Here is a 72089-nt window from a genome sequence, read left to right on the forward strand (position 1 = left end):
TTAGGCAAGACTGGTTTTGGTTAAAACTAACTTGTCATGTCAGTGTCGCATAGCTCCACTTGGGTCCTATGAGTGTTTGACATGACATGTTTTGACCGGACCATCTCTAACCAAAATTAGTTTCAACTAAAACTGTATCCTTGAGATGCATAGTTAGAGAAGTCTATAAAATCAAGTCTTGTAAATGTTGATTTATGGTTATGAATGAACATCTTCATAATGGCAGTTTTGGCCAGGTTCCTACCTTAGTCTCGGTACCCTGTGATGTTAAATTTAATCATGAAAAGAAAAGAAGAGAGTGATAATCTATGAGAATCACTTCAGTAGCTATTAGACTAATAAACTAGTAAAATAGAACTCAACTTATATGGTTTGTTCTAGTAATGAATATAGACTTGAACCTAGTAGGAACAATACAATAAGATGCTTAAACTTCTAAGAAGTATTGTATCTCCATTCCATGAAAAATAAGGAAGAAGAATCCCTGTACGGAAAAAGAAGCAATGATGAGAACCCAGAGTCACGATGAAATCTAAATCATTTTAAAATTGAAGACTTTGCCACTCAATTTCCACTTGCCATCACATGTCGGCAACTCGTATTACGGAAAATGTGACATAGGTAGTTGAATGAGCTCTAGGTATTTAGAATATGCATATTCTCAAAATCTAATTTATCTTATCTAAAAGATAATGAATAGAAATAATTTAGTTGGAATGCATTTTTGGTTTTAACTGTTATGTCGGTAGGCCTTGTACTCGATGAATTCTTAATAGTAACCACTGTGATCTATTAACTAAATGTGTCTATATGAGTTATTCTGAGCAGAAGGTGACCTATATTTTGTTATGATAAAGAAAACACACACACACACACACACACACACACACCTAATTATTAGTAAAGATCATTGCTTAGTAACTCAAATTATACATGGCTTAAAATCATACGTTTTTGTAGAGAAATTTAGTAGGATAATCTTTGCCTATGAACATATTTTTTTTCATTCAAGAGTGTTATTTGTTTTGAAATACTACTAGTTATGCATGCATCTCCCCTAAAACGAGGAATCTTTAAGTATAGACAACGTATAGGACAATCCTTGATAGAATAATTATCAAGATTTAGCTGGTTGAAATTCAGACCAATGTGTGAATATATGGAACTTCATTTATCTTGTGCTAAAATGTATGTTTATACGTTACATCCAGTTTATGTTTTTAAAACAGTTAAAATGGTATATTTATATGATAAAGGAACATTTGTCATGAGCACATGGTAATTGCATTGTATTGGAAATGATATTCTAAAATAATAGGTGATTTAATTTCAAATAATTGATGGAAATGCTTATGTGTAGATATTGCATAAAATCTAACCTTTTACACATACCTCTTAATTTTCCTCAATGAATATGTTTAGTCTTTCTTATGGTTGGCTTTATGTGGCTGAATGGAGGGATAGAAATGGATATGATGTGCTTCTTTTCTTTCTATCTGCCAATACTGATTGAAATGGATACTTGGATAGAGGTGCTTTGACTAAAGTCATTATTTTACTACATATGTTTAGATATGATGTTATTTTTTGTACTAAATATGCGTAGATTTGCTAGTTACTTTTATTTTCCCTATCACATTCTGGAATTTGGCTACTTAGGCATATGTGTAAAGTAGTATTTTTCACAACAACATTGGATCCATATGATCCTCTTGTTCTGAGTTGCTAGGCTTTTCGTGCCAGGGTTGGGGTGTTCTTCATGTCAGGAAGGACCTTGGGGGAGCTCAACACTCTATGGTTGGCATGGTAAAAGTGCCTGGGCCACACTCCCATCTTTGATAGTAGATGGATGATGTTTGATGGCTTTGGAGGATGGATCACACAGATGGACACACGTTTGAGGCACTACGATAACTCTATCATTGATGTAATGTAAACAATCACCTAATAATGATCTCTGTGACGTAATTATGTACAACGGATAGTGTATCTATATCGATCTTGATGTAGTTATTTATCACACATTTTGATAGGTGAATGACGTGCAAGTCAACGTCTTAGATAATGCAATGTAGTTACATGTTTTTTTGGTTAACTCAATTGTTAATTATGGTTAATGGAATAGTTTTTGACTTTTTCAAATTAGGGTTTTGCTCATATTCTCTCCATATTTCTAGCTATTGTATGATGTAGAAGTTGTTGATTAGGACATGGTTCTTACAATATTCAATTACATATAATTTAACTATTAATATTTATAATTAAAATATTTATTATAATTATTGTTTTTGAAATAAAAAGTGACCAAAATAAGGGGGTTGGCCCTTACAACCAAAAAGCTGACAACCAGCACACTGCTAGCAAAAACAAGCAAATGGCAGTCGCTGCTTCAAAGAACAACAACTATCAACCAAAAAACACCATATGGAAAAACATAGCTAACAAAGAGTCATCTATACTAATTCTAAAACTATAGTACTAAACATAGCATGATTGTTCAAAACATAAACTATTGGCATAAACAAACCAACCCAGCTCAAAAACAACATACGATCAATTACAACTACTAGTGTATTATCTATGCTAATTCTAAAGACTATAGTACTAAACATACTATTAAAGTTCAAAATATAAAACTGTTGGCATAAACAAACCAACCCATGTCTGAGAATAAGTTGTAGACCAACAAACCAAGTAATAGCAAAAAACAAATAAACAACTAGGGCTAAAAAACCCCAAGAGATCACCTCGTTATTTCTCATCCTTATCTTTTCTTTTCCCAGCCAGAAGCACCCTATCTCAATCCTCAGCAAGAAACTTATACAGGACCTTGTTGTCCTCCATGTCCAGCCCTATCTCATCCTTCTCCAGCACTAATAATTGGAGGGCAGTAGCAACAACATGGGTTACCTTCAAGGCAAATTTAGAGGAGTAAAACCCTTCCTCTAAAGATTTGACCCTTTTCTCCATTTGTGCATTCTTCTCATTCTATTCCTCCTCTTTCTCCTTGTTTCCTTTTTCTACATTCTTATATGCCTCCTTAGTCTTTGTTAATGGCTGGTTCTCATCTTGCAAAACTTGGGGGTTAGTAAAAGCATTGGTTTTTTTCCTTTGCAAGGGAGGAGATGGTGATAGGGGAGGTATCCACTTTATTGTTATCCTCACGGAAGGTAATAGGTTGCAAGGTAAAACTAGCTGACACATACGTAGTCTTAGTGATATTGACATTACCAGGTGACACCCAGGTGTTATCAATAGAGTTTTCACTTTTTTCTTTCTCCTCATTCCCCTTTTCTCTCTTGGAGCCAGAATGTTTCTCCTCCTCTAGCTCTCTTTCATTGTTTTCAGAATTCTCCTCTTCTACCTCCTCGACTCTAAATTTATTTGCCTTTTGTTTATACCTTGCTTGTCTTTTGGCTAACCTTCTCGACCTTCTCCTACCATTTCCTCCCTCCTCCTCTGAATCCCCAATGTCCACCTCCACTGGCTTTTCAATCTTGATTTTTTTACTACCCTCTTATTCAATTACAAGGGATGGGTTTTTCTTTTTCTTATTATCCCTAATAGGGGAAGGGTGCGGCATGTGGATTTTGGTTCCAGTGTTGGTACTCGGAGGGGAATTCTGGTGGTGGCATTGATTATCAACAACAACAACCCTAGGGGGACAGAGGGCAAGATGAAACTAGTAAAGTCTAAAAATTAGACCCTAGTGAATGATAGTGAAATTATTACCCTTACTTCTCTTCTCCCTAACATCACTTATCATGTCCTCAAGGGAATGTAATAGAAAGAACGAAAAAGAAATAAAGTCTCTATTTCTAAAATGGTTCAGGAGAGGGAAGTGATAATAACAATAGACTCCAAACCTGCCTTCGAGCATGAGGTACTTCATGATCACTAGACAGACACCATCCCAAGGAGCCAGTAGCTTATCCCTCTGGAAGCTTCCTCTACAATGAATAGGTTCTTCATCCTCAGCAAAAAAGCTATTCATGCTGTCCTTGTCTGCCATTTTTATAACCTTCTTCCACTTTTTTTTCCCTTTCAGAGACAAACCAATGGCCATGGAAATAACCTCCTCATTTACTTGGAACGTGATACCATTTATGGTAACTTTGCAGTCATTCCACCCATTCATAAACTAAAGAGCACAATTTTTGTTGTAACCCACCATTGTCTGCATATAAGGAAGAAATCCCCCTTCTTTTAATAGGAACCAGGTCACCAAATGTTCTATCTTTGTCGTCTCTAATTGATTCAAATCTCCACATATTTCTTCCTCACTGATTCTTGACCCCCCAACCTCAGTAATCCGCATCTAAACCTTCTTACTCTCAAGCTTGCTAACAACAGGGATATTTTTAATCAATAACAACACTGTGATGTTAAAAATAACATCTCTAGGGCCTTTAAATATCCTATAAGCAAGTTTTTGAGCCGCTTCAAAATCCCATACCTTTTCATTATGGGATTCATGCGTACTTTGCATCATAACTCTAATTGCAAAGTAGCTCTTGCCTCAAATTACGTCTATTTATTATCCAACCTTTACGACGGTGTCTCATCATCTTTCCTTTATACTTATTAAATTTAGCAAGCTTTGCCTTCCTAGATATGATATTGCCAAATTTGACACTAATCTTTATTTGTCTAGCCATGCTCAATTTTTGCTCCCCCCCTACAAATCAAGGCCTTAATTTCCTCCTTTAAGATATCCATGCTTCTCTAGCACGTCATTTCCTTTAACTCAAACCCCATGGTAGCAACAACATCCACCACCATATTATCTTTCCTATATATGTGTTGTAACTGGACTTTTTCTTTCCCATTTAGGATATGTCTATCTGTGATAATATTTTGGATATTCTAGCCTAGCTAAGAGACTCCCTTCGTCATATCAATTATTAATTTAGAATCACCTTCTATAGTTATTTCCTTTATTTGCATATCACTAATCAATTTTTGTCCCCAAAGAAGAACCATCACTTCAACCATGTTATTGCTTCCTCCACCAACTTTCCCAAAATAGACTAGCAACACTTCACCATTTCCATTCCTCGGCACTCCACCTACAGCCCCAACACCCTCTCTTGCAACAACATCAAAGTTTAATTTAAGTTGTGTCATTGTTGGTGGTTTCCATCTTGTCTGTTGCCTCTTTATTGCCTTAAAGTTATCAAAATGATTAAAGTTCCAGAGAATACCCCATCTTTCTACTATTTGGCATTCTTTCCTTCCTGGTTCTTCCTCTGGTATCTTACATTTGGTAATCATTATTTATATATTTTTTTAGTAGTTTCTCCATAATTCCCATAACTACCTCCATAGGCCTTTCCTCTTCCTGAAAGATTCTATTGTTTCTTTCCTTCCATATGTACCAGCAAATGTATGGTGGGACAATTCTCCATAAGAATACCAACTTGGGGTGATAAAAGGGACAATCCCAGTTTTCCAAAATTGACTCAAATTTTCCTTCAACACCCAACATAATCCAAATTTCTTCCACACCAGTGACCAGATCTTTAGAGCATTCAAGGAAAAGGTGAGAGATACTCTCCTCTTTTTCTTTATAGAGATAACATCTGTTTGTGATAAAAAAAACCTCTTTTTTTTCTTCAGATTGTTGAACGATAGTATCTTACCATGTTAAACAATCCACCAGAAGAAGTTGATTTTGGGTAGAAGATTACTAATCCAGACTTTACACCATGTTGTGGGACAAAATTCCTTACAAAAGAGAAGTTTGTAAGCATATTTGATAGTATAATGGCCACTAGAAGTTATATCCCACACCATTTTATCCACTTGTATTAGATTTGGGATTCTTTGAGATTCTATCAACTCCTCAAGCTCTTTAAGTAGTTGAATATCCTCCTAGGGACATGTATCTTTTCGTAATTTCTTCCACTTCCTTCTAGGGTCAATATAATCTGCCATTCTCAGCCACACCTCTGCCTTCAATGTTTCCATTAGTCTTCTAAATTTGTTGTAAACTAGCGGTTCCCCCCATCCAATTATCCTCCCAAAACCTGATGTTTTGCCCACTGCCCGTAATCCACCTCACCCCTTCCCTCAGTATACCTCTGCTTTTGACAATATTCATCCATATTTTAGATCCTCCCAGGAGGTCATTATTAAAAAGATTATGAGTAAATAGGGAGTTAGATAGGTATTTAGCTTTCATAATATTGCTCCAATATGTGTTGTTTTCTCCTAGCCTCTATCCAATTTTAGCAAGAAGGGCTTTACTTAGATCTCCAAGTCTTTTCACTCCCAAATCACACCCCCCCCCTCTCTCCTTTGGTTTGCAAACATCCTCTTAGTTGACAAGATTCAATTTGTTCTTTTTCTCCGTTCCTAACCAAAGAAAATTCCTCTGTATTCTCTTAATTTTGTTTGCCATGTTTTGGTTTATTTTAAAAAGGGATAAAAAGTAAATTGGAATACCCTAGAGAGTCATAGAGAGTGCCTATAGTTTTCTAGCATTATTGAGAATTTTCCCTTTCCATCCTGCCAGCTTCTTTTGGATTCTTTCAACAATGGTATTCCAAAAGTCATTTGTTACCTCCTTGGTAGTTAAAGGTAAACCAAGATAAGTATTCGAGAGGTTAGCCGACTAACAGCCTGAAATGTTCCTAATCTTCCTCTGCATAAAAGCTTAGTGTTAAAAAATAAACTTTACTTTTAGAGTTTTTTTATTTGTTGACCTAAGTTGTCTTCATAGTTTCTAAGGATACTCTTCCATGCTCCAACTTCCATTATAGAGGATTCTCCAAAAAGAAAATTGTCATCAACAAATTGTTGTAACACTTCAGTTTCAGTAGCAGTGGTAGGTTTGATACCTTTAACACAACCTGTGTTTACCAGTTTGGAAAATGACCTCCCTAATACCTTTGCCACTATAATGAAGAGGTAGGGAGATAGCGGGTCTCCTTGCCTTAATCCTCTCCCTGCTTCAAAATTACCCCAAGGAGATCCATTTAGTAGGACCACATATTGGACAATACTCACCAACATCCTAATAAGGTTTATGACCTTTTCATTAAACCCCACTCTTTCAAGAACATCGTAAAGGAATTCCCATCTTACCTTATCATACGCCTTAGAGATATCTAGTTTGAAGGCCATACCAGGTATTTTATTTCTTTCCATTGAATGTATGATCTCATGAGTGGTTATTGCAACATCCAAGATTTGTCGTCCCGACACAAACCCCTTTTGTGGTGTTCCTACAATGTTCTGTAGGAAGGGCTTAATCTTGTTGACCATTACTTTGGCAAAAACCTTATATACTGTGTTGCAAAGGCTTAAAAGTCTAAATTCAAGGAGACTTGTGGGTGTTAGAGTCTTAGGGACCAAAGCAATAAAAGTCTTATTTATCCTTTTTAGCATCTTCTCCATTTTAAAGAAATCCCTAGTTGCCCAAATCAGCTCATTTTTAATAACCTCCCAGAATTGTTGGAAAAACGCTAAGGGGAAACCATCAAGTCCTAGGGCCTTGCAACTTTCATAGAAAACATTGCCCATTTCACTTCCTCCTCCATGATGTTTCCTAGAATGCTATTATTTTCCACTTCTCCTAGCACTTGTGGGATCTTGTTTATCTAACTTCTTATTATTACCTAATTTCCTATTCTATTTTTCCTTTTTATAAGTCTCGCTAAAGTACTCCACAACATGTCTTCCCATCTCCTCCTAGTCCTTATATTCTCTTCCCCCTTCTCCTTCCAACCTATCGATCGTGTTTCTTCTTTTATGGTTCAAGGCAGACTTGTGGAAAAAGGTAGTGTTCTTGTCACCTTCAGTTAACCATTGAACTCTCTCTCTCAAAATGATGTCCTTCCATTTTTTTCTATACTCTTCTTCTTCTTGCGTAGTTTCTTCCAAATTATTACCCTCAGCAATCTCCCCCTACAATTTTTTAAGTTTCTCCTCCACTTCTCTTTTGACTTCGAACAAATATCTAAAGGAACTCTTAGCCCAACCCTTAACATTTCTCCTCATATTATCTAATTTATGAGTTAGTCTATACATTGCAGTACCGTCTATCCTTATGTTCCACCATTCTTGGATTTGATCTTTGAATTCTGGGTGGGATTCCCACATTATTTCATACCTGATAGGTTTTAGACCTCCTTTTATACCATCCTCCCAATGAAAGATTAAAGGGTGGTCAGAAGTAGTTCTTGTGAGGTTCTCGAGAAAGGAATCACTCAGCCAATTCCAGTTCTCTGTCACGATCAGTCCACCCAGTCTTACTTGAATGAGATCACTTCCTTTTCTATTATTAGTCCAGGTGAATGGGTTCCCTCTCAAGTCTACATCGATTAAATTTTTTTCCCATAAAATCATGAAGATCTTGCAAGCTTTCAGGGTAGTCTCTATTTCCACCTAACTTTTTTGAGTGGTAGGGGGGGTATTAAAATCTCCCATACACATTATCTGTTTTTCCTTCATAGTGTCCATTATCCTTTCTAGCTTTCCATAGGTTTATTTTCTCCCTATCTTATTATTAGAAGCATAGATATTGATAAGCCCCCATCTTTGATTACTAGTTTGGAGCTTAATTATTAGAAAATTTTTGTCTTTCCATAACTCGAATCCAGTCATAGAACATAGGTTCCACATGGTAGCAATACCCCCTGAGGCTCTGTCAACATCCACATGCATGAAGGTAGCCCCAGGCCAAACATGATCCACTAGTCTACTAAAATTAGCACTAGACATTTTGGTTTCTTGGATTAACACACAATCAACCTTTTCCTGAAATATACACTACTTTAAAACATATTGTTTCTGGGGGTTATTTAGCCCCCTTGAGTTCCAAGAAAGAAATTTCATTTCTTACCTCTTATTATAGTCTCTAGTGTAAGCTTCTTACCACTGGCCACGTCCCTTGCTACTTGTTTTGTCCCAATTGCTCTGCTACTTGGTCTTTTAGTTGTACCACATGTTCCTACATTTGGTTCACACCCCCCCCCCCCCCCCCCCCCCCCTTTCTTCCTTTTTTGGACCTCCCATTCCTCATTATCACATGCTTGTGGGGAAGTGGGGCTTAGTTCTTTTTCAGCTTCCACTTTATCTAAACTTGTCATCACTTTTGTTGTTATCTCTGCTAGAGAGGCCTTCATAATTCTTATAGGGGTGCATAAGCTCTCATGGGTAACAAGTCTATATACTTTTGTTCCTATAATCCTTTGCTTCTCAGAGTTGTTGGAGAACCAGGAAGGGAGTGGTGTACCACTATTTCATCTTCCTCCATCTTCTCACCTTCCTTCGGTCCCCCCAAAGTTGACCTTATTAATTCCTATATCTCTCATCTAAATGGATACTCTTCCATTTTCTTCTTTTCATCTAAAGCTTCCCCCACTTCAGGTTCACTTAACCCCCCCAAACCCTGTGATAGGGGTATCCTGCACCTTGTTAGCCACCAGGCTTTTAGTGCCAGCAAAAATCTCCTCTAGTCATGGAGTTTTTGAGGATTCCTATATGGTTTCTTTTACGATTCCCAAGGATCCTTCCTTTTATTTCTCCTTCTGCAATTGGGCTTTACAGTTTACTATGACATGCCTAAATTGTCCACACTTATGACATAAAAGTCTCACGTTCTTGTATTCTATAGGTTGGCATTTCTCTCCCCATTTAGTTTTTAGAGTGACCATAGTTGGAAGGGCCTGATTTAATGCCACAGTCACACAAAATCTGGCATACACCAATTTAGATTTTCGCATTGTCACCATGTCTGTAGTAACAAAATGACCAAAGGAATTCCCTATCCACCTTAGAATCTTCTCATCCTAGAATTCAAGGGGTAATCTGGGTAGTCGTACCTAGACATGAGCTAGCTTTTTGAGTTCTACACTAGCATCAAAGCCCAAATGCCACCTTGTTAAGGCAAGGCAATGCTTTCCATAATACCAAGTTCTTGAAAGTATTAAATTGATATCCTCCTCTACAGTGAATTTGAAACAAAAAAGGCCGCTTGGCATTGTAGAAATACCAACACTTCCCTTAATCTTCCATTTTTGGCCTACCCACTTTCAGACCATCTCTATCGTGGGTCTGAAGGCATCAAATCTACCAACTACACATAGTTTGAGACCAGAAGTGATGCTATCCATCAAAGTATCCGAAAGGGAGATCACTCGCCCATTAGCAACATGTGCAATCTTGAGATCCTCCATTGAATCTCTAGCCACATTGGTACCCACTAGTGCATTCTTCCACCCAGCGGGGGTCCCAATCATCAATTTTTTTCTGCCTTCCATAGGATCACCAACAGGTTTTCCCTTTCCTAAGGGGGTGGGGCTAGAGATTGTCTTCATCTCCACATCTACGACCCCACACCATTCTATAAGAATGTCCAAATCCTTATGTAGGGTTAACACCATTTGCAACTTCGGGCATGGTGGAGGGTCAGGAGGCTTAGGGCTCGCCATGAAACTAGATTCAAAATTTGAAAAGGAGCAGCAAAAGGTGATTGAGTTGCAGAGCGTGCACATATCAAAAAGTTTTTATCTTACTATTACGATAACTATCATGTTATAATTATTGTTATAAAATTCAATTACATATAATTTAACTATATTAAATTTATTAATTTAATTTTAAAATAAAATAAATTAATTATTATTAAGTTAAGTGTAAATGATAAATAAAAAATTAAAATTTTAATAATACTAGAAAACTATATATATTCTAAAATAATTTATTTTAAATTATAAAGATAGTACAAGAAAGTCAAATTTTACATAAAATTCTCATCTTAATATCAAAAAATTGAATTAGAAAATTTCAACAATAAACTTTTAAAATTGCCTAAAAAATAGAGCTTTTTTGAAATCCTATATTTCAAGTCTATTATCCAATAAGAGTGAAGATAAATCAATTTCATCATTTTACTATCTAAAATTTGTGCATGTTACTTGAGAAAATCTTTCAAAACTTTTAAAAACTAAAAAAAATAAGTTTTAATGAGTTGAAACTAGCTTTATTAATAACTATTAAAGCAACTCGATTACAATAGTATATGTCTATTTGCAAATACAAATAACACTTTAGAAAACCAACATTTTATTTCCTTATAAAAATATTTCTAAACTTATTAAAAACACACACACACACACACACACACACACACACACACACACACACATATATATTAGGTGAGATTTACATTTCAATCTTAATTCACAATTGCATTAGGTGAGATTTACATGAATTTCAAAGTGTAACTCTTGATAATGATTTATTGAGAAAGATATATTTTGTAGACTTGAAGATCAACCTAATTTAAAACAAACCTAAATTTTCAATATATTATGATTGAAGTTAAATGATCATTCACATGATTTATGAATACAAAACATTGAAATTATTAAAAGAAAAACATTATATGAACATCTATATAGATTAAATTACATTAAATTAATTTTTTTTCCATCATCAACAACCATCTTCAAATTGACCTTTATCATATCTTTAAAATAAAATAAAATTTATTAAGTTTAGTTTAAAAGATATTATCTATTTAATAGTTTCGTTAACTCTCCTTAAAATTACTATTCTTCACATAATTTTAATGATCATTCTAATATTGTTATTCTGATCTCCTTAAAAGTACTATTCTTTACATAATTTAATAATCATTCTAATATTGTTTATTCAGATTTTCAAGGACATCAATTTTAACTATTTGGAAGATGTTACAACCTTACATTTCGGAAAAATTGATCCATGGTAGTCTCTTTAAAGATAAACTAATTTAAGTTAAAATGAAAATATTTTAAATTGAACCGTTCTAATTTATTAATTACTGTGAGGCAAAACTACCACTTACACGAAAGCTGCAACTGCCTGGAGTGTTAGCAGAAAGAAACCTGAAAAGTGGAATGCCCGCCATTTTACAGTTTGAACGAGTAACCTCCTTTTTATCGACCACCTCTACATTTCCTCGTGTTAAATTTTTCATTCTAGAATCTATTTCATAAATCGGTGCGAGGGCAAATGGAGGTCACTAGAGATCATCCCACGCCCTATCCAGGTATGTTTCATATCTGATGCGCTCTACAACTAAGTAGTAGAATAGATCAAGCTCCTTAAATGTTGCAAATTATATAATGTTTTTCAAGTAAATTTGGGGCATTACTTCTTGAAATTCAAAAAGGTTGCAACGGCCTGATTATATAGAGTTGAGCTATGCAGGATCAAGGTTGTTTGATTTCTTTTTTGGGGCTTTTAGGCTCACAATTTGTCCTGATAAACACCCCGGTCTGTGCTGCTTTGCGTCTTTGGGTGTTGTTGTTGACCGATTGCGGCCACAGTTATTTTTGCAACTGCAAATGGTTCTAGTTAGAGCAGGGGTATGCAAATTTTTACAGCCAGAGGCAAGTTTATAATTTAGGTTGCGCAGGTCAAAAAATGCTGTTACTCACCTTGGTTGCAATCAATTTTTCTTATAGATTCAATGACAAATGATTTTAAAATGAGCAAAAAAGTTTGGATCTTACATATTTTTTTTGAAGATTTTCTCCCGGTGACGTGTAAGATTATTCCCTAGTGTAATATAAAACGAAGTACAGTCTGGTTGCTGAAATTTATTTACCAGTATGCCAGTGGAGCCAAAATCAAATAAATTTCAGTATGCTCCTAATGGTTTCAAGGCTCTGTGATGTAATGGTTCAAATGAAATAAGACAGCCGGTAACTTTGGCACAGGGTGATTCATTTACCAATTCCAAGATTGTGGTCCAATCATATCTCATACATGGATAAGTGTTGTCCACAAGTCATAAGTTATATCCACTACGAAACTACAGAAAACGAGATGCCTGTAATGGGCATTTTAAAAATATGTCTGGCTTTTTTATTATTATAATTTTCTCTATTTGGCGCCGTACCTCAATAAATTGCAGTTACGGGTCCTATTTGTGATTCTCTTCTGTACTTAACAGCTGCAATGTCTACAATATGTCGACTAGTTTATTTTCTTTTTAAAGCTACTCAAACATGTCAGGGCAACTTGTCTGTATCAATATCTTTTGTTAATACACCTTATTGTTTATTGAGGTCAACTAAATTTACATAATTGCTGTTTCTAATGCTTATCTAATGGAATGGTATTACGAATTGTAGCTTACTGTTTGTTGTGGCTACCAGTGCTGGTCTTGTTAGGTCTCTTTAATGCTACTGAGGCTATTGATGTTCTCACAGTTTGAAAATTCACAAAGTTGTAAAGTTTCCTTCTTACAGGTAGAAATAGGTCAAGAGTATCCGTCAGATCATCTGTCAAGGTTCAAGAAAACAAACTGTTAACAGAGATGAGTAGCTTGACAAAATCTTCTTTGAAAAGGTGATGAATTAGGGGCTAAGACGCTATGTATTTTATGTCCTCCTGGCAATATTTGCTACAAAAATTCCAATTTTCTCTGAAAATAGTTCTGATTTAGATGTGTATTTTGTTTCTCAGGCAGGAGCATAGTTCAAGTATCAGTAAGAATGTAAATGCCTCGAATTTTTTAACAAAGGAAAAACCATCCAAGTCTAGGAAAGGATTGCTTGTTCCATCTAAATGTGCTACTGTAGTTCCAAAGACTGAAACTAAGGAGTCACCCGTAGCAGTATCAGATAGCACCTGCACCTCTTCAAAGCCATTTCTCCATCAAAGAGCTGTGGCAGTTAAAAGTGACAAAGCTGTTGCAGCTGAAGCAAAAGCAAAGTCCTCCAAAAAAAAGCATTCAGTTTCATTTGAAGATTCTTCAATAAGGAGTCAAATTAAGGACAATGCTTCAAACAAGGATGCATTATTGACATCTGCTGGATCTATTAACTCAATGGTTCCGGTGACACCTGAGCATCCCAACAATGGGCATAGAAGTAAATTGAACACACTTACATCATCTTCATACTGGTTGGACCAAATTAAGATATCCGAATCTGCCGGAAAGCATGCCATTTCTCTTGGGTTTTTCAGACTTGCACTGGAATCTGCTGCTGAGGTACAAACGTTTCTTGTGCTTCTGAATTTAACTTTTATTTTGTCTGACATGAATAAACCAGTTGGATTTGGTTTTTAGGAGTGTTACCACTGATTAGTTTGGAATACTATAACTAATATGACTGGTACAGCCCTTGCAGAGGCTTCATGATGAGCTAAAAGAGTATGCACTAAAATATAACTTGCTAGAATTTGGAGAGCTTGCAAAAGGCATTTTGGAGACATATGGTGTATTGGAAGAGATTATGTCAGCTGACAGTAGCGGGAAACCAGCAAAGTTAGATGCTAGTGCTGAAGGAACCTTTTCAGAGCCCAAGGTGTTCATGCTACCCATCCATGAGTTGTCCTCTGTTTGTACTGATAATGCAGAAAACAGTTCCGATGGTGAAACTACAAGGAATGCCAAGGTTGATTGCCCATCCACAGTAGAGACTGAGGGATTCTCAATAGTGTCCGAGTTCAAAAGTGTTACTGACTCTTTTTTGGAGGAATCTAAAGTTTATCATTTGAAGGTGGATAAAGATGCTGCACTGGAAGATGACATCAAAGAATCTGTCAATGACAAATCAAGTGGAATGCTGTCAGGACTAATGGGCTCAAAAACACAGGTTCTTTCCAAGGAACATTTGGTGGAAGGCGAAGCTATTGGCAACGAGTATGTTCAACAGTCAATCCCAAATCAAGAGTCTTGCATTGATGATAGGAATCTGAATGAAACCGAAAAAGTAGCATCTGTGTCTTCATCAATGATTGGCGGAACTGTTTTAGACAAGAAAAATGCCATTCAGAAGGGTACTAAGTGTGGAATCATGCCTGGAACAGGGTCACAGTTGTATGCAAGGAAATCATCTAAACTAAATTCTGCACAAAAGGCTGGTACTTCAAAAGCACTCAGATCTACGACTATACACTCCTGCACTCTGATTACCAGTACAAAGAAGGACGATTGTGTAAAGAAGAATGCTAGGCAAGATGATAAGAAAGGGACCAACTTGAGTGACTTTTGTCCTTCAGGTAGATTCTACATAACTAACCTTGAACCCTAGTATAGTAAACAATCTCTGTGTGAACTCTGTCAAATTATGTGTTTATTAACAATGTATTGTATTAAAATGGAACGGCATGATTTTTGCCAGATCTGTCCTCTACTCATAATGGAGAAGAAAAGGACAGAGACAATCAGGTTTGGACCTTAATACATCACCTTTGTATTGATTTAAAAAATTCAAATGTAATATATGGCATTTGAAAAACTTTGTAGTGCTTTCTAGTCTGTGAAATTCGGATGCTTAACTGTTTTTTATTTGACAGCCTTTTCAAACAATGGACCGAGTTAATCAATGCGAAGACATCAAGGGCTTTGCTTCAGGTAAGGATGGTTTTGAGTGAATCTATTAAGTGAGAGATTTGAAAGGGAATAATGTAATGCTCCTACTTCAAAAGCTTGATTATGTCAATGCTTAACCTCTACTATGCAAAATGATTCCCTTAATTTTTTATAAAGATCATGATTCATCTGCTGTGCTTTGCTTGTTTTTCTTGTTTTCCTGTCATAAGCGAGCTATGTCTATGCTTTGGTTGTGCCACAAAACATAGTTTTAATAAATGCCTTAAAACTGAAGAAGGTTGTAAGTATTTGGATTATGGTCTCTATTCTTGTAATGATAGGATATGTTGTAGGGTTCTTGATCAATTGTATTTCTATTACTAGATATTTTCTATGTTCAATGGGGTTATTTCCCTTGGCTTAGTAGGCCTGTCCCTGCACCAAAAACTTTTCAGATTTGGGGACAACCAAGGAACTTCCCTTTCTCAGCCTAAAATTCTAAATGTTTCAGGGACAGCCAGGAAACAGACAAGGAATGCAGGGGACAAATGGCTGTCCCCAAGATGGACATGGGATGTCCAAATGCCCCCCATCTATCTTGTAAACAGCAAGCCGTCCCCTAACATACCTAGGCACAATTTAATATTATTTTAAAAGAAACTTACAACCTTTCAATGCTTGTTTGGTTTATGACATGCTCGCTAGGATCTCTAAAAATTATGAAAATGGTGTTTGCCATGAATGTTTGTGTGGCTTTGAAGGTGTTAATTTGGGCTTTGAATGTGGGGGCTTCACCTTTCAATCCCTTCTTGTATTGTGACAAGGAGCATGATCCCCCGAATCTCGTGAGGGGTGGTACCCCTCAACCCTATTGGAGATGTTGCCCCTCAATCCCATTGGGGGTGTTGCCACCGAATTCCCATCAAACTATAAGTCTATCCAAGCATTAGACCAATGATGAATCATGTTCACAAAAGCTGAAAAATACTTATTCCCTATTGCAAATCTCTACATGTTCACATTCAAAGCCATAATCAAGGATTATCTTTTTTTAGTACTGGACAACTTATTTAGTATATGAGGACTACCATAGGCAAAGTTGGAATGCTATATCCGATGCTCATTATATTGTTGAATACAATTTAAGTCATAGATAACAAGAAACGACATTTTCATAATGCAAAATACCAATGATTCCTATTTAATTACCTATTTTAGAAAAGTTCTCTAATGTCTATGATGAATGCTTTAGCAATGTTATCATATGAATATTTGAATTTCTCTCTTTTCAAAAACTTCTCTATTTTTTGACAGGCTTAAAAAGTGCCCCCATATTGGAAAAATGTCTCAACATCCTCATCCTCAAAACTATGTTGAGCATAGTATATTTTAGAGTTTCTATAAAATTTAGATCTAAGTTCTTGTCTTTGGACAAAGGGACTTTTGGCTCTCGGTAGATTCATTAAGCTAGTAATGTTGGAAAATCAAGAATTTAAAGATTGATGTTTCCTTGGGAGAGTTTTTCAACATTAGACTTGAAAATCTCGGAATTGCCTAGGGTTTACCCTAGGATGAGATTAGAATAGTCGAGAGCACAAGCACTCAACTTGTTGGATGAGATGCACTCCTTATGAAATAATATATGTTTTCAAGTTGGGGGTATGTATATTGTGATCATCCATGAAGAGAATCCTAAAGCCTTGGCACAAGGTTAAAATATATAGAGGATGTTTTGACTATCAATGAGGAAAACCCTATTTTTACGAGAGGTGAGAATATGGAAAGTGTAGTGGTTATCCATGGGTAAGAACCAAAAACTAAAAAAGCTAAAGAGATAGAACTCAAAGAGAATCCTACTATTACACAAGTTACCAATGAGGAGGTTGTTTGCCCCTTTGTGAAAGAGAAATATAGTGAAACAAAGGATGAATCAGCCAATGAAGTAGAGGATGTCACAACGCCTTACGAAGAGAGCCTTATTGCTATGCAATGGGGTGAGGAAGAGGTCATTATGCCCCTTTTTAATTTGGCTGTTGCACAAGTGTATCATGTTAAGGTACAACTTATAAGCCACATAGGATTAAATATTGAAGCATTTTTCATATGGAATGGGCATTTAAATGCTTGAAATCAACAAGAAGGAATTAATAGCCACGAGGGAAAAATCAAAAGCACGAGACAGAGATATTAAAAACTTCGGACTCTTGGTTTCTTAGTTTGAAGTTAGGGCATGAGTCTTATGTGATGTACCCTTCTTGAAATATGAAATATGATGTCCAATCATAATTAGAAGAGCATTTTTAAAAATTTGTTAGATACAAATATATGTGACATACTTGTGACCCAAAAATACTAACCGTTTAGTGTTAAAAGTGTTGTTATGCATTTGTAGAGATCATAATGGAGAGAAAAGAGTCTTTTGTGATGGAAAAGAACATATTCCTTCGCTTGACCTTGTATGAGCTCTTGATGACACATTCTAGATAACTTGAACATTCATTCTTTCATGTCGATAATAGATATCTTTGACTTCAAAATTGAAAACAAGCTTGGATTCCAACAAAGGTGATCGGATGATGGCTTTTGCTATGAATCAACAGTAACCCACATCATTCTTAGTTATTAGTACTTCAATATTCTCATGCCATCTATCCATGATGTCTCATGCTTGCCCTCCTCCCTACTTAGTGTTTGCGTGGTTTCTCAAATAGTTGAGAAACCCATACTCAACAATAACTTGGCAAGCCCAAAAAATTTAATAACTTGACAGTTTTATGAATAGTTTAAAATATATAGATATTGAAAAATTCTTAAAAACGCACATCACTAAATTTATAGAGTATATAACAAATTTCCATCATTTATAAAACAAAAGTAGAGTTTTCTGCATATCATAGACTGAAAAAAGAGTTTTACCTCTAAATGAGTTACAATGCCGCTTCCATTAGCCATGCCAAATATAGAAGTTGCCTCATCTAAAGGGATTTTGGGCAAGTCATTTGATAACAACATCCAAGTTAGTACACTAAGAGTTATATTTGTATTTCCTTGCCACCCTCTCGTTGTAATCAAGTTTCTAATTTAACAAGAGATCTAAAATATTGATTGAGATTTGGGAGTGGAGACCTTAATGCGATTAAGGGGTTGTTTCTTTTTATGGAGGTTTAGGGGCAATTCCCCTAATAAGGTCAAGGGGTGGTGCCCCTTGCAGGAGTTTGGGGCTATGCCCCAACAAGGTAAAGGGGCATCCCCTTGTAAGGTTTAGGGGTACTACCCTTGTTGTAGTCCTTACCATGATACAAGTTGGGATTGAGAAGTAAATACCCCATTGCCAAGCCCAATTAAGGTTGTTGAAACAATATAGATTGTCATTACCAATTCCCTTGTCGTCTTGTGCCCTAAGTCACCATTCTTGTGCAAAAATAAATTGAAAAGACATTCTTTTTAAACTATAGGCAAGAAATCATTGCAAGTTTCTAGCTACAAGCAAGGAATGAATGAGCTATAACCCAAAAAATCATTTTTTTCCAATTAACACATGAGTTTAATAGGTAAAAGTTGTCTAGAATTTTATGAGTCTTTGGGCAAGTAACTTGTCACATGACTTGCTTTAGGAGAAATGTCAACGAGTTTTGCACTAAGATTTCTTGCCACTTTTTTGGACTTTTTAGGTTAGACTTTAGTATATTGGCTTACATTATAATTTACTAATTACGTTTGATTTTTTAGTTTTTAAGTTTTAAGTTTTATGTTTAACAAGTGATGCAAAACGTCAAAGTTCCTGCCAATAGTGCAATGCATTTAGATCTTCAAAAATGTATACGGCTTTGTGATTTGAGTGAGGAAAATTGCGAGTGCTTAGGTTGAAACTCTATTGAAGGAGCTTCTTAGGAAAATATTATTTAAACAAGTTGTACATGCACTATTATTAAAATTATTCTGCTGTCTTCAAAATTAAAAATTTCTTTAACAATTGAAAAAGTACATTAATCCTAAAAAGAAATTAAAGTGATAATTATGTAAGACCATTTAATGTAAAATTGACAATATCTATAATTTATAAAAAAAACTCATTTATTATTATTAATATAATTTATTTTCTATTAAAAAAATCGTCAATTTAAATAATATGTCAATAAATGACATTTATTAACTTAATTATATTTAATTCTTATATTGCAAAAATGCATAAGTCAACACAATATTTCTTAAAAAAAACTAATTAACTCAATTGTAAAAAGATAAAGTTTTTTTTTTTTTTTTTTGCTAGGTAAAAGGCCATTAGGCCCAAGATTGTGTTTAGATTAAGAAAACCATCTCAAATGGGCACCAAAGATCAGAGATGGATAGGTATCCTTGGTGTAGCCCTTACATAAATATCTAAGAGAAATTTAACCAATTTTAGCTCATGTTTTTTTATTTCCGAATTTATAGCTTTACTCTTGATAATTCCTTGTGAATATAACCTGAAAATTAAACTTTGCTATGATCAATTTATTGTTAAGTCTATAGCTTTAGTGGGATTGATTCGATCACGAGATACATTGTTGATGGTAAATCATCATCTAGACAAATATTCTTATATATATATATAATATATTATATTATATATATATGTTATTGTTAATATATTATTATCTAATGATGATAAATAGAGACATGTCTCCCCTCATATTTATAAGTCTTCAAATTTGCATTTGGAACACACCAATGATAATGGCAGTGTTATTACATTTGTAGAAAACGATCTTAGATACTTCAACATGGTATCAGAGCGGGTTGCAAATGTAAGAAAAGATAAAATATTAGAAATACACTTTTAATCCTATATATGAAAGTAATAAAAGATTTAAAGGTAGATTTATGACAGAGCTTGGGCTTAGCTTTCATCCCAAAAGATCATGGATCGACCTTGCTTGTCTTCATAGTGGAATCATTCAGTTATGGAACTATCAAATGGGAACTTTGATAGATAGATTTCATGAGTCGGTCAGACTCACAAATCAAAGTATTAGAAGATTTTAGGAGATAACCATGGAAGAATATGATTTATCATGGGAAGCAAGTGTATTAGGAACTGCAGGAAAAAACATGTAGGAGTTGAGAAAGAGTTGAATAGTAAAATAGAGATTACAGATTAACAAAGTGGAGCCCGTCAGCACTTGGTGCAAACCATAGAGGAATAGTAGCAGTAAGACGAAATATGCCACCATATGAGTCAACAGTCCCATCCAATCAGGAGTTACCTAGCTGCTATCGAGTGGGGAAAATAAATGAAGAATCGACAGACCTTAATCCCAATCAAGGAGGAGTGATTAAGTCAGTTACAGAGAGAAGTATATTTAGAGGCCACGTGAGCAAATTGCAGAAACAACGAGGATATAATTGGTAAACAGGACCTATAAAAGAGGAAGCCAACAAATTATATGTTTTCTAAAGATGTCGACTTCATATTGCCGCATGCTGCCATGACCATTTGCCAAATAACTTAGCACAGAGAAATCTGAGTATTCACTCTTCAACATGAGCAATAATGCAGCAATCTCTTTCGCTGGCGACAATAATGCTTATTACACTCAACAATGGTTGGACAAACCAACACATCATATATTGAAAACTGTGAAGAAGGTCTGCATCATAATCCAATCAGGAAGATCATTGATTATCAGATATCTCAGATATAGAGAATAAGAGAATCAACGAAAAAGAGGGAAGATGGAATATTGTAAAGAGATAGATCCTAAACTTGCGTAGATAAAGAATATGCTTTAAGAATCAATTTCCATGTTTGGAAGTTTGGTCTTTATGATAGCAGCGAGGAACCAGAGGGCTGACTTAGCAGAGAAGATACCTAGTCTGCTAAAAGGCGTATAGAACAATTCAATTGCAATCAATAATTAGTAAAAGTCAATAAAATAGAAGAGTTGTGACATGAAGTGGAGGAATGAGCAAGGAGCAATATCTATAAGAATATGATATAGTGATCTGGATCATGATACATCAGAACTGTCATAGCGAGCAACACCCTTATGGGAACCAAAGTATTGGCATCCAAAATCAGCATGTGAGTGCTCAGTTAATTGAAACTAGCAACTTGTAAGGTGAGAACCAACAACCACGTAAAAGGGAGTTTCTGCCCTTTTACTTAGCCACAACTTCAGCAAATAAAGATTTATTATCGATCATCTGTTCCAAAACATTTGCAGATTGGTTGGAAGAAATACAATGTCTAAAAGAAAAGATCATGGATAAAGCTAAGACAATCTAGTTAATACAATTAGCGATAGAGAGCCAAGTAGATGCAAGATGTATTAAGAGTCCGACCTGCTCTCTTCACAATCTGCGGCTTATGCCCTTGCAGACAGAAACATTTCTATTTGTTATTTATAGTTGTGCACGTAAAGTGAAGTTTATTCCTCCATAATATGAAGCATGTGTAATCTAATTGAAATTTCATAGACAATGCTACGCAATGACGAAGGCATACAATTTACTTCACACACATCGAATTTCATACTGCACGCTCAGAAATTTATAAATATGGTTGATTGGGTTTTGATTAACATATATATGTGCGGGTGGTATTGTATTTATTTTTATTTTTATTTTTTTCTTTCATCTTTGTATAGTTTTGATCGGTCTTCCATGCTCGAGCTCATGTGTGAAGGGAGTTAGAGGGACCATCCATGAATGGTGTGAGAAAATTCACGACAAACATTATCAGTTGAATCGAACATTTTATTCGAGGTCTGGTGGAATATTCTGGAACCTAATGGGTGAGGAAATAAATTCAAGTGCATGATATGAATAAGCATATTATTCGTAGGTCTCATTGTTGCAAGTTTCATTATCCCTTGAAAGAAAATAAATAGTGCCTGGGCATGGAGATCTGAGAACTGATTAGCAGTAATTCTAAGATGAATGGACTGATTATATCCTTGAATTGGAGATGATAATAAGTTTATATTGGATATTTGGAGTCTTCTGTGAATTCGATGGCTTATGAAGAGGTGCGAATTAGTCTTATGCCAGCATGAGAATTGTCATGATGAGTTTCATAATCACCAACTGAAGATATACTCCATTAAGTAAGCTATAAAGTTCCACCTATCTAATTCATATGGATTTGGAATTTGAGGAGATCCCCTTGAAGAATTCAAACCTTTTGACAATGTAGTTGAAGATACATTGGGAACTACAAAACTAGAAAAAAGTGAAGGTTTTGCATTGCTATTGGCCTTGAACATAATTCAATACAGTGCCATTACTTTCAGCGATCTTCTTTATTATATTACCTTGGTTACAATTGCATTGCAGCAGTCACATCCTATCTACAGATCACTTTGGAAATATAGAGGTTGATGACTTGATAGTGGCTGAAAATTCTATAAATGGAATAAGTGGTAATTTAACATTGTGGGGGCAAATGATAGACAATGTTCCATTCCCAGTTGAACCATTCTTTAGAGGGCAGATGTTCCATTCATGTGCAGATAAGTATTTCTTATATTTGAGTATTACACTTATCTACTCATTGTATTCTCTCTATTTAGTTGTATTTCTATACATACTATAAAGAGCCATTTGCCTTGATCTATTCGTTTGTCTTTGAGGATGTTCTTGCAGGAAAAGGAAGTTGGTACTTTACACATACTACCAAATATTGTCCAGAGTCAATCTTGTGACAGTAGCTTCAAAGAAGTTTTGATCTAGAATTCATTAGTTAACTAATGATCTAGCTGGATAAAGTGAGGCTCTTGAAGCAAATATCTTTGATGATTGAGATTATGAAGTGAGAATTTTACATTGTGGGGGGGATAATAACCAATGTTCCATTCCCACTTGAACCATCTTTAGAAGGGAGATGTAAGGGCCTTCATTGAAGCAACTTGTATCAAGGATGTTGATGTGCAGGGATATTCCTCCAATAAAAGAAGAATGGTGCTTTGGAATGTTGTTGAGGCATCTTTGTGGGTGATAACATACAAGACTATGAAATAAAGTCTAGACAAGGGGCTCTTCCATTAAGAGGGAGTTTGACACTTTTTCAAAGGCAATGTAGGAGCTCAGAAGATTGATATTCAGAGGGAGTCTAAAAATACATGTGTGTGACTACATGATTTTGATAGGCCTACCCCTATGTACATCATAAGGAAGTAACGACTTGTCACGACAAAGTTAGAAAATTGATATCAGATTCAAAGGGAGTCCGAAAGTTTATCACAGGCATCCTTAGACGAAGAGAGCCTCTAAGGGCGTAGCTAAAGGATCTGACTTCCCAGGGTCTTTATTCAGAGGGAGAATTTTGAGGTGAAATTCCTTGTTAATGAGTTCTTCTCTACAAAAGAAAAGTTTGAAGTGAAATTCCTTGTAATACATTCTTCTCTGTGAAAGAGAAGTTTAGATGAAAGACCTTGTTCCGCCTAATATGGTTCATGGTGGATATCATGAGAGTTACTATTTGGCATACATGGATTATGTCATGAAAGGTAACGATCTTTCATTGATATATATATTTAGAGGGTTGCTATTGTAAGGTGAAGATCTTATCAATAGTTGGACCTGCTATCATGACAAACTACATTAAGTTGCTGTCCTGGATTATCGGTAGTCATGATAACGAACATATCATGATTAGACTACATTAACTTTCTGTCCTCAAGTGTCGGAGATCATGATACTTGTCATGATAGAGTTCATGAGATGTTGATTACTAGTTATCTGATTGACTTCATTAAGCTCTTTCGGAGTGCTGGAAATCAGATAACTCATATCCTATTAGGATATAACATATTCTTTTGGTAGGCATTAGGGATTTGACGCCAGCGCACATACCAAAAGAATATAAGTATGATGAATATCATATGATTCGTATTAATATCATATGATTGATATTTCTCGTTGAAACATACTTCGGATTATATTGAAAAATAACATCTAAGTTGATGGATATATGTTGATATCCTTAAATATGCTATTCCAGGAATATCATATCGAGATGATATTTCTTCATACACTTGAGAGCATAATGTGTTCTGTAACAATCCTCCCTAGCTAAGAGGGAGTGTTAAGTTTGTTGCTTCATTCGGATTGATTCGATCACGAGATACATTGTTGACGGTAAATCATCATTTAAACAAATGTATACCCATTGTCAAAGATCCAAGGTCCGACAAGTCTAAAACTAGATACTCCTTGCTCTGGCAGACTGAAACTAAAGGTGCTCAATTAATGGTGCCAAAGATGATCAATCTAACTGACATCAAAGTTCCAAAGGAGTGGATAATTGATGTACGAGCACTTAATCGAATGGACCGATCAAGAAACCTGACCACAATAGCCAATATTTAGGAAAACGAGAGTCAAGCCCGTATATCTTTTGATGATAGTAGGCCCTCCAACTGGTCCAGTTTATCGAGCCCTTGTTCTAGCACACTGTCCTCTTTTAATAACTAGACGGATCAAAGATTTGCTTCGACATTGAGTCGAAAGCCCCTTGTCGGCCCTCAATGTAATCATGGAAATACTATTCCAAATTCCAATGGCCCTCTGTATTGCACAATCTGTCAATAGTCCTTTGAGGAGCTTCCTGTATTGGTCTCTAATCCTTAGACACATACCATCACTATATGTGAACACCCTCAGTTTACTGAGTTAGATGATGGCAATCTCCAATGTAACAATTTTCAATACAGTAAAATTGCTTTTCATTGTCATATGCTACTCTCTGGTCAACAAACCACATTCATTGATGATAAGTTTACAGAAACCCTTAGTCCACCATTTTATGATTTCATCCTGCAAACTTCAGATGATAAGTTTAGTATACCCCTTTGGCCTCAACATGTTATTGGCCATGGTCAACCTGATGCTACTACCTAGACCAAAATGCTGAACTATGCTAATCTATGTCTTCACAAAGCCCTGCTTTTCCAATAGGATATGCATCAGCGTTTACTTCAAGCTGAAATTCAGTGTCAAAAGACAGAAGCTGGTTATAATGCTAATTTTCATACCATAATCGCTTCCCTTTAGTCCCTTGAGACTTGCCTCGCCAGTCACCTCAGCTCTACTATTTCTGCAGACATTGCTGCTTTGCATACCAATTATGATAAATTCTGCACTTTAGTCGAAGAATGGTGGACTGATCAAACCCGACAGTCTCAACAATTGAAAACCATTTCAAAGACCACCAACCACATTGAGCAAACTACCACACAAATTTGTTCCCAAAAGCTAGCTGACAGTCAACATCTGTCGCAAACCATGTCAACTATAACTACAAAACTTCAACAAGCTGTCTTGACAGATTCATCAGATATTCAAGCTAGCTTTCAAGTTGCCAAAGTCCATAAATGGTCCTTCCTAGACTCTAGTGAAGACCTTGTTAGAATGCAAAATCAATTCAAAGGCTAAGCCCTCACCTTGCATATACCAAAGCCTCAACCACAAGAATTTGATGCTACCACTGGGACATGGCGTAGTGTAAATATGGTCAAACAAGACCTTGGAGGTCCTTATGATCAAATCCATAATTTCTGAGAATTCTCCACCACTCATCAATTTTGATGAGTATGATCCAATCAAGAATAAAGCAGCTCTAGATGCAACGAGAACATGGATTGACAATGCCATATACACAGTTGATGGCATCGCCCAGAAATAAGCTATTAGAAAAAGCTTTAAATGCCCTAACCGGCATAGCCAGATCTGCATGGGATTCACTAACCACAGAATATAAAGAGGATCTCATTAGCACTGGAGTTAATGTTGTTTGTGAAGCCTTATATAGAATGTTTGTTGGACAACATGACAATGAGAGGCGGGCCACTTATAAATGGTTCAAAGAAAATCGCATCTGTGACAAAACATTTTGATGCGTATTATGGTGAGCAGTACGTTAACTTCTATCTCTCAAGACAAACCAACAACAATGTATGGATGTATAATACTTTTGTAGAAGACTTCCCTATTCAATTACAATCCTACTACAGAGAAAAGATTCTGAATGGTATTCTTAATACTCCAGACATGACAATCAATGATGTCACCTTTCCCTAGCTTGTGCAGTTCATTAGGGAAATTAATTGTGACCTCCGTAGTGAAAGAAAAAATAGAAGACAGAAAAAGGAAGTTTTACCATATCTTAAATCCGACATCTGTCATTGTACCCAAATCAATTATGGTTGCGACCATAAGCAAAATAAGTTCAAGCCTTGTAAAAAGGCACAAATCCAAAAAACCTTGTGAGGAGAGGAATCCCCGAATCTTCAAGAAAAAGTATAGAAAAAATTTCTTACGAAACAAAAGGAAATTTAGAAATAAGGATTTCACTCCTACCTATTATATTTGCAAGGGACCACACTATGCAAATAAATGCAAACAAAAGGACACTAAGCTTAAAAACTCAAAACGAGTTCGTGCCCTTAAAGAAGCCAATCTTGACTCTCTGCCTCTGATAGAGATCTAGGATCCCTCTGACTCTAAAGATGTTTGTGTAGAAGAAAGTGAGTCTACAGAAGAACTGAATTCTCAAATAGGACACTATGTGCAACAGTCTGATTCCAATACAGATGAATTTCATTCCTTGTCAAATCATTCATTAGATTCAGAATTATCTTACATGTGTTTTTTGTATTCTTGAGATCATAAATCTCGATATGATTATTCTTATGGTAGAGGAAAATCTCTTTCTCAGACAAATCCACAATGGCTCAACATCTCTCCAGAAATGCAACTTCAACAAATCTCGGTAAAAGCCTCTCATTTAGAAGTAGAAAAGACTCGGTTTTTGACACCTCATCAACACCAAAAAGTTCCAGCAGAACTCTCCAAGCTGGATGAAGACTGATTTAAGCTCTTGAAAGAATATCCAGAATTGCAAGTAGAAGCTTATCTTGATCATAATCAAGATATGGAAGACGCTCAGGAAGTCATTCGACCTTCTACACATGGGTATGCTCAACATGCTTTTGAAAAAATTCTTGTCATGAATGGTTATCAAATAGACTTGCATTTTTGTACAATATCAAAAATGATGTGCTAAAAGAAATTGCTAGTGTTCAAAAGGAACTAAACGAACTTCAACCTAGCTCAAGCTCTCTTAGTTCTTTAGATAAATTCCTATTGGAAATGGAACAACTCAAGCTTGACAAAGAAAAGGCCGAACAGCAAGAACTCACCAGTCTTCAATGTCATGAAGAACACTATCAGCTAGTCACTACTCACCCTAAAACAAAAAAATCTAGCAATAGTCAAGTTTTTGCTTATTTAAAAGGATTTTCTAATCCATGCCTAACATTTTTGCTTACCATTCAGCTCCCAGGTATTAAGCCATATCAACTTTGTGCTCTCCTTGATTCTGGTGCCGATTGCAATATTATTAGACTTCAATGCTTTCCTAATGATTGCTGGATTCCTACCAATATCGGTATTAGCCCTATCACTCATAATCATAATCCCATTTGCTATAAGGCTAATATTCCTATCCAGTTTTCTAGTGCCACATTTCCTACTACTTTTCTCAAATTTCATGTTGAACATTATGACTGTATCATCGGCAGTTATATGCTCCAAGCCTGGAGTCCCTACACAGTTGGCCTCCATGGTACCAACATCTCCTTCAAGTTTGGCTCAGTCCCTCAAATTAATGAAACTCAAGCGTATTCTCCTAAATTGGCTTTTCCTACACCACCCAAACTTGTTTTACCTGGTCAACGTGTCTGATTTGCCAACCAATCTCTTTCCACCCAGGGGGAGCTCGCCCAAATACAAGCCACATTTGCAGACAATTTTAACCAAAGATTTGGATAAATACACTCGCAACTTTGAGTGCTCTCTTAGACTCAAACACGATTCAAATAACAAAGAAATTCTTCCAAAAAGAAAATCCAATTACCTTATGTTATCCAGAATTGAACAAGCTATGTGTGAGAAAGAAATCTCTGAACTCTTTGCCAAACAATTAATCAGGCCCAGTACTAGCCCTTTCTCCTGTCACGCAATGTATGTTTCAAAAAAGGATGAAAGCGGAGAACTTCCAGAAAAAAGACTTGTTGTAAACTACAAACCCCTAAATGCATGCCTGAAAAGTAATCAATATTCACTGCCAAACAAAGATTATATTTGGCAAAGAATCCAAGGATGCAATGTGTTTAGTAAATTTGATTTAACTAAAGGATTTTGGCAAGTCTGTGTTCAAGAAAAGGATCAATATAAAACAACCTTTTCAGTTCTACAAGGTCTGTATGAATGGACAGTATTGCCCTTTGGTATCAAAACTGCACCATCAATATTTCAAGGTGTTGTGGATGGGATATTCGCTCCCTATGCCAAATTTATTCAATCATACATTGATGATATCCTGATTTTCAGCCAGGATCATAAATCTCACCTTGAACACCTGAAGAAGTTTTTGTCTTTTTGTCAAACCCATGGTCTTTATGTCGATCCTACCAAATTCGGTGTACAGAAAATCTTGTAATTAGCGGAACCAAAATTGAACCTAATGGCACTATACCCACAAGCTCATCTGCTTCAAGCAGTTCAAAAAGAAGAAGTGAAAAGATAAAAAGAGCTTACAAAGGTTTCTAGGATTGGTTAACTATACTAGTAGTTATTTTCAGAATATAGTAGAGGCAAGAAAGGAGTTGAATAGATCACTCAAAAAGAATGCTCCACCATGGTCAGAACAACATAACCAAGCAATTGAACAGATCAAGGAACAATGTCAGAAGTTGCCTTCTCTTCGAATACTAGGTAATGGCAAGAAAATAGTATAGACAGATGCAAGCCAAGATGCTTGGGGTGCAATTCTCCTAGAACAAGTAATCACCAATGTTCAAACTAAGGAAGAGATTGTCAGATCTGAATCTGGTGCATTCAAAGGATCTAAGGTAAATTATCACTCAACTTATAAAAAATTACTGGCAGTGGTAAATGCATTTTAGAAATTCCAATTATTCAATGGTGATCAAAAATTTGTTCTTCGAAGTGATTTACAACACCTTCTTGATTTCTTTAAGAAGAAATCAAAAAATAAAGTTGGTCGAGTATGCCTTCTAAGGTGGGCATAGTTCCTTGAAACTTTTGAGTTTGAAATAGAACACATCGAAGGTGCTAAGAATGTTCTTGCAAATTTTCTCAGCCGTGAAGGATGCTAGGAATCCTCTCACAATGTGAATAGTTTGAGTGAAATGGTTGATACAATCTTTGGGCTAGAGCTCCTACAGCCTCACCTCCATAGCAATGAAGAATATAGTCAACTCAATGTTCTACAGAATATCCTCCTTACCTGCTATAATCAACCTACTTCTATGGAAGAATATATTCGTCAACGACAAGTCATCCTTCACAAAGAAATTTGGGAAGATCTTGCAGAAAGGCATATTACGAGGTAATTGGTAAATATTTGCTTGTTAATAACAGAGACCGAAAGGTCAATTTATACAAAAGAATGAGACGATGTTTCCTTAGGAAACGATCGTAAAGAATAGAAACATTCTATTCCAGAGAAAGCAAAAAACGAAAGCAAACTAAAGCTAAAGATATTTACAAGATAACCATTAACTAATAATAGACGTCTTATCTATTATTGTAATACCCTCCCTTAATGGTTAATCTATCTAACACACCAAGCTGTCCTCTGAATTTGACAAATTTATCAGGACCAAGAGGCTTGGTGAGAATGTCTGCAGTCTGATCTGTGGTAGGAACATACTGCAGATCTATAGTCCCGTCTTCAACCAGCTGTCGTATGTAATGACAATGAACATCCACATGCTTGGTTCATTCATGGAAGATTGGATTCCGTGCTAACTTGATAACGCCTTCGTTATCAACAAACAAAGTAGTCGGTCCTGCTGGTGACATCTGCATATCCCCAAGCATCCGACGAAGCCAGACAGCTTCACATCCTGCCTTAACAGTCCCTCTGTATTCAGCCTCTGTAGAAGAGAGAGAAACTGCCTGCTGCTTCTTGCTGGTCCATGTGACTGCACCGGATCCCAAACTGAACACATATCCAGATGTTGACATTTAACTCTGCAACCTGTGAGATTTTTTTTGACTGCAAACTCGAACTCACGGCTTTGCGTTTTAAAAAAAATAAATTAAAAAAATGCCTGCTCTTGCCACATCCGCCACCATTTGGAGGTCACACTCTGTGTCTAGCATCGTCTCAGCCTGAAGTCGCGATCTGAGAAACAGATCTGTCTTTTTATTTCACAAAAATCAACATTTTTTTTTGCAAATCTGACCTCCCTGGCTGCCGACCGTTTTTTTTCGAAACCCTAATTTTTGGGGTCGAAATTTTTTTTTGTTTGCAAATTCTTGGTGGGTTTTTTGAGAGCTCAACTGGGTTGTCATCCATTTTTTTTGGGTGCCTCGATTTTCGAGCCAGCGGATCCAGAAAACGACAACAGATTCCTTTTGGGTTTTTTGAGCTCTCTTCTGGGTCATTCTCTGATTCTTTTTGGTTTTCCGTATTTTTGCCTCGAAGAACATGCCTTCACAGATTTTCACAGTTTTCATTGAAAAACGTGCCATGGCATCTCTGACAAATATTCTGCTCGAATATAATTCCAAATTCAATGGTCGCAATTATGGAACTTGGAAGCAGCGCATCATCGCAATCTTCGAATATCGAAACACCGATCAACTTGTTTTTGGTGTTAAGCAGCGTCTGACTTCTCCGGGTCCTGATCAAGATACATGGGATCTGAACAATCGAGAGGCAGTAATGCTTCTCAAACTCTCCGTAGCTGATGACCAGCTTTCTCAGATTCCATCCGGCAAGACAGCGGCCGAAATCTGGACACATCTCAAAGGTCTTCATGAGACTTCTGACAAGAGCAGAGCCTTCTTTCTGAAAAACACTCTGTTTTCTATTGTCATGGATGAGCGCACCTCGCTCCAGGCACACCTGAATCGGATTCAGGAAATCCGTGATCAGTTACTTGCCATCGGTCGCAAGATGGAGGAAGAGGATATTGTGGTAATCACTCTTCGGAGTTTACCAAATTCCTATGAGCATTTTATCGAGACTCTCAACATCACATCTACTGGTGTTGATCTAAAGTTTACTGATCTCTGCACCCTGCTACTTCAGCAAGATCGGTGGAAACAACAGTTCGGTAGCAGCTCCACTGAGCAAGCCTTTGCTGCGAAATCCTTTAAGAAGGATAAGGGCAAGTTTCAGCAACCATCTCAGCAGAAGTCTTCTGCTCTAGCATCCGATGGTACCAAAAAAAAGAACATTCAATGCAACTATTGCCACAAGTATGGTCACATGAAGGTTGCATGTCGGAAACGCTTAGCTGCCCAGTCTAAGCAATTAGGTTCGCAACCCAAAGCGAACAGTGCAGAGCACACTGAGCAGGTGGAATTTGCCTTTTACGCCTTCATGGCTAAAAGACCCGCAGATCATGTGCAGTCATCTGCCTGGTACATTGATTTAGGTGCCGCTCGATATTTCACTCACCGCAGAGACTGGTTTACTGACTACCAGCCTTATTTAGATTCTGTTATCTTTGGTGGTGGAGAAGAGTACACGGTTGTTGGTAAAGGCAACATTCAAATTCAGTCTGTTGGGAGGAAGCTCATATTCCTTGATGTGTACTACGTTCCAGGGATGGAACTAAATCTACTCTCGGTCAGTCAGTTGCTGCGACATTCTCCACACTTGGCAGTCACCTTCAGTTCACATCAGTGCACCATCACTGATCGGGCGACTAAGTCTACTGTTGCAGTTGGTCTTCAGGATCATGGTCTTTTCAGACTTACTGATTCTGGTGATTCTCAGGACTTAGCTATGGCTGCTCGGCGATCTTCCATCAGCACACTTTGGCATCAACGATATGGGCACTTAAATGTGCATTATCTCTCACAACTTGCTCGGGATGAGCTTGTTCTTGGTTTGCCAGAGATTCAAACCCAACACCTTGGAGTTTGTGACGCATGTCAGGCTGGGAAGCAACATCGCACACCTTTCCCCAGTGGTGATTCCTGGCGAGCTTCTCAAGTCCTTCAGCTTGTTCATGCTGATATCTGCGGCCCTATGGCCACTCCTTCTGTTCTTGGGTACAGGTATTTTCTGTTGTTTGTAGATGATTTCAGTAGAAAAATGTGGGTGTATTTCCTTAAAAAGAAATCCGATGCATTTACTATATTTCAGAAGTTTAAACCCTTAGTTGAAAAAGAGTCTGGGAAATCTATTATAACTCTTAGATCAGACAATGGGGGGGAATTTTGTTCTAATGTTTTCTCCAGCTTCTTGGATACACATGGCATCCAACACCAGTTCACCACACCCCACACGCCACAACAGAACAGTGTAGTTGACCGTCGGAACAGGACAATCATCGAGATGGCTCGTTCCATGCTCGAACACAGACATGTTCTGAAGCGTTTTTGGGCAGAAGCAGTTAACATTGCAGTTTATCTATTGAACCGGTCACCCACAGTGGCGATCAAAGGTAAAACTCCGGAAGAGGCCTGGTCAGGTCGCAAGCCCAGAATTAGTCACCTGAAGGTTTTTGGCTCTCTTGCTTTTGTTTGGATCCCTGATGCTTCACGCACCAAGTTGGATGCCAAAAGTCAGAAACTGATGCTTGCTGGATATAGCAGTCTTCACAAAGCCTACCGCCTTATTGATGTTGAGACATCTCGTCTCATATACAGCCGCGATGTAGTCTTTGATGAGCAGCGAGGACCATTCATGCCTGTTTCTCCTGTTCTTGATCCAGCAGACCAGCTTATGCAGGTTCATGATTTGGGAGTTCGGCTTCCATTAGGTCCACTTGATGGGAGGGCTCCAGTAGCTCCTCCAACTCCAGTCCTGCCAGTGATACCTGTACAGACACCTCCGGCTTCTCCTGCAGGATCACCTCGTTTTGAAGATGCTTCACCTGAGTTTGATCCAGATTCTTCTGATTAGGATCCTGCTGATCAAGCATCTCCTAGTACTACTGTTGGTCATTCTCCTCTCCGGCCTAAGTGGTGGGCTAAGACACTTGCTGATCTTCATGATGATGAGCTCATTGATGGGAGAACTGCTCGGAAAAAGAGCAAAACTACAGATTCTGTTAACTTTGCTCTTATGGCCAACATTCACAGTGTGTTTGAACCTCAAACATATTCCGAGGCTAAAGGAATTCCAGAGTGGGAACAGCCCATGCAATCTGAACACCAGAGCCTGCTGAAGAACAACACTTGGGTCCTTTCTGATCTTCCCCCAGGGAAGAAACCCATAAGCTGCAAATGGGTCTACAAAATCAAATACAAATCAGATGGTACTTTGGATAAGTACAAAGCTCGTTTAGTGGCAAAGGGCTTTTCTCAGCGTCAGGGCATTGATTATGAGGAGACCTTTGCTCCTACTGCAAAGATGAGCACCATCAGATTAGTCCTAGCCATGGCAGCACAGTTTGGCTGGAAGGTCCATCAGATGGACGTAAAGAGTGCTTTCCTGAATGGTGATCTCCATGAAGAGGTCTATATGACGCAGCCTCCTGGTTTCAAGGTTGCTGGTAAAGACCATCAGGTTCTCAGATTGGTAAAAGCTCTCTATGGTTTGAAGCAGGCCCCTCGGGCATGGTACATCAAGATTGATACGTACCTCAGTGATCAAGGCTTCAAGAGGAGTTCTTCAGACTCAAATCTGTACATCAAGACTACTGACAGTGACATCATCCTTCTGGTTATCTATGTGGATGATCTGATCATCACTGGCAGTTTGGCATCTTTGATTCAGGGAATCAAACAACACTTATGCCAGTCTTTTGATATGATTGACCTTGGGCTCATGCATTATTGCTTAGGTGTTGAAGTTTGGCAACAATCTTCTGGTATATTCATCTCACAATCCAAATATGCCAGGGCCTTGTTAGACAAATTTCGAATGCAGGATTGCAAACCTGCATCTACACCTATGGAGAAAGGTCTCAAGTTATCAGCCAAGTCTGATTCTCCTTCCGTTGATGATACTACGTATAGGCAACTAGTAGGCAGCCTCATCTACCTATCTGCTACTAGGCTTGATATCAGCTTCGCAGTCAGCTATATTTCACGCTTTATGACAGCTCCTATGTAATGACCCTCTCTATAAAGGCCACAGAAACCCTCAAACTGAACTTAGGAATTTTGTCAAACACTTGGCGTGTAACAGTAACAATATTCAGAATATGGTAATTTCAGATTTGATACTTTCAGAATATAATCACAGAATTACAATATATATAAAGCCATTGAACTATATTTCAATTACAATGCAATAAATTCTGAAATTATTTTATTACCAATTCTGGACTGATTATTACAATGACTGTATGACAGCAAATTTACCCAAAAATTGACATATATTTCAGAATGCAAGAACCTGGTTTGAAGAACTATGGAAGAACACCACGTTTTGCTGCAGATCGTTGATGAAGACCTCCAACCGCACCCCCAAACTGTCCTTAATTTGCTGCTGCTGCCCAAACTAGCAGGGCCGTACCTGTACGACTGCTGAAATAAAATAATATTAGGGTTTTGGGACCCCCAAATGCAAGGAAAATGGGCGCCTAGGGTTAGGTAGTAACCCTGTAAAACCATAAAAAATAACTCCAAGGGGTTGAGGAGATATGAGCAATTATGTGGTTCCGAACCCTGCTTTGTCAATTCTGAAAATGCACTTATTCTGTCTTCAAACTCTTGTCAAATGCTTCTCCAATGATAGGGCAAACCTGAAATCCTTATTCCAACCAAAAACAAACCCTAACAACGAATTCTCAATAAGATCCAATGAGATGGCTGAATACCAACTCCAATTATGCAACAATTCAGGTGATATTTCACACCCTCAAAGTCGCCAATCCAAGGGAGTGATTCGTTCCCAAAGATCGAATAATTTGCAGATCCAAAGTCCACAAATGTCTTCACAATGAAGAAGTAGAAGAGTTCTCCAATCCAAGCATGTCCAAATGAGAGGCCCAGCCCTCTATTTATTCACTTTTCTAAGAAGTTGCTAGAACTTCTAGAAACATCCTTTATAATTTCTCATTATAATGCACTTTTTATAATAAAGTAATTTTATAAAATAAAAAGTGCAACTCAAATTAAAATTATAACATGTGGGCCCCAATATCACATAATGATAAAATATAACCTCTTAACACTTCTTCAAGAGCAAGATATGACTATCTGATCCGCAGAATTGACTCTCTTTCCACACCATTTGCCTACGAGAGTCTGGAATAGGCAAATCCATGATCAATGCCATGTCGAACTAAAGAGGGGACATTACAGTCCGCCCCTCCTGAAATTGCTTGGCCTCAAGCAATCTCAACGCCGGGTGCTGCAAAATAGCCTCCCCCTCCCAAGTAGCATCCTCAACAGGTAAATCTTTCCACTTAACCAAGTATTCTCTGATCACCCTTCTACGAAGCTGCTTTTCTCTGCTCTCCAGGATGGATTCTGGTACTAAAATCAATTTTCCCTCATCGTCTAAAGGAGGTAATACTGCAGAAGGCACCACATTCTGACCCAACGCCTTCTTGAGGCGTGACACATGAAACACATTGTGCACTCTGCTGTCTGCGGGAAGCTCCAACTCATAAGCCACTTCACCAACTCGCCTGATAATCCTGAATGGTCCATAATAGCGTGGCTTAAGTTTCTCTGCCCCACTCTTCTTAAGAGTAGATTGCCTGTATAGCTGCAACATGAGGTAAACCATATCATCTACCTCAAAACTACGCTCAGTTCTCTTCTGGTCTGCATACTGCTTCTGCTGGTTCTAAGCTCTTGCAATATTGTCTTTGAGGGTAGCAACTATATCCTTACTCTCCTGTAATAATTCACCTGCACTGGGTACCCGGCTGTCGCTCAACAACAAATCCAAGAAACTAGGTGCTTCATAACCGTAAAGTGCCATGAAGGGTGTCATCTGTATAGTCATATGATATGTAGTATTGTAACAATACTCGCAGAGATATATCCATCTGACCCAAGCTCGCTGCTGAGCTGCCACATAATTCCTTAAATACCCTTCCACCCATTTGTTCACAATTTCTGTTTGACCATCGGTTTGTGGGTGATAGCTAGTGCTGGGTGTAAGCTCCGTGCCACATAACCGGAATACCTCCTGCCAAAAGTGACTCATGAAACGGCTATCCCTATCACTCACAATGTTCTGAGGCAAGCCGTGCAATCTAAAAACCTCCCAAAAGAAAACCTCTGCCACCTGAGCTGCTGAATGTGCAGTGGTGATAGGAAAGAAATGAGCATATTTCGTTAATCTATCTACCACCACATAAATACAATCTCGTCCTTGTACCTTGGGCAAACCTGTGATAAAGTCCATGGAGATGCATTCCCACTTCCTGTCGGGAATCGGAAGTGGCTGTAGGAGCCCTGCCGGATAGCTGTGTTCTTGTTTGTTTTGCTGGCAAACAAGACACTCTCGAACATACTGCAAAACGTCAGCTTTCAGCCCTTTCCAAGTGAACCGCTCTCGAACTGACTTGTAAGTCTTGAAGTACCTGGGATGGCCTGCTGTCGGTGAGTCGTGAAGTGCTCTCATAATCAGTTGCTTAACCTTCGATCCTGGGACTAGGTAAATCCTGTTCTTGTAAATGATCAAATCATCCACAAGTGTGTATCTGGTATCAATCACTGTTCCCTCTACTATATCGGAGGCCCATGTATCCCTGGCATACTCTGCTATAATCAAGTGTCGCCAATCCTCTGATATCTGAACCATAAGAGTGAGGTGTGGCCTTCGAGATAGAGCATCTGCAACAACATTCTGAGTTCCCTTGACATATGAGATGTCAAAATCATATGCCTGCAACTTACTTACCCACTTTTGTTGGCGATCATTCAGGTCCTGCTGTCCCAAGAAATGCCTCAGACTGTTATGATCAGTTTTAATACAAAACTTGCTACCCACAAGATATTGTCTGAATTTGGCCAAAGCATGCATGATGGCCAACATCTCCTTATCATATATACTGAATGAACGCTCAGGGCCTCTGAGCTTCCTGCTCTCATAAGCTATGGGGTGCTTATTCTGCATAAGTACAGCACCTACTCCCTCTCCAGATGCATCACATTGAAGCTCAAATGGCTTCGTGAAATCAGGTAATGCTAGAACTGGGCACGTAGTCATTATCTCCTTAAATCTCATAAAACAGTCCTGTGCCTTCTGAGTCCACACAAATTCCCCTTTTTTCAGTAAATCTGTCATGGGAGCTGCATGTCGTGAGTAGCCACTGACAAACCTGCGATAAAAACCACATAAACCAAGGAACCCCCTTAACTGTGTAAGGTTCTCTGGTGGAGGCCAATCAACAATAGCGCGAATCTTTTCAGGATCCATCCGCACTCCCTCTGCACTAATGATGTGTCCTAAATATAACAGCTCGGTCATCCCTAAGTCACATTTGGACTCCTTTGCATACAAGGACTCCTTCTGTAGAATGCTCAACACCGTCTCCAAATGCTCTAGATGCTCCTGCCATGATCGGCTATAGATCAAAATGTCATCAAAAAACACCAGCACGAATTTCCTCAACTGATGGTGGAAAACTCTGTTCATAGTGGACTGGAAAGTGGCAGGTGCATTGGTCAGGCCGAAAGGCATGACTACAAACTCAAAGTGCCCACAATGACATCTGAAAGCAGTTTTCTCAATATCCTGTTCACGGACTCTGATCTGGTGATATCCTGATCTCAAATCAATTTTTGTGAAATAACAGGCCCCATGCAATTCATCTATCAACTCATCAATGCGAGGAATAGGATACCTGTTCTTAATGGTTCTCTTATTTAATGCCCTGTAATCAATACACATCCGAAGCGTTCCATCCTTCTTTTTTACCAAAACAACAGAAGATGCAAAAGGTGACTTACTAGGTCGGATGTGCCCCATAGCTAGCAACTCCTCAATGGTCCTTTCGATCTCATCCTTGAGTCGCTTTGGATGTCGATATGGTGTGATCATGATAGGTTTAGCACCTTCCTCCAGTTCAATAATATGCTCAATACCTCTGTCCGGTGGCCTGCCTGGTGGAATCTCACTGAATACCTTTTCGTACTTAATCCTCAACTTCTGAATATCAGGATGATATTCCACCTTATGTTGCTCCTCTTGTGTAGGTATCAAAGTACAAACTGCTGCCCACTCTATATCATTATGCCTAGTTAATCTCTCCAGCCGCCTAAATGAGATAGTCCTGATGTCTCCATTACGGATAGCCTTTAGCACATGAATCCTACCATTTATTTCGTATTGTATCTCCATATCCTCTAATCTCAGGGTAACCACCTTCAATGAATGTAGCCATTGCATCCCAAGTACTATGTCCATGTCACCCATGTTGACCACATGATAATCCGCCTTAAACTCATAGTTGTTCAAGCGCAAAGGTAAGTCTCGTACCATCCTGTCACAACGAAGAGTGTATCCATCAACTACCTTGACTCTTAGTCCTTCGAACTCCTCAGTAATGAGTCCACGCTTCTCTACAAATCGTGCATCAATGAAATTATGCGTGGCACCTGTGTCCAATAATGTAATAACCTTCTGTCCAGCCAAGACTCCCCGAAGTCTGAAAGATCCCTCTCTCTGGATACTAGACAGTCGTGCTTCCTGTAAATGTAGCTCTGTTTCTTGCCTTTGCCCTGCACTGTCTATCTCCTGCTCTCCCTCTGCTTCATCAGGATCCTCATCATGATGTTCTGAACCATCTGAATCTGAGCCTTCGTAATAAGCCCACATTGCCCGGTTGGCCTTCCCTTTTGGCCTCATAGGACAGTCATGGCCGTACTCATACGGGCCTTTGCAATAGAAGCATAGCTTCTTCCTACGCAAGTCATTAAGTGTCTCCTTGTCCAGCCTCTTACTTTCTTCCTTAGGTAGCTGTGCCTCTCTATGAAAGGGTTTCCTGTCCTTATCTTTTCCTGAAGGGAAACTCTTTGCCTGAAATTTATTTTTAGAAGCTGAAGAGGAATCCATGTCACGAGCTTTCTTAATGGCTTCCTGCAAAGTGGGAGGGTTGAGAGCTTTAATCCACCCTCTCAACGGATCAACTAACCCATCCATAAATAAAACCAATAGCCTTCGTTCAGATACATCTGTTACTAACACTGCAAGTTTCTGAAACTCTGAAATGTATGTTTCCAATGAGCCCCACTGTTTAAGCTGGGCTAATTCCTTGAAATGGAGTTCTGGATCTTTCTTATCAAAACGTTCAATCAGTCTCTCCGTAAACTCCACATATGTGGTAATGTGTGCATGACCCATAGTGATCATACCATGATGCCACCATTCGTGTGCTAACCCATCCAGGTGAATTGCTGCATACTTAATAGCTTCTTCCTCAGACATAGGATTCAATTGAAAGTATGTGTCAAGCTTTTGAACCCAAGCTCTTGCTGTAGACTTCCCCGAGCCATCATAATATGGTAACTGTAGTTTTCCTACTTTCTTTCGTAGCTCATAGTTCTGAGTCCTGTCTTGTCCACGGGGCATATGCTTCATCCGCACATCCATATACTCTCTAAAGGTGATTGCAGCTGTAAAATCTGGTCCTCCTGCTTCCCAATCTCTCCTCAGCTGATCCTGTATGTCAGTGATCTGGGGTTCTGGTACCAGCTGCTCTGGAGCTCTAGGAAGGAACGTAGGAATCATAGGCTTCGAACTTACTGTCCGAGCTTGCTGGGGGGCATGACCGAAATTGTTCCCAATTTGTTCGCCTCCATTATGTCTCTCATCCTGATTATTCCCATTCTGATTGTGACCATTCTGATTATTTCCTCCACCTATGTTAACGTTCAACCCCATTTGTCGAGCCATCATCTGCATCATAAGCTCCATTCTCTGATTCTGTTCTTGTGCTCTTTGTTCGGCTAATCGCTGTCCCTGTGCCAGGGTGTCTAATAACTGTAAAAATCTTTCCTCTTGTGGATCTGGACCGGCATTCCCGCCTCTATCCATATTGTAGTCGTAGTCTTGATCAAAAAATACCTCCCCTGTGTCTGTATGACTGGATTCTATGTCCACCTGGATAGATGAGCTAGACTGTTCGCTCTGCAGGTCATAAATCCTATCTTGTCTTGCTTTGGTATTGCGGAAATTATAAGGCCTTTGTCGCATGCTCTGATTTTAGTGTTTTGACATTTCGTCAAACACTTTCCCTCCTATCCAGCTGTTCCAAATTCCCTATAAGACCTCCACAGGATGGCAGGACTTATAGCTCTGATACCACTGTAATGACCCTCTCTATAAAGGCCACAGAAACCCTCAAACTGAACTTAGGAATTTTGTCAAACACTTGGCGTGTAACAGTAACAATATTCAGAATATGGTAATTTCAGATTTGATACTTTCAGAATATAATCATAGAATTACAATATATATAAAGCCATTGAACTATATTTCAATTACAATGCAATAAATTCTGAAATTATTTTATTACCAATTCTGGACTGATTATTACAATGACTGTATGACAGCAAATTTACCCAAAAATTGACATATATTTCAGAATGCAAGAACCTGGTTTGAAGAACTATGGAAGAACACCACGTTTTGCTGCAGATCGTTGATGAAGACCTCCAACTGCACCCCCAAACTGTCCTTAATTTGCTGCTGCTGCCCAAACTAGCAGGGCCGTACCTGTACGGCTGCTGAAATAAAATAATATTAGGGTTTTGGGACCCCCAAATGCAAGGAAAATGGGCGCCTAGGGTTAGGTAGTAACCCTGTAAAACCATAAAAAATAACTCCAAGGGGTTGAGGAGATATGAGCAATTATGTGGTTCCGAACCCTGCTTTGCCAATTCTGAAAATGCACTTATTCTGTCTTCAAACTCTTGTCAAATGCTTTTCCAATGATAGGGCAAACCTGAAATCCTTATTCCAACCAAAAACAAACCCTAACAACGAATTCTCAATAAGATCCAATGAGATGGCTGAATACCAACTCCAATTATGCAACAATTCAGGTGATATTTCACACCCTCAAAGTCGCCAATCCAAGGGAGTGATTCGTTCCCAAAGATCGAATAATTTGCAGATCCAAAGTCCACAAATGTCTTCACAATGAAGAAGTAGAAGAGTTCTCCAATCCAAGCATGTCCAAATGAGAGGCCCAGCCCTCTATTTATTCACTTTTCTAAGAAGTTGCTAGAACTTCTAGAAACATCCTTTATAATTTCTCATTATAATGCACTTTTTATAATAAAGTAATTTTATAAAATAAAAAGTGCAACTCAAATTAAAATTATAACATGTGGGCCCCAATATCACATAATGATAAAATATAACCTCTTAACACTTCTTCAAGAGCAAGATATGACTATCTGATCCGCAGAATTGACTCTCTTTCCACACCATTTGCCTACGAGAGTCTGGAATAGGCAAATCCATGATCAATGCCATGTCGAACTAAAGAGTTTTAGAGAGTCCGGTCTCGAGTCTACTTTCAAAAGTCTGCAAGTATTTTGTCTTCCATTTTAGGTTTGTAGATATCAAAAATAAGGTAGAGAGTATGCTCTCCTCATTAGTAAGGATCAGAAATCAGACCCTTGTAACTGGTATGCAAGTATGTAATTTTGTTACTATATCTCATATGTAAGTGCGTAATTTAAGAAATGAATGATGTTTTGCATTCATTCTCACAGCTTGTAAAAATTGGTATCATATTATAATATTATATATATATATTATATTCTATATATTTTATTAATATATATATGGTTATTTATGTTATTGTTAATATATTATTATTATCTAATGATGATAAACCATAGAGGCATGTCTCTGAAGAGACATGTCTGCTCCCATATTTATAAGTCTTCAAATCTGCATTTGGAACACACGAATAACAATGGCAATGTTATTACATTTGCAGAAAACATAGATACTTTAACAAGTGTTAGAACGAAAAGAAATATACTTCATAATAAAAAATGAAACTTAACTGCTCTTAACTATTTTTTAAAATCAAATAGTATATAAGGAAAAGTTTTGAATAACTGAAAACAGGTCACTTATTAATATTAAACTTCCATGATATCAGTTAAATTGATTAATCATACATCTTGCACATAGACATACAGAACCTAGGAAAGGAAATTAATATGTCTATTTTGACAGTAAGAGTTCTAAACCAATTTTACTCCAAGAGCAAGTGTCTAACTTATACTAATAATATTAACTTGTCTTATTAGAATCTCTTCTCCATCTGCTCCTTTGTTAGCAATGTTATCTGCTTCTCTATTACTTTCCCTATAAATTTGTTTTATGATTGTTTCTTTGAATTGATCAGCAATGACTAGGGCATATTTAAGTTTAGAATTAAGGATCCAATTTGGGGTTTCTCTTTTCCTTAATGCATTTAGGATACTTTGTGAGTCTCCTTCGATAACTAATTTGTTAATACTTACCTCTCTACTTAGAGTTAAGCTTTCAATTAGGACCTCTAATTTGGCTAAGTTATTAGACATTACTCCTAAAGGTTTGGCACATTTAGTTAGGCATGATCCATTATTTGAACAAATAATACATCTTAATCCTACTGGTCCTAGATTACCTCTAGAGGCCCCATCAAAATTTAACTTTGACCATCCTACAGGAGGAGGTTCCCATTTACATTCTTTCCTAGTGATCTTGTTGGATTTTGTGTATATCATTGGTGGATTAATTAATTTAAACCAATTTTTATGCATATCGCATCCCAGTCTGAATAGGATCCTTCCTCCTTATATGAGTTTCTGAGATTATTGTTAGCTACCTGAATAATAGAAACCTCCAATTTATTAAAAAAGGATGTTAGATTCATCTTTTCATTATAAAAGATTCTTCTATTCCTTTCTTTCCATAATTCCTATAGGAGCATGGAAGGGGATATCTTTTCCATAAATTACTATAAACCTTAGAACAACCATGTTTTGGCCAACTTAAAAAAAAAAGGTTATCAGGGAATGTGGTTTGCCAATTTAATTTCCTACATAACCAATACTAGCAATTCTTAGCAAAGGAACAATCAGAAAACAAGTGTTCAAAAGTTTTTGATTCTTTTTCACAAAGTGAGTATTTGGATAGTCCTTCAAAACCCATTTTGGTCAAGCTATTTGCTGTTAGAATTCTCTTTTGAAAAACATCCCAAAGGAAGATACCCGCTTTTAGAAGACATGCTGCATCCAACAGAGATTTAGAGGGATGTCAATCTTATCCCATTGTTGAGAATTTATTATCTTTTCATACCCTAGTTTGATTTTATATATTGCCATCCTTCGAGGCTCCCCAAATTAATTTATCTTTCCTATCTTTATGATTTGCTTGCTACTTTTTAAAAGTTGATTTAAAATGTACTTTTCCTATGGTGAAAGTGGAGATTCATCTAGTTTTTTCCATTGCCATCCTCCATATTGATTATCGTTAATTTTAATTTTATAATCACTCACATTCTTACCATAGAGATAAAAGAGTTTTTTTGATATTGATATGTAGATTTACACTATCTGGAGAAGGGAGCCCATCCCATGAATCTTCCCAAAATAAAGCATCCTGCCCTAAACCGACAACTCAAGTTAAGGTATTAGCTATTAATGGGCAACAGTTCAATATAAAGTTCCAAATTCTTGAACCTTTTGGAGGATTTCTAGTTCTAAACAAAGACAAAGGATTATTATTGTTTAAATTTTTGGCTCATTTACTATTATGTTCTTTGAACATTCTCCAAATAAGTTGTCTCTAGCGCCTCATTTTGCCAACTCAATTTTTTTATGCCGAGGCCTCCAAATTCTTTAGGTCTACATATTTTTTCCCATTTTATCAAAGCTTTTTTTTTTCTAATCTTCAGTACCTTGCGAGAAGAAATTTTTAAGTTTAGATTCTAATTTTCTTTTTACACCTTTGGGTAGGGGAAGACATGATATATGATATGTGGGGATGGTCAAAAGTACTGCTTTGATCGTAGTCATTCTACCAACTTTAGTTAACCATTTCCTTTTCCAACTTCCCATTTTTTAATCCAATTTTTTTGAAATCATAGCCCAAGCTTTACTTTCTCTAATGCCTTTTTCAAGTTGAATGCCAAGGTATTTGCATGGAAAGGTTCATTTTCTGAATTCCATTATTCTACAAATTTCTCTCCACTTCCTCTTTGGTATTAATAAAGAAAATCTTTGATTTGTTAGCATTTACTCTTTGACCTGATGCTTCCATATATTTATTTATTATTTGCTTAAACTTTTGAGCTTCTTCTAAAGTGCTTTCTCCTGGTAGAATTGTTTCATCTGCAAACTATTTATGTGTTATTTTAGGGACCTCCTCAATTACTATGATTGCTCTAGTTTTCCTTTTAGTTTGAGCCTTTATTATAGCTCTGCCAAAAGCTTTTGCCATAATAATGAAGAGATAAGATGATATAGGACCCCCTTGTCTTATTCCTCTAGATATGCTAAAATAACCTTTAGGGTTACCATTTTATTAGAAAGGAGATTTTAGCTTCACCCCGGGAAGTCTCGGTGCTTCCCCGAGTAGTACTGGGATGGGTGACCTCCTGGGAAGTTCTGGTGCTTCACCCTTGTGAGCATCACCGAGATCCAATGAGTGCTGTGTGTTCCATTTATTCTCATGAGAGATGGATTCATGTTGAATCACTACTCATGAAACATGGGTCAATGAGTTTGACTCAAAATCACATAGTTAAATCTTCATAACAATATCACGAGATTTTAGCTGTCAAACCATGTAAAAAGATAAAGTTATTAATGAATGACAAAGTCATTATTAATAAAATGACATTATTTCATATGTTGTAAAAAAATCTGATTATTATGTAATTGTAAAAAGATAAAATTATTAATGAATGACATAAAGTTGTCATTAATGATGACATGACATATTTTGTATTTTTCTTGAGAGAAATCGAATTTTATCCCTACCAAAATTATTATAGGCCAATAGAATTAGTGAAAGATGTGATTTATAAAATCATGAAAAATAAAGAAAAGATATAAACATTTGAAATTTCATTTAATTTTTAAAATTCTATGATGTGATTGGTCAATTTAATTGGAAAAAGGAGTTGAATGAATACAATGGTATCCTGCCTTTTGTAGGAACTAAAAATATTATATTATAATTAATTTATTCACGAACTGTAATGTCTATTCTATTAAAATTTTCAGTTTATTTAATAGTAATTTAATTTTTATTCACTTTTTTTGTAAATAAGCACGACCAAGAAGTTAGATCCTTTCATTGATAAAGTAAAGAAAAATTACAAATGCTCTTTTTAAGCTTATTATCAGAACAACCATGGCTTGAATATATCAGAGTGTATTGATCCTTAGCAAGATCAACTTTTTGCACCATTTGCTCAAGGGGATATCACCTCCTCTTTGCCACTAACAAAGTGAACAAACATTTCCATATTTTGATCTCTATTCCCTCTCAAAAGAGAAGCAACACCTTGGTTGTAATTAAGTTTTTCTTCCTTGTGAAACACAAATATAGATAGTACATAAAAATATGTATAAGAATTAATTCCAAAAGTAGTTACATCATATTCAAAGTATTTTAGACACATACATTGCCCCCTCGACTATACTTAGTTGACATCATCATTACAAGAATAATTTGGCAAAATAATTCAAAACATATTCAAGCACAAACAATGCTATACACTCGTAAGTTACTCAACAAATTGCCACCAAAAAACACAACAACATCAAAAAACAACACCACCTCTAGTTTCTACACTTGACAACTTGAATGTCCGAGGTCTTTGACACTCACCCTTGCACCAATTAGCTTATGGACCGAGTGTACTTTACCCTGCAACCACTCTTTAGGTTCCCATGTATAGTCATCTCCTTCATCCTCACTTTGGCTCGACTACGTGTTGTCCTCAATTTGGTGTCTATTCACACCCTTGTACCATATTTTCCTCTTGCGATCACCTTGGTTCTAGTCCCCCACATTGTGATATAGGCTTCGCTAGTAGTCCACAAGTCTGAATTTAAGTTTGGTGACATTAAGGTCCACTCTGCTTTACCTAGAGTTGATGACTTTTTTTGAGTCCTTTGTATAGTCGCACAGAACCTGCTACATTCATTGGGCATGTTCCCTTCTCCCTTGGCGATTGGGCCCAACCTTGTGAAGGATGAAAGGATGTAGATACAGTGGGTACCCCAAGACCCATCTCTAATCTCTCGCCACCGTTTGAAAACCTCTCCTTGACTTCACCATGCGTAGGAAGGTCTCAAGCCCCCCTCTCCACAAAGCTTTGATACATTTTGTTACCACTCAATGCACCTTAAGCTTTGTACCAAACTCCAAACTCCGTGCACAAAAGAGCAACGAGATGTTTGTATTGGCTCTTGGTTTATATTTTGCTAGCATAAAATTGTAGCCCAAAAGCCCTTGCATCATGATTAAGATCCACAAGTCATCAGCCATTAAAACATGTCTGAGTCACCCCAAAAAAGCATTTGTTGCTTGGGTGATCGTAGGCTGAAATTGGCTTCCATATCATAGACTACCCCTCTCTCCCTTATCCTTTGCTCTGACAAAGTGCAATGTGAATTGAAACCATCCGTTCGCCATTTGTACACCCTTTTCCTCCGGCAGCCAACCAACCAATTTACTTCGCATGTGTGTTAAGCAGTATCAACATCCTACAACATTTATCTTCGTTTACGGCTCATCCTGTCATGTGTTTTGTCAATTTTTGTGTCGGCTGTCAAGAGTTTTATCCACTTGAACCTTGCTTTATCAACATTCCCATTTTTAGTATTCGCCTCTGGGTTTTTTCTTTTCCCACTGTGTCCTCCGTTCCTAGGTGTCACTTCTCCAAGGCCTTTCTTATATTTAGTGTTCATCTCCCCAGTCCTTCTCTGCCAGAGTGACATGTGAGTTTAAACATGCTCTTGGCATATGTGCACCACCTTTTTTTGCGCCTATCACCATTTTCTTCTTGACATCTTATGCATGTGTGTTTAGCAATCTCAACATCCTTTACTACTCGTCATGTCATGTGCTTAGTCATCATTTGTGTCTGCTGTTGGGAATTTCATTCACTTCAACATTGGTTTATTGACATTTCCACCTTTGGTGTCTACCTCTAGGTATTTTATCTAGCACATGATCCCTTCCCAAGGTGCAACCTCTTTGGGGGTTCTTTGGTGTCTACCTCTAGGTATTTTATCTAGCACATGATCCCTTCCCAAGGTGCAACCTCTTTGGGGGTTCTAAACGTCCATTGTGTCAATCATTGCAAAAATTTATGTCTCCACCTTAGTTTACTGACATTGGCCAACTTTGTGTCCTCCACCGGGGATTTTATCCACCCTATCATCCCTTCTCTAGTTGCCATTGCTCCGAGGGTTTTATCAACTTTGACATCTGCCTTTGAGGGTTTGATCCACCTTGTCTTCGCTTTCCTAGGTGCCACTGCTCCACATTTGTTGTCTAGTTTGCTTTGTCATCTGCCTGCATAAAGAAATCTGCCATTGGATTGCCTTCCCTATACACATGGGATACTATGGAATTTGGAAGTCCTATTTTTTTCAGATTATAGTTACTATCTTATTGACTTTACAGACATGGGACTTTCCTTCCCCAATAGCATTTACTATGATTTTTAAGTCTCCCTCCAATTGCAACTGTTTGACCTTTATTCTTTCGCCCATCTCTATTGCTACCAAGGCCATCTTGACTTCTACCTTATTATTTGTCCCGTCCTCTACTTTCTTTGCCCCCGTGGCTAAAATATTACCCTCTAAACCCCTAGCCACACATCCTGCACTTGATGGCCTCAAGTTGCCATTAGATGCCCCATTGAAGTTTACCTTATTTCATCTGTTCTCCTGCGCTTCCCATTACACCCACTCCTAGAGACTTTGCATGAATCAACCCAAGGAGCCCATTAAGGGGCGAAACTTTGATAAATTAGTAAAATAACAAAATTGCAAATACTAAACACTAAAATTTAAAATTTGTGTCAACGTGTGTATGTAGTAGTTAAAGTAAAATATTTGAAATTTCAAGGTAAAAATTTACGTTAATAATTTAAATATTTTTAAAATGGAGATATAAATATTTTTTTAATGATTTATCACTTTTGATATCAAACAAGTAACATAATTTTTCAATAAAAATTATAAAAGAATATTTATATAGATATGTATAAATAATATATGTAAGCTGACTCCTATGTCTCACATGTTGTTTAGTAATGCATCCATGTGGTAAATTAGTTTTTCTATTTGATGTAGATTCTGGTGATTTTGTTTGATCAAGGTAGTGGGATGCAAGAAAAAGTCCCAACATGCCATAAACTGCAGAGAAGCAGTACAATCAAGAAAGAGATGAACTGTTGTAACCAATCTGCTGAACAAAACAACTTCCCACATGGACCAACCCAAGTTAGGAGGGAGTTGATCTATCATCCAAAAGATAAGTACGAGATTGGGAAGAACAAGAGGAAAGATCCTTTCATTCTATGAACAACAGTCCAAATGATATTATCTTCCAAATGCTCTTTACAAGGGGAAGCATGAGGAGAAACCCCCAAGGTGGGCCTGTTAGCACACAAAAAGGGAGCATCCATGATAGTCTGAATTAGATGGAGATTCTCCCACCATGAATCCATCAGCATTAGAAGAATAATGAGGAGATCCCAAACTTGAAGGCGAATTCGCATGCAAGGGGAGGGCAGGATGTTCCACAATAGGTTCCAAAGGCATTAGGGTTGCAGCAAAAGGGAGAGACCATAGTAACACGCGGATACGTCCCCACCCTTTTTCCTTGATGCACCCAAGACAGGGACACACCCAGGAAGGGGGGACGATATTCCTGTGTCCCCAGCAGCACCATCTCGTTGGGGATGGGGGGACGTCCCCGTGTCCATTGTGGAGACAAGGGGGCTGGAACAAGTTTGCTAAGGAGACGGGGGGACAGATTCAAGTCCCCTAAGGAGACGGGGAGACGGAAACAAGTCCCCTGACCCCTCCAAGGGACTGGAAAGTGTGCCTTATCCAACCAAAAAAAAGTTTGTTTAAAAAAATTAAACATGTTATAATATTCTATTGGGTGTATTGAATATCATATCATGTTGCTCAATGTAATCGTAATCAAGTCAATTAAATGAGATACTGATACTATTGATATCTATGGTTATTATTATTTAAAAAATAATATTTATATAATAGAAGTTAGAACTCTTTTATTTGCTCATTTGAGTACTTAAAATTTTCATATTTCTTGTTTAATGTTCAACGTTCCACTTTCATATTCAATGTTCAAGACTCCAGTATTTAAATTTTAGTAAATTAGTATTTTACGTTGTTATGTCTTATATTTTTATACATATTTTTTATTACTAGCATTTTAAGTACCACATGTATATAGTATATACACCCCTCACCACCTGCCACCCCGCCCCTCCCCCACTGCCCGCCCACCACCACCGTCTTCAAATTGAGGCCCCTTTGTCCCCTGCTGCCCGGAAACCTGTCCTCCCATCCCCCAAGGCGGTGTAACTATGGTAGAGACATATCATCATCTTGGGAGGAGTCACTCAACAAATTATCAGAAGCATCCTTTTCACAAGTAGCAGAGCACTTGCAACACAGAAGAGGACAATCCATAGCTAGTGACTGATGTAGAGGCACCAACAACATCTGAAAGGAAGGTCCTCATAATCAAGAAGTTGAGTCCAAGGCTTATCCCCAAACATCAAAACCACATCACCATTAAGAGACTTGGAGATGTCAATGTCCACCATAATATGCACAAATTTGGAGTGCACTGTGAATGAATGTAGAATCATCAACTTTCAAAAAGTGGCCAATAGAGTTACTAATAACCTCATAGACAACAAGGCTCCTGAAATTGTGGACAGAGGTTTGGAAGTCTAACCCAGATTGGTAGTCTTGATATTGTTACTTCTGACACAACACTAGTGATAATGTTGTTCTTGAAATTGATGTTCTCACCTTATAGTATCTGATCTTATCAGTGCTAATTTTTAATAAGTTGGACCATGTTTAATATGAATCCTGAAGTAACAGTCATCTCAATTCTTTTTCTGAAGTAACTCATGAAGGACTGCTACCGTTAGCTTTTAGAAACAGATTTCCTGTTGTCTCAAGGACTGCATTTGATAGAGCAAATATTTTGTGGCCTTTGTTTACATAAACATAATACATAAGTTAGTTCCAAATTTAGTAATCAATACAGAAAATTTAACAGGGGGTAATGTTTCCTGTAAATGTTGCTATGTGATTGTCTTGATGGAAGTGCCAATAACCTGTACAAAATTGTCAAGGTGCCTTACCATTTCATTTACTGTGGCTGCAAACTGCAATTGTCACAGGGCTCAATCAAAGCACAACGACATAGTAATTTGAATAGATTGACAGTGTAATTTTCCTTTTTCGAAAAATTCGTAAAATTAAACTTCACATATTTAATAGTAAAGCTTATGTATCCGCTGATTATGAAGACTTTATAGATCCATGTGATAACTATATGTCTTTTCACATCTGTATTGTATACACATACATGCTAATAAGCAGCCATGGCTCACCAGCACATCATGCAAGACCCATTCATTCCCGATTATAGTTGAGTAAAGAAGATGAGAAACCAAGCGGCTGTAGGGGGAAGGGAGTGGAATACAGAGCATCCGACTGAGGTCTGCAATAAATGTCGCCCATATCTAGTATCTATACATATAAATGTGCACGCCTGTGTATGTATTACTATTGGAAGTTTACAGATCATATGTTTTACTAGTGTATTTTTGTAATGTGAATTATTTGTGATATCTGATATGATGCTCTTGGCCGCTTGGGCAAATTGATTATGGAGTTTTCCCTCGATCATCCTTTGTTTATTTTCCTTTTCATAGCTATTCAGTACAATTAATTTATGCTTTTTTATCTTATGTTGTTGTAGTCTAATACTATCTCGGTTTTTATTCTCTTGTTTTTGCTTAGTAGAATACACTGAAAACCGAGAAAGTGGACCAAATTATTCGATTTCAGAAGGCAGTGGGCTTGATGCTCTGAACATGAGTGTAGATACGTTGATGGATGAAGTAGTTTCGTGCATAATGTCGAGTATGGATGATTGCACGGATTCCCCAGAACAAATACAGGGGCATACTTTAAATTCTTTGGAGGACAATATTGTAGATACTGTTGAAAGTAATTCAAGAGACAAGATCATGTCACCACCTACATCGAGAATTCCAGACATTAATCACCCTTTTGGGATTGTCTGTGAAAACTACACTAATAATACAAGTTCAAGCATCCAAAGCACCGACTTAGCTGCTGACCACAAGGAAGAGATGCGTGAAGATTTGGATGGCATTTCCTGTACAGAGAGTAATGTGAAAGAATTAGGCGCAGATATGTCCTGTATTTCAGAGGAAGAACAAGGAAAAAACTTTGAAAATGTTGCAGATGGTATGCATACAAACGCTGCACTAATCAGTACCTACTATTTATCTATCATTCATAAGTAACTGTAGTTTGTTCCTACAATGTAAGTCTTGAGAATTAGATAATTATCAAAATTAATATTTGAGACGATTGATAACTCTGTTGTTATTGCAGAGACTGTCCAATTGGGAGCAGAAAATGACGGGGTTGAGCAAAATAGGAAAGTTGAGCTGAGAAAGTCTAAACCTTATTTTACGAAATCGAGATTTCAGGGAAGTAAAGCAGTCACTGGGAAAGGAAGCCTTAAAAATGACCAAAATAATGTTAGCAATTCAAACAAAGAAAACATATTTGACAAAATTTGTGGAGTGCCTTTAATGCAGACCGAAAGCAGTGGCAATCTTGTCAAAGAAGTAGGCGCTTTAACATTCAACTTTGTATTTTGTGTAGAGCTGTTTTCAGTTGAAAGTATTATGTTGTGTCTCATTGCCATTTACTTTTATTTTCAGGTAAAAGCACTGGACGGACCATATGAGGGCGATTGTCAAAATCCTGGAAATTGTACTCCTGGTGGGTTTTAAATATGGGTTTATATAGAGTTTATATTTCAAAAAATTGCATAATGCTAATAGGTGTGTTTGCTTTTGGGGCGAAATGAGTTTGAGATATTGGGTTTCCTTGGACAGGATCAATCAGACGTTCTACAAGACTGAAAGGACGTACAGCTAGTTGAAGCGTGCATTTGCTTAGGAATTTTAGATAGTCCCCGAACGAATACTGTATAGTATATTTCTTAATCTTTTTATCAGTGAAGAAGAATCTGTGCAAGGTGGCATATGACATGTAGGTCCTAATGACTAATATGTTCTTCAGGGACCAATGTGGATCCTACATTTGATTAATTGAATGGTCCTCGAAATACTCATGTTTACATGAAAATGAATGGATGAGTTTGTGGATTCTTTTTTAAGGCTTGATGAGCCTTGTAACTTCTTAGACAAGGCAACCAAAAAGTTAAACAAGTTTGCCAAGATAATGCTAATAATTCAACTTGTAATACTCAGTGGGAAAAAAATGTCTAATATCGAATTTGTGGATTTCTTAAAGGCTTCGATGAGCTTATGTAACTACTTAGGCAACGTTTTAGGAAAAAAAATGTTCAATATCATTTTAAATTCTAAGATCTCTCTCTTTTTTTTTTTTTTTTGGGAAATCATTGTCCATATTCTTGTCCTATTTATTATATATATACTTCAGATGTTTAATTTTGCTTTATGATTACTATATGTTAAAGATGTTTAATTTGTTTCAAAGTTTGATGTAGGAATATACCAAATAACAATGACATTCTATATTTTATGGTCAGCTAGAAGAATATTTTGTTTGTGCTATATGCTTGTTATTGACTATCGATATATATTTTAATGATCACTATATGCTTAAGATGTTCAATTTGTTTTATGATCGCTTTATGCTCAAGATGTTCAATTTGCTTTAAATTTGACAAAAGAATGGACCACATAACAATCACATTCCATAGAATATTGTGTTTGTCATATGTTTGTGATTGGCTATCAAATTTTTTTTTTACTACAACATTTTTCCCATGGTAGGTACTTGTCTTGTTACTTATACTTGAAAAAATTGATGTTCTAGAGAAGATAAAACATTTTATTAGTGTTGTTTTAATCAACAAAATTTGAAATCAAGCAAGAGATGCATAGCGTCATAGTTCTTGTCTAATGATTGTAGAATTGTGGTGGAGTGGAAAGTTGTGGAGATAAGATGAAGTGATCAATATCCAATACTCCATAGAGCTTTAAAGTATGTATAGTAAGATGAATGCATAAACAAGAAAATTGTTCGTTCATATAGTTGGATGTGCACAAGATATATATCTTTATATCTACGAATCAAAGTATTAATTAAAAACAATGTTAAAAAATTTAACCTCTTTTAAGACTATTGCTTGTTTTTAACATACATTATTATTAAAGACAAGTAAAAATATATAAAAAATACTTAAATTTTTTTAAAATAGCAAGTAAAAGTAACATTTTTAATATACTTCGAAAAATTAACTATTATACTATTTAATTTGAAGTAAATATAAAAAATCTTAAATAAGTAATTATAAATATAAAATATAATTAAATAATAATTTAGTCATTTAAAAAAATTACTTACTAAATGTTTAGAATTTTTTTTAAAAAAATAAATAATTAAAAGTTTTAAATTAAAAATTATAATATTTATATTTAATATAAAATTTATCTATTATCATTTGTCAAAATGAGGAAAATTTGAAAGGTTTAAATGTTTATGATTAAGAAATGCAATTGATACAAATAAAAGATTAATACAATATAAAGGTTTTTGATAAGCTTTATCCATATGTTCTATTTAATGAAAGGAAAAATAAAAAATAACATGTATGTAGGTTCAAAGTGTCCACGTGACTGTGTGGTTCCAAATTTTTACACGACCACAATCATGCAAAAGTGAGAACCACCTGTAAAGAAAATTTTAGTTGTGAGTAGGAAGTCAGCAAAAGTGAAAACCACTTGTAAAGAAAATTTTAGTTGCATGTACATAGTCAGCATTATGCATGTAAACAATGAAACACTCCTGTGAATAGATGTGAATAGCGAACTATTTCCTTGGCGGACTATCTTTAGAATGTGGGTTTGAAAGAATTAAATATGAGTCTCTTATTCATAAGAAGAATGTGCAACGATTTCTTCGGTAAATTTTTGAAATAAAGACATGATCAGTGTGAAATTTGAATATGTTTCTTGAGATAATCGAAAAATGAAATTATGCTTTCGCTCACTAAGGTTGCCTCGCATTTTTTTGTTGATTAGGACATGCTTCACATTCAAAAGCAAGAGCATAGAAAGAGCTACAGGCTACACATTAATGGACACAAAATTTACAAATTAGTAGTACCTTTGCGACCGTAGAGAGTTCGAATGTTGGTTATAGTAGTATTTGGAGTGTGGAGCTTTGAACCATTTGGGATTGCTCTATCATTAAGATTAAAACCTAGATTCTCTATTCACATTTTGGGCTACTTTGTAATTAAACATCAACATAAATCTCTATTCAACAATCCGACTGACTAATTTATACCAAAAAATTGCTTTCTATAAACAAATCATAAAAAAACATAAAGCAGAGAATTCATCCAAATAAAATGGTAACTGTATACCTTGATATTTTTGAATAGCCTCTTGTTTTCTGAATCAATAACAATGTTGAACACAATATTTGGCAGCATTTCCAACTTGAACAATAGCCTTCAAATTGTAGAGAGTGCCTTTAGGGATAGTAGGTGACTATTTGCAAGCTCGTTAGAATTTAAAATTCCTCAATTCGGTCCCATTTACACGAACCCTTTATGAGGGTGCTAAAAGTGATAATATTTGGCTGTATTTTCATCTCTTTCATTTCGGCAAGAAGGGAGTTAATTCTATATATATTACCATAGATAAGGTTGAATGGAAATTATCCTAGGCCTTGTTTGTGTTTTTAGATTTACAGAGGGAGTAATGTGTTGATTGAAGTGCACAACATTAAATTTGTATTCGTCATGAGGATATAAAGATATGGTGGTGGATACGACTTTAATGAGAAGAAAATATATCATGAATCCCTGGATGGCAATGTGGCAGTGTTGTGGCGGTGCTAATAATTGAAAGCTAAATGTTTATTAATGTGCATTTAATGTAGGATTTCTCTTTTTAATTTCTGTCTGGAAAAAATATTTTTCACCTTGCCTTTTTGGACATGACCCAATCAAAGCTCAAATAAATAGCTTTATACTAATTTAAAAAATATATAAAAAGATCAACTTAAATAACAAACTTTAGAAATGAATTAATTGTAAATTTTGATTGGCTACAATAATTGATTTTATGCACTTGACGAAAGCGTAAGTATTCCTGCCATAGGTAGGAACTAATAATATCTAATTAAACAAATTGAAGTTTCAAATATTTGAAATAGTTCATCTTTTACATATTTCTTTTAAAAAGAGAAATCTTTTACACAAATTAATTATTTTATTTTATAATTGCTCGTATTTTTCTTTGTTTAAGTTAAATTATAGTTTTTAGATTGTAACCATATGTTTAATAGCCCTTCAAAAATTCTTGTGCCAAGTGCAAGGGGAGGAAGGGAAGTTGCACCTGGAAGGAGTTTGGTTAAAAGGGTCAAAGTAGGGTTCTATGTTAAAAAAGTTATACAAAAAAAGGATATTTTAATGTTATCTTTAGTTTCTGACCTTCATTGTAGAGATCTATTGCTCAACTACTTTGGTAGAAGCCATGCACAAAAAAAAATTCCAGCAAGCACTAACTCTAAAAGATCTATAACTATTTGTCTATACTACCAAGTGAAATGTTAATGGTGGGGACTTCATTCCATATTTCAACAATTTAAAGATTATGTTTGGATTTGGTAGAGGAACTAGAAGCTATCTCATTTAATAACTAGTTTTTCATTGGCATAATGAGAATGGAAAACCTTGTCTTTATAAGGAGCCATGAAAAACTCCAACACCTCTCAATCAAATTGCACGAAACAATTAAATGCTTGTCAATAGCTTTGTTTGAATAATTATTACATTTTGACTGATATGTGTATGCAGATTTATACGTCAATGCCTAAACAACAAATCTAAGCCAATAAACATATACACAATGAAAGATTGCAATTCAAAATGAAAATTTTACCTTTCCTTACCATATGCAATGTGCCTACATTGTCCTTTGAGTCTTGAGTCTTCTTGGTATTGTGAGTCCTCAGATTGTGATCAGCTCCCTTCTACAAGATTGCTTCAAGATATTGGAGATTTGTGAACTTCTATGCAAAAGATCAAATGGAATAATCCTAAAATAACTAAATGAAGATGAAGATGAAATATGATGCAATTGAGATGCAAATGGATTATGAAATAGATAACTAATTGCTTGAGAATGCTTCTAATGCTAATTTGAAATTCTAAAGTTGAGTATGATTCTAGATGGCGGAACGAGGAGAAAGAGGCTCCTTTTATAGACTTTGGATAGACCTTAGCTTAGGTGGCAACATCTGATGGTGAAGATATAATTAATGACACATGGACGAATGAGATTGACTTGATTGGAGAGATGGAGGAAATCAAGGATTTAGTTGAGTTATGAGAGGAAGTTTAGGAAAAGGAAAGACACTTGGTAGTCATCTCATCAAGACCTCTTGAGAGGACTCCAACTTTAGAGAAGACTCCATGGACAAATGTTTCATGAGCCCTTGTTGACTGCATGAGGTAGATTTGACTAACTCCAAGCTAGTAGAGAGGAAGAGGAAGAGGACTTAGTCTCCTAGAGACATGCGTCTCAGAGGTTGAGTTAATCAAGACTACATCTCCTCTTTTAGTCCCATAAAATAGGACACATGGGCAAGGATAAATAAGATTTTTAATAATTAATTATTGGTGCAACTACAAGGTGGCACATGACTTGGACTACTTAGGTGGACTAAAAGACTCAATTGTTTGTGTGAGTAGATAATTAAGTAGTCTAAATAAATTACTTAATAGAATTATTTGAGAAACTTAGGATAGTGTAATTGACTTAGGTGAATTAGTTTAATAAATTAAATAATTTATTACTACTAATAGATGAATAATATTAATTAAATAAAGAAATATTTGATTAATTATTAAAAAGTGAATTAACTTAATAAATTGAATAATTTATTACAGTTAATAGAGGAAATATTAATAATTAAATAAGGAAAAATATGACTTAACTTAATAAATTAAACAATTTATTAAAGTTAATAGAAGAGGTTTTATTAATTAAATATTAAAATTTTAATTAATTGACTTGACAATTTTTTAGTGTATGCATTTTGCACCTCTTTGTAATAATGAGTGGACAACACATTGTTTCAAAGATAGCTAGCAGTTGACTCTGTTGTCCCTGCCCACTCGAAAGATTGATCAGGGTGATAACATGAGTAATGTTTTGATAAGTGACAGAAAGCAATGGATCAGGTGACATGAATTAATAAAAAGTGATGTTGTATGGTAGCACTCCCAAGCAAAAGGGTCCCATGGGTATATAGAAGAAAAATAAAAGGTGGATTAGTCATCATTTGCACACTTGGCGATATGAGATTGGTGGAGAGTGAGTAGAGCGAAGATGTTGTTCCCGAGTGCAAATCACCAATTTGAGTGAGTTCAGAGATATTAGTGGCCAGTCGACTATGGAGAGCTAGTAGGTAATCTATCCCTAACGTAGGAGCATCCTGGGTTTCCTTGCAATCCTGCACTTTTGTTCAATTTGGAAGTCTAATCGAGTTCCTGCTATGTTGACCGAGCTTGCTATGTCAATTGAGTTTCTTCTTTGCTAGCCAAACTTTTCAGTGTTGACCGAGTCTTACAGTGTTAGACGAGTTGCTTTGTGATGACCGAGTGATCCTTCATGCATTGAGTGAACCTGTCATTGCTGATGCTCGGGTCCTTCTTTGACCGAGCTTGTCTATGTTTGGTTCTCAGTTGGAGTCAAGTCCTATATTTAATTTTGATTGTGAATTTAATGATAGGATCTTGTCTAGGGATGAGTGTTGACCATTTTAAGGTCGACCTTTCTTTGATGTAATGTTCTAGAATCTCCTGTAAGCCATTTTGGCAAGTATAAGTAGAGGTATTTGGTTTAGCTTAAGGCAGACCTTAGGGGCACTTCGAGAGTCAGAATAGATGTTTTTGGAATTGTGAATTTGAAGTTGGATCATAGATCTTGAAGTTATATTTTGTATTTGGTTGTAACCTAGAAGGCCTTATAGTTGGGCATGTATGTTGATAATTTGATGAATCAATAAAGTGTGATTGTCTCTCTCTCCTTGGTGTTGTTCTCTGTGTTTTTCTTCCATTGTATGTACTCAGCGAGGTAGTTGGATAGTTGGGTGTGCCTTTGGCCCTAGTTTCCCTCCTTGCAGAGCTTGAGGTTCATCCTTATGGAGATTGGATCGTGTAGAACCCTTATTGAATTTGGTTGTAGGGTGGTAGATCTGAGGATTTCACCTATAACTTGTAGAGGGTTATGATCTTGCAGGAACCTGATTATAAAATGGTTTGAGGCAGAGGAAATACTAACAATGCCATATTGGATACATTGAGACAAATTGTAGCTAGATTAGATGTTGTAGAGATAGTCTAGAGGAGAGGATCACATCTTGATGATGTTAGTGATGATGAAGCCTTAGCACCAAACCCTAGTCTAGAACCTGAAGAAGATCAAGATGAAGAAAGACTATTGAGAGTATTGACCAGGACACATTCAAATCTTGCTGTTGAAGTTGTTCCTTATGATTGAGAATTGGACACCAATGCTGTGTTGGATTGGATCTCTGATATGGAGAAGTTCTTTGAGTTTGGAAGCACTCCTGATAATAGGAAGGTGAAAATTGCATTTACTAGGTTGAAAGGTCATGCCTCATTGTGGTGGGAGCATTTACAAACTGATAGACAAAGGAAAGGAAAAGAGAAGATCAAGACTTGGCTGAAAATGGTGAACAAGGTGAAGAAGAAGTTCCTTCTTGTTGATTACCAAGTTAGCTTGTTGAGGAAAATGCTGAATTTGAGACAAAGGGGCATGACTATGAAGGAGTATACAAAGGAATTCTATATATTGGACATTAGACTTGGACATGTGGATGATGATGTGGATAAAGTTGCAAGTTATCTAAATGGATTGAGATCTGGAATTCAAGATGAAATAAGTTTTGTGATATTGGAAAGTGTACAGGAAGCATATCAATATGCCTTGAAAGCTGAGGAGATCTTAACAAAGAAGCACGAACAAAGAAAAAAAGGCAGAGGTGGTATATTCCAGAGTGGCAAAGGTAGATCTTATGGAGAAGGTGGCAAATATGACAATACTATGCAAGATAATGGAAAATCTGAATGGAAAAATGTTGACAAAGGAAAGACCGAGTAGAAAGGTGGTAATTCTAACCGAGGAGGTACTAGTTCTTACCAAGGAAGAGGTAATACTTATTTTAGGGGTGATTTTTGTAGTAATTATTTTAGATGAGCAAAGAAGGGCATCGATCTTTTGAATGTAGATCCTTTGGTGCTAATGAACAAGGTAACTAAAATGCTATGATTCAAGGAGATCTTGAGGGTTCACCAAGTGGATCTAAGGCTGGAGAAAATATGATGGTGAGAAGAACTTTGTGTCATAAGGGAAGTGATGAGGAACCTGTTCTAAGGAGAAGTCTTTTTAAGACTAGATGTAAGATGGCTGGAAAGTGCTACAAGGTGATCATTGATAGTGGGAGTTCAACAAATTCAACATCAAAAGAGTTGGTTACAAAGTTGCAGTTGCAAAGGCTGAAGCATCCTAAACCCTATCATGTTTCATGGATCAAAGATGAGCATAAGATATTGGTAAGTGAACAATGTATTGTGAAGTTCAAAATTGGACAATATTTTGATGAAATTCTGTGTGATATGATGCCTATGGATTATTGTCATATTTTTTTGGGTAGACCCTGGCAACATGATAGATATGTTGTGCATGATGGAAGATTGAATCAATATACTCTTAGGGTGAATGAGACAAAGCAAGTATTGTTACCTTTGATTGAAAGTCTAGATGAGGTTAATTGTACTATTGTGAGAATTTGCATGGTTAATGGAAAAAAATTTGAAAAGGAAATGAAGAGGAATCAAGTCTATTTTGCCATAATTCCTAGGAGATTGAGTTGTACTAGTAGTAACTAAGTGCTAGAAAATAGTCGTGACTAAGTGCCAGTCAGTAATAACCGAGTGCCAGCCAATAGTGGCCAAGTGTCAGAAGTTAGTGCCGACCGAGTGATAGAAGAATTTAGTAGTATTGACAAAGGCCAGTGGAAATTATAAGTCTGTTGAATGAATATAAATATATTGTTGTAGAAGTTATATTTAATGGTTTACCACCAATAAGAAGTATAAGTCATTGCATGGACCTGATTCTAGGAGCTAGTTTTCCAAATAAAGCACCATATAGATCGACACCTATAGAGAATGAGGAACTTAATAAACAAGTGCATGAATTATTGTAGAAAGGTTTGATTAGAGAAAGTTTGAGTCCATGTGTTGTTCCTACTATATTAACAATGAAGAAGAATGGAGAATGGAGGATGTGTATTGATTCCAGAGCTATTAACAAGATCATAGTGAAATATAGGTTTCCTATGTCGAGGATGGATGACATAATGGATTGTTCAAGTGGAGCAAAGTATTTTACCAAGATTTATTTGAAGAGTGGTTATCATTTGATTAGAATCAGAGAAGGTGATGAATTGAAGACTGCTTTCAAGACAAAAGATGGTTTGTATGAATGATTGGTAATGCCTTTTGGTTTGACTAATGCACCTAGTACTTTCATGAGGTTGATGAATGAAGTTCTGATGAGATTTTTGGGTAAGTTTGTGATTGTTTATTTGGATGATATTCAGATATTCAGTAAGACAAAGGAAGAACAACTTGAGCATGTTAGACAAGTATTGTAGAGATTGAAAGAGAAAAAGTTGGTGATTAACTTGAAAAGTGTTCCTCTATGCAAGAGGAGATTGTGTATTTGGGATTTGGGATTTTTGATTTCAGCTGATGGTTTGAGAATGGATCCTGAGAAGGTTAAAGGAAATTTGGAATGGCCTACACTTGAGAATGTGGGCGAGCTAAGATCATTTCATGGTTTGGCTAGCTTTTACAATAATTTTATCAAGAATTTCAGTTCTCTTTGTAATGCTATGACTGAGACAATGAGAGGAGATGAAAAGGATTTTAAGTGGAGACATGGAGCTGATAAGAGTTTTAAGACTTTGAAAAAAAAGGTTGCTAAATTGCCTGTATTGGCTTTACTTGATTTCAATAAGGTATTTCAAGTTGAATTGATGCAAGTGGCAGTGCAATAGGAGCTGTATTGAGTCAAGAAGGTAAACTTGTTGCTTTCTTTAGTGAGAAGTTGAATGATGAAAAAAGGAAGTATTCTGTATATGATCAAGATTTTTATGTTATTGTTCAAGCCTTGAAGAAGTGGAGACATTATTTGATTCCTAAGTAGTTTATGTTGTATACTGATCATAAACCTTTACAGTACTTGGGAAGTCAACATAAATTGAATCAGACACATATGAAGTGGGTTGAGTACTTGTAGAGTTTCACATTTGTGATTAAGCATAAAAGTGGAGTTACTAACCGAGTTGCTGATGCATTAAGAAGAAGACATTCTTTGTTGATCGAGATGAAGGTTGAAGTTCTTGGCTTTGATAAAATGAAGTGTTGTATGATATTAACCCTGATTTTTCTGAGGCATGGAGAGAGTGCAGAGCACCAAATCTATTTGATCACATGAGTGAGTATGATGAGTATTTCATTCAAGAAGGTATGTAGTACAAAGGAATTAAGTTGTGTATACCAAGAAGTGCTATGAGAGTTAATTTGATTAAGGAAAAACATTATGGTGGATTGGTTGGACATTTTGGAATTGATAAGACATTGAGTTTATTGAAGGATAAATACTAATGGCTACAAATGTATAAGGATGTTTAGAAGTTTTTAAGGAATTGTGGAGTTTGTCAAGTTGCAAAGGAGTAAGTCAAACTACTAGTTTGTAAACACCTATTTCTATTCCTAAAAAACCTTGAAGTGACATCAGTATGGATTTTATTCTTGGATTACCTAAGACAGTAAAGTGGTATGATTCCATAATTGTTGTTGTGGATAGATTTTCTAGGATGTCTCATTTCATACCATTTAAGAAGACATCAAATGCTGAGCATGTTGTTGAGATTTTCTTCAAAGAGATTGTTAGCTTGCATGGATTACCAAGGAGTATTATTTTTGACAGAGACAGTAAGTTTGTTGGTTATTTTTGGAGGAATTTGTGGAAGATGGGTACTGAGTTGAGATTTAGTTCTACAGTCCATCCACAGATAGATGGACAGATAGAGGTTGTGAATAGAAGCTTGGGTAACTTGTTGAGATGCTTAGTTGGAGATAAACCAAGTAATTGAGAGCCGGTGTTGGCACAAGTTGAGTTTGCATATAATAATTCTATGAATAGGAGTATAGGAAAAAACCTTTTTGATTGTTACTGGAATACAACCTAGAGGAATATTAGATTTGAGGAATGTTGCTGAGAGAACAAAAGTGTCGCAAGGGAAGAATTTGCTGGTTTTATGGAGTCTTTGCATAAGGAAATGACGTTGAAGTTGGAACAAATTAATCAGAAGTATAACGAGAATGATGATATGTCTATAAGACATCATATTTTTGAAGTTGGTGATGAGGTGATGGTTCATTTTAAGAAAGGTAGATTTCCTATGTGAACATATAGTAAGCTAAAGATGAGGAAGTTTGGACCTTGTAAGATCTTAAGGAAGTTTGACAGTAGAAATGCTTATGAAGTTGAGTTACCTAATGACATAAATATATCTCCTATATTCAATATTTCTTATTTACATAAGTATCACGAGTCAGATGATGAATTTGTTGTATTAAATGATTATCCCAAGAAACAAATTGAAGAGGTTGACTAGGTATAGGATTAGAGAGTTGGTAAGAGCACAAGAGGAAAATATTACCATGAGTATTTGGTGAAATGGAAGAATAGACCATTTGAAGATGCTACATGAATTTCTTAGTCTGAGTTGGATTCATCTCAGGTTGTGACACATGCATGATTCAAGAGAATCATTTCTTTCAACCCTAGTTGTCTGATACATGAGCATCCTAGGTTTCCTTGCAATCCTGCACTTTTGTTAATTCTAGCAGTTTAACTGAGTTCTTGCTATGTTGACTGAGCTCTTAAGTGTTAGCTGAGTGTTTTGCATGTTATCTGAGCTTGTTGTGTCAATCAAGTTTCTTCTTTGATAATTGAGCTTTTCAGTGTTGACCATGTCCTCCAATGTTAGATGAGTTGTTCTGTGATGACCAAGTGACCCTTCATGCACCAAATGAACTTGTTGTTGTTGATGCTCAAGTCCTTCTTTGACCAAGCTAGTCTATGTTCGGTTCTCAGTTGGAGCCAATGCATGTATTTGAATTTGATCATGAATTTAATGATAGGATCCTACCTAGGGATGAGTGTTGATAGTTTTGAGGTCGACCTTTCTTTGATGTAATGTTCTAGAATCTTTTGTAATCCATTATGGCAAGTATAAATAGAGGTATTTGGTTTAACTTAAGGCAAAGCTTAGGGGGACTTAGAGAGTCAAAACAAATATTTACTAGAATTGCAAAATTGAAGTTGGATCATAGATTTTGAAGTTATATTTTGTATCTAGCCATAAGCCACAAGGCCTTATAACTGGGCATGTATGCTGATAATTATATGAATCAATAAAGTGTGGTTGTTTCTCTCTCTTCGGTATTGTTCTTTGTGTTTCAATTTTGTTGTGTGTACTCAACAAGGTGGTTGGATAGTTGGGTGTGCCTTTTTCCATATATGTACTCCCTCCTTACACCAATCCCTCTCAGTCAATTGATAGGTTCAGGCAGATTTTTTAAAATATTGATGGGTAGTTGATTAAATTGTACAATAGGTAGGAATTTTTTTTGAATTTTTTGAATTAGGCGGACAAATGCGCAGTTGTGGTGCACAAATGCACAACTTTAGTGAAAGGTTGCACATTTTTAGGTTTTTTATCGCATTTGTAGGTGAGAGTTGCACATGTATTGTTTGTATGCTCACATTTGTGATATCAATGCATCTGTTGATTAATAGTGCACATAGATTTAGAGAGGTTCCACATTCGTTAAAATGTGCAACCTTTATATGAATGTGCACAATTAATTAGGGTTTATGTGCATATGATAAAAATGTGCATTTTTCGATGGGTTAGGGCATACATTGAATATTGCTACACAAGTGTTATTACTATGCAAGTGTTGAATTATTTAGTGCATTTGTTAAATAGAGTTGCATATCTATTTGATTGGTAGAAATGACTAGCTAGAGTACAAAATATGATGAAAAATGATCAAAAGGATAGGATAGGACTTTGTTCAAGTGCTCAGATAGGATAACTAATTTGACCCACATAGGCATCATTGTAGCAATGTTAGCTAGAAACCTACAAGTACAGAGGTACAAAAAAATGATAAATTTGTTGATATTCATGTGATAAATATGTGATAAGATCAGTTGTTTGATCGAACATGTAGATCAAAGATTGGTAGGGTAATTAATGTCATGTTTTATTGATTGTGTAGGAGAATCTTTAAGATATTCTGATGTCAAGAGAGAGATTTATTGCCACAAAATTTGAGGCCATTATTGACTAAGAGTGATCGGGTATTAATTGCTACTTGTGGATTATATAATGCTATATTTTATCTTGTGACTAGGGCTAACCTTGACTTATTGATGTCTCTTGTAAAGAGATGGAATTCTGAGACTAGTACCATTCATCTTTTGAGAGGGGAGATGAGTGTGACACTTGAGGATGTATACATTATCCCTAGACTTATGATCAATGGAGAGTTAGTGCAGTATGATCAACGCTGTGGATTAGAGGAGTGTCGAGATGTGTTTGGGGATGAGGAGTTGGAGGACTATGAGATCATTTGGGATTTCATGGTAGAAGCGTATGAGTCATTGCCTATGATACTAGAAGGAATGATATCAGGCTATATTAGCTCCAACAGGAGATCTAAAGGATTTCCCATGAGATGGGGACAAACATTACAACATATGCTGGAGGAGGGGACCCAATTTTCTTGGCAAGTGTGTGTACTAGCACACTTATATCATGATTTACATTAGGTGGTGTACTGACAAGGTACATATTTGTTAGTAGGGGTTACATTATTACATGTGTGGCATGGGAGCATATAGTGGTTTCACACCTTGTTCATATGAGATTTAGAGGTGCAGTGTAGTCAAATGTGCACTTATATGCATTGATCCAGTCTTAATCAAGGTTGGGACATTTAGAGCATTGGAAGTATGCATTGGACACATTAGATGGGGTGGTTTGGAGACCTTGCTTGGATTTTAAGGAATGGGATGATGAGATGGACCTTGGTTATTACTTATAGACATAGTGGTTGATTGGTCGAATGCCACACATTTTGGAGAGACAGTTTGTGGGCCAAGTCCAGAGATTGTTTGGATGAAAATAGTGGATGCCCCATGGAATGACTGAGTTTTTCTGAACACATTAGGAGAGGAGAGATTGGGGACCAATGGCTTCCTATGAGGTAGCAAGGCATGAGTTCGTGGACATACCATTTCAGGCATGGACAATGAGGAGGGGTGTGGTTGACCTAGGGATGAAATTGGATTATGAGTGGTACATATAGAGACACCTAATCTTGTTGATATCATCACCAGATGAGCCACCTCTAGTGGTGTGAGCTGATCGATGAAGACAAAGGAGGATGTAGGTAAGGAGAGATGGTAGATGTGTAGGAGATGAACGTGATGTGGGAGACATTTTGGATGATGGAGGTGATAGGGGTGGAGCTAGGATTGTTCAAACACGAGGGGGATTAGTATAAGGTAGAGGAGAGAGACTAACTCCTCGTCATCATCCAGTACAGGGACATGCACCGATCTAGGTGCCCAAATCAACTAGAGAGGGAGAGGAGGCAGAGAGGTCTCGACAAGATGATCTTGTGCAGGGTTAGCCTCAAGATGAGGACATGGGAGGAAATGATGTATATTTTTAGGGTGTGGATGTAGAGGAGGAGATGGAGTGTGCCGCAAAGGTCTACATAGAGGTAGAGAGGCATGTAGATAGGGTACCACAACTAGAGTAGAGGATAGAGAGCTTATAGGGGCAATTGATGGAGGCTCTGAGGGAGTGGGAGAAAGCACTAGAGAGATTAGAGAGGGTTGATACCCTACTATAGAAGATGGAGAGAACTATGACCTAGGTCCGAATGTAGAGAGAATGAGGCTCATGCTAAGAGAAGGCATGGAGATCACCTACTAGCAAGAGGCATATAAGAGAGTTGTTGCCGAGGATCAACAGATGGGAAGCTTTTGATAGAGCTCTTATTAAGGGAGTCCATTAGCCAAGACATAGAGGGATAGTGAGGGTCTAGCCTTAAGACCACTAAGACCAGAGACTAGAGAACATACAACAACTAGTGGGGCTAGATCATCTATACCGAGGCCATGGGATAAACAAGAAGAGTCAAGTGGCAGTGCTTCTTAGACATTTTGTATACACCATAGACATACATTTTAGACTTTCATGAATTTTGTATTTGGAGACATGTTATTATCATGATATATCATCAACTATTGGACATTGCATATTCTTTTTGATCATGCATGGAAATTAGACCCTTATAATTTTTAATGGATTATGATATTTATATGTGATGGATATTGACACCGTATTATTCAGGATGTGATATGATATGATGATGACATCATTTCTATTTGCAGCTATATACATGATTTTTGATTCTATTGCGATGTGATGCAATTTCTTATGCTCTAGATGTTTGAATTTTATGTGATGAAAAAGTGGTAAATGTAATATAGATTATGCATTATTTATATATGGTTAATGATAGATGGAAAGTGATTTATGAATACATTTTTTTATCATGTATGAATGTTTGAAATTGAAAATGTTAATGAAAAATTAGTAAAAACAAATGATAGTGATGACTTAACCTAGGATTGACAAATGGATGAATAGTAAATGAATTTTGTAATGATGGATTGTGAAATAAAAATCTTTTGATTAATGTACCAATAGCTTCAATTTGGATTATAACAAAGTCTCACCTTAAAATACCTAATATAAGAAAAGAAGATACCAAGATGAAAAGACTTAAAATCTATAAAAAGAACCTCACATACTCATAATGAAATGCATATGGATGAATAGGGAAAATGAATGTGGATATGAAAATGAAAACTACAAATGTAATATTAAAGTTCACATTCTCCATTTTCTTGTAATATCTTGCTTCTGAAGGTAACATGGTTTTTTATCATCATTGGGCTCTATATTGTTATACTGGAACACACACGCCATGGTATAATTAAACTGGGATGACCAGATCATTCCTTACATGGATTTTAATATTGCAAACTTGACAAGCATCTAGGTATAGTTGAACCAAGATGACCTGAGTTTTGTTTGTATGATCAACAGACAAGGAATACTATCCAATTCAATCTTATGGACAAATATTTGAGGTAATGATATGTGTGACTCTTCATGATCTATGTAATGGTGTGACAATCAGAGTTGTCATCCTATAATGCTCAATAGATACATGAAGACTATGAGGCACATATACCCCAAAACACATGTTCAATGAATACAATAGAAAAAAACCCCATAAATAGAAAACAAAGAAAAATATCATGTCCCATCCCAACTATTCTAGTCTCAATGGTAAATGGGAGTGATTAACTCACACCAATTAGACATCCTTGAATAGCATAAGAACATGATAACAATGAAATCCAATTGATGAATGCATTTACTCTAATAATCAATCAAAGCTATTACCGGATGTACAATATCTTGCCAAAGATCATGTTACCATTTCATGTAATTTTTAAAGATTTTTGTGGATAAGTCAAAAGCTTTTGATATAAGAAACAATTTGATTGAGCATTACATGTTTTTGGGTCAACAATTTAAGTCCACTGATAAGAACCACATGATTGTTGTTTGTTTGTTTGAAGATTGTGTTGGTAAACAGATTGTTCTTCTTCTAATTCTCCTTTTAATTTGCCCAATTTGTAATGAAGAATGACTTTACACAACAGTTGGGAAACTGTTTCTGAAAATAACTAGTTTCCCTCTAAATTAAGGTACATCTCCCTATGTGAATAATGTTCAAGGAATTATGTTTCTCTCCTAAACTAACACAGGGTATGCTCTTAACCCGAGAGCAGAAGAGGCAAACCGAATTAAGCCTAAACAAGACTTAATCCAGGCAAGAAAAACTTTCTAATCTATAAACCAAGCAATAGAACTCACAATTCTTATGAATCCATATACTTAGCATTTAATTAACCTACAACAAACACTAATAGAAAAATAAATGAGATGATTAAAGACTTCTAATGAATCTTTCTTTTGAATACGCCAAAGCACTTCTTACTGTGGATAATTCATATCCTCATGACAAAAGAATAAAACATCTTTTCTCTCCTTCTGTAATTCGGAAAAAGAAAGACACATAGAAGCAATGACTAATCAAATGGAATAGAAAACCATTGACATAAAATCCTCTTTATTGGCTCTGCAATATTAAGTCTGATACATCAATTTTTTTTTCCCCCTCCTACTCCAACTCTCTGACTGTATCTAGAAAAGGCCAAACCCCTCAATCTCTATTTACAATAGTTTATATAGGGATTACAATATGTGATCTTCATGAGAATGTGAAGTGTTTCAAATTCCAAAATTTGAAAAGTTTGAAGCCATGGACTTACGAAGATACAATAAGAAGAACCAAAATGACTTTGTCTCTTCATCTGACCTTGCTCGAGAAGAAGAATTGAATAGACATCTATCTAATCCATATGATTAAGTTTATAATTATCAAACTACTCGCCATCTAATTGAAGATGTATTATAAACACTTGAAGTCTCATAGTTATAATAGAACTAGCATTGCCAAAGCTTCTTTCCTGTATCATTTAGCTATCTCAATGATCATAAAAAATATGTACAACAACATTAGAATTATAAGTTTTTTTTATCTGGAGGATTTTCCTTGTCACTGTTGACCTCTTGCTAGCTGATTACACTCTCTCTCTAAATTCCATGGGTGTTTATTGTCATCATCTAATATGACATTGTAATCGGTGAAATAGCTAATATAAGTAATACTGAGTATCCGAACCCTTAGTATGTTTGTTGTCAAACCCATCACCTTTACCATGCTAACTTCTTTAACATTGCAAATTATTGCTCGAGTCTTGACTCCTGTAGGGAGTACACTGTGAAGCACAACATGATGATAAGAAGGTTCTAATGCATCACTGAGAGAAGTTGGTATTACAGTTGCAAGCAACCCAAAAGATCTTTTGTTCCTCTCTGTAGTTATCAGCCCAAGGGTAAAAATATGCACAGAACCAGAGGAGCTGGTTGCTGCAAGTAGACGAGGAAGGTGTGAAGGTGGTCCAAATGAAAGAGAATAGATAACAACTAGATATGTACCCCTCTGGAAAGTGAATCTCTTTGAAGGTTGTGACACTAGATAAACCCTTATAACAGTTCCTTGCTCTGAAGCTGTAGCTAAATATGATCCATCTGAAGACAAAGCCATGGCTGCCAATGGTGACTTATGAGCATTTAACTTTTGGGTTAGGGACAGTATCAATTGAATCCAAAATGATTGGGTTGTTTAAATCATAAATGTATGTACTCTCCTCTAACACCAAAAGTCTTTTCCTATTTAGTCGAATTGCAAGAATAGCTGTGACAAAATTTAGCTTTTTGAAAAAAGTTCTTGTCTTGGTATTGGACAAACAGAGCCTACGAGGAGATAATGCAGGCTGCTCACCAGCTCCAACTATGGAAAGCAAGCTTGTACTGTAGAGCATCTTCACAATGTTTATAGCCCCATCATCTTTTCGATAACACAAGTTGCCACCTTCACAATTAAAAATCTTATAACCATCCCTTGTTTACTTAGGATGTGTTTTTACAAAGACTTTCGAACAATCTCGTTGGATGAAACTTCGTTGAATTTCCAACCGATATAAAAAAGCTCCATGTCATTAAGGTATTTTTCACTCCTCGACACCTGTTACTAACATGCTGATTTTTTATTAAAGTGTGGGCACATCGTTTGGTTACCGTAACCGAATCTGGAACCTGCTTGTCTCCCAAATCTTATCGGCCTGATCTTTTCTCATATAACATTACACATCTTATAATTGAGGAAGGGTAAAGTATAACGGATCAATATAATGTTCATAAAACATTTGTTTGTTTATTTTCGAATTTTTATTCACTAACACCTGCCCTTATATACTTCTGAATAACCTTTGGGTGGAGATGGTGTACACGAGGCATTTGGTCAAACAATTGGTGCAGGATTCCTTCAGGTGCCAAGCCATTGACTCTAGATGCCACCGATGCAGACTGGAGAGTGAATCGATCTGTTAAGACTTAACCATGCATTATTTAGAACTTGATCCTTGATGGTTCAGATACATGGTATGTTTCGCCTATTGACATATGACTGAGTCTAAGAAGTGTGATGTGCTCGGTCTGCTGCTTTTGTTGTTCTGATTGGCCATCTTCTTACAGAGCTGAGTGTTTACTTGTTATGTGGGAGCCTCCATCTTCAAGCACGTGTTTTCCGATAGTCTTTCAAATTGCATGACTGTTCCACTTCAGATTTCGGTTCTATACCATGAGTTTCTTCGGCTCATTTGATATCTTAATTCCTCAGCATGATACATGATAACAGAGATGCATATCTGACTCTACATTCTTCAAAATATTTCATGAGGCGTAGAATAACTCGATCCTTTTACACACGACCATTCTGTTTGGAAGTCGAGGTAGGTGAGTCAACATTGGAGATTTGAGAGCCGACTAATTTTGCATAGCTTGCCTTTGATTAGATCCCATTCGTATTAATAGCTTGGTTTTTTCATTTGTATTTATGTAATTAGAATCATATAAATACCAAGTTCTAATAGCCTATGTGCTCAATGTTGAATTGGAATGTCTTCGAAACTCTGTGCAGGCAGGTGGGTTCCTCTTCTGAGATCTTTTACACAATCTTCCATGAGCTTGACTTGTGTCTGTACAATGGAATTGCTGCATTAATAAAGGCTTCATTTTGCCAAACCATGCAACTTCACTGTATACCCTTATATCATTCCAAGAAGGTGATGACCATTAGCACCATTTGGAATTTCAATGCTAGGCTCATTAACAGGGCATACAGCTGCTTCTGTTTCACGACGAAGTCTCATCTCAAAGCATGAAATTGCAAATGAATATCGAGATTGTGGCAATTCTGTCCCCTGTTTGTCTTTCCAGGGATGAACCCGATTCTCTGATTGACTCTAATTTTTCTTTATATTTCATGATTGGAACTTTTTCACTAGTGACCCACCACTGTTATTGTGATATTCCCCCAAATGCATTGCATAGCCTTATAATGTTAATATCTATGCATATTGTTGAACTTTTGACTTTGAATGAACTTTGGAATTTAAATGTGGAATAAGACCATTAGGAATCTCACAACATGAAATCCATAACCTTGTGTCTGAAAACTCAATCAATGCTCTTGAAATGGGCTTCAAAGCAACGTTCACATGTCATA

General features: G+C 36.6%; 1 protein-coding gene and 1 pseudogene across 2 annotated transcripts; one reads left to right on the forward strand and one right to left on the reverse strand.

Moving 5' to 3' along the window:
* The first annotated feature begins 11792 nt into the window (after positions 1 to 11792).
* LOC149566693 (uncharacterized) lies at positions 11793 to 52878 on the forward strand. Of its 2 annotated transcripts, none has more exons than XM_089820016.1 (10): positions 11793 to 12043; positions 13251 to 13350; positions 13468 to 13996; positions 14127 to 15009; positions 15132 to 15178; positions 15307 to 15364; positions 51323 to 51796; positions 51947 to 52185; positions 52282 to 52342; positions 52459 to 52878. In XM_089820016.1, exons 1-10 carry the CDS (start codon positions 12007 to 12009, stop codon positions 52503 to 52505), a joined length of 2475 nt encoding a protein of 824 aa, XP_089676142.1. In that variant the 5' UTR covers positions 11793 to 12006; the 3' UTR covers positions 52506 to 52878. The 2 variants fall into 2 exon arrangements, with proteins under 2 accessions (XP_089676142.1, XP_089676143.1); XM_089820017.1 differs by having other exon boundaries at positions 51326 to 51796.
* A 16256-nt stretch (positions 52879 to 69134) lies between these two features.
* On the reverse strand, positions 69135 to 70422 carry LOC149566694 (autophagy-related protein 18b pseudogene; annotated as a pseudogene).
* Between the last annotated feature and the right edge of the window lie 1667 nt (positions 70423 to 72089).

Source organism: Cupressus sempervirens, chromosome 3 (genome assembly GCF_028749045.1).
Source record: "Cupressus sempervirens isolate cs-2001-9-10 chromosome 3, ASM2874904v1, whole genome shotgun sequence".
NCBI classification, from domain to species: Eukaryota; Viridiplantae; Streptophyta; class Pinopsida; order Cupressales; family Cupressaceae; genus Cupressus; species Cupressus sempervirens.

Excerpts from the sequence above, each read along its gene's own strand:
- LOC149566693 (XM_089820016.1), top strand. The coding sequence starts at position 12,007 with ATGGAGGTCACTAGAGATCATCCCACGCCCTATCCAG. Across the intron at positions 12,044-13,250 it reads TCATCCCACGCCCTATCCAG|GTAGAAATAGGTCAAGAGTA; the intron begins GTATGTTTCATA and ends TCCTTCTTACAG. Across the intron at positions 15,010-15,131 it reads GAGTGACTTTTGTCCTTCAG|ATCTGTCCTCTACTCATAAT; the intron begins GTAGATTCTACA and ends GATTTTTGCCAG.